The 72089-nt window shown below is 39.4% G+C and overlaps 2 protein-coding genes across 2 annotated transcripts; both read left to right on the top strand.

Moving 5' to 3' along the window:
- The first annotated feature begins 19077 nt into the window (after positions 1–19077).
- LOC147641083 (uncharacterized protein At1g01500-like) lies at positions 19078–20801 on the top strand. Its single transcript, XM_086809810.1, has 2 exons — positions 19078–20104; positions 20267–20801. Exons 1-2 carry the CDS (start codon positions 19328–19330, stop codon positions 20585–20587), a joined length of 1098 nt encoding a protein of 365 aa, XP_086665936.1. The 5' UTR covers positions 19078–19327; the 3' UTR covers positions 20588–20801.
- Positions 20802–47122: 26321 nt separating this feature from the next.
- LOC147641082 (uncharacterized) lies at positions 47123–48571 on the top strand. Its single transcript, XM_086809797.1, has 3 exons — positions 47123–47336; positions 47563–47653; positions 48074–48571. The coding sequence occupies exons 1-3, from the start codon at positions 47264–47266 to the stop codon at positions 48201–48203; spliced, it is 294 nt and encodes a 97-aa protein (XP_086665923.1). The 5' UTR covers positions 47123–47263; the 3' UTR covers positions 48204–48571.
- Positions 48572–72089: the final 23518 nt, after the last annotated feature.

The following is a 72089-nucleotide window of genomic DNA, read 5'->3' as shown; positions in this document are numbered from 1 at the left end:
TTTTGAACTAACATATCTACTCTCTTTCGTTTTCGCCTCTTCCAACAGACATAAATAACGCAAGGAGGGAGCAGAGAAGGAGCACACACGGGTGAAGAAAACCGACCAAGAAAGAAGACTCACTTTTTCAGAGGTGAGTCAGTTTGTCCTTTGCCTTGTCTCCTTCCTCAGATTTGTCTTTAGATTTGTTTATGCTATTTTCTCTTTGCTTTTTGGGTTTATCTCCGTCCTTTTGCTTCTCTGGTTGCGATTTTGGGTGAACGATTCTGACAGGGGCGACAGTGGGTCTTTTATAAGGACACATTGTCGGAGGTCGGTCGCTTTCAAAAAAAATTTTGAGCAGGTCGCGTGTATATCCGCGTGTATCTTGTCTACACAGACTGTTCACGCAGATATACAGGCATTTCTGAACGGGTGTATACATGCATTTTTGGACGGGTGTATACACGCGTTTCTGGGGACGGGTGTATACACGAGACTGTGTTTCCTGTTTCTATGGTTTGTAGGCTGATAGGTGACTTGGATGATGATATTTGGGTGAGTCAAGAGACAGCCCATGATGTACATTAGGATTATTTTTACAGATTCTTTATGGATATTCCAGGTTCTTCATCTGATCCATTTGCGTACAGCAATTGGCTGATGGAGATGCTAAATCATTTTGGGCACCATCCTAGTCCAGTTGAGCTTACAGAGTACATGTATGCCCATCCCCCTCCTTCCATGCCTGGTGTCTATACCCCTACCGCGAGTATCCAGGGCACTCCACTGCCGTCTATGCCTATGAGTCCGACGAGACGGCATGCAGCTTCTCCTCTTCCACGCCCACCGAGGAGACATACCTCGTCCCAGACACACTCACGCACACCCTCCCAAGCACCGTCACGTCAGAGCTCACAGCCACCATCACGTACTCCCTCAGAGCCACCGTCACGTCAGGGCTCACAGCCACCATCACGTAGATAATCCCCGAGTCGTGACTCCACCCGCAGCAGTAGGAAGAGTGGGAGTGGAGGATGCGGCAGGTGCTTTGGTGGGGGGGGTAGTAGGGCATGCGGTGAGAGAGGAGATAGAGGGAGAAGAGTTAGAGGAGACAGTTCGGAAGACACTACAAGACAATGTTGCCATACACGCGTTTCATACACGCGATAAATTACGAACGCGTGTATGGTTGCGCCTGTATTTGAATAGAATCGGGCGCGTGTATTTTAGCATTTAAGTTTGCGTGTATGTTTGCATTTATCAACGCGTGTATAAACGCGTTTATATACATGCAATAATGCACGCATCTATACACGGTAATATTCACGGATTAATACACGCTATTATACACGGATTAAGTGACACGCCACTATACACGGATTAATACACGCATGGCAGAGAAAAACTGAAAGAAAACTGAATTCCTTTACAAAATTAAAAACTATTTTCTTTAAACCATCTCATAGTACATTACAGTATACATCATTACACAATCCCACTACATGCATTTACAACAATGAAATATATTCAAACATAAATCATGCATATGAGATGATAGAAATGTCATCAATTTAGAACGTACAGTGACGGATTGGTTAGGGTTCGATCTCATCTTCAATAAGATCCATCCTTGCCAAACAATCAACATCAATATCCATTTGATCAATTTGTAAGACTACGATTAAATTTATTCCACTATCGATATTCTGTACTCCATTGATAATGGTATCGATGTCCTGATCATCCTCATCAACATCACCATCATCCTCAATGGTAGGGTCATTCTCATGATCATGAGAAATGGCATGCTCATCCTCATTATCATGATCATCTCTTATTTCTTGATCATCGATCACAACATCTTCAATGGCATGTTCGACATCATCTTCATTGCGGCTTGTTACATCCTCCATATGCTCCATATCAGTGAATGTATTATACATCACTTTGGAACGTGGTGCAATAGGGATGACGTACCACCATTTGATGTCATGCACCATTGGTAGATAGATAACCTACTCAAATACACATAGTACAGTAATTAATTAGCATATCAAAAGTCAAGGGGTACGCGAGCTTAGATATATATGTACATGAAACACATTAGTAAAAAAATGCATACCTGCTCACATTGTTGTGGCAATACGAGCCTATCTTTCTTTGTTTGCCAGAACTTTGTAGAGTCAATAGTTACATATCCACTTGCATGGCGTTTTATCGTTGCATCAGGCCCTTTTTCCACCACGTTCATTTGCCATTTGACATCCAAAACATACACAAAGAAGCGACGAAAGTCAAGCCTAAATATGTCTTGGATTATGCCACAATAATCATCCATTTTTCCATTAGCTCCCTCAAAGCTACTAATGACACCGCAATCTTGTGTATTTCTCTTTTCATCAATTCTTTGTGTTCGAAAATGCTTGCCTTCACACCATATAGCATTGAACATAGTGCACTGGACCAAAATAGAAGCAATATTTGTGTAAGCAATGTGAATAAATATTAAAAGCAAATCACTTACAACTAATGCAAAACATTAGTTCTATGTACCTTTGACATGCATCCTCGTGCATACTCCCATTCTTCCGCCGTGATATGCAGCCCCTCGTCGCTCTCTGCTCTCTCCATTTCCTCATGCAACCAATCAACATGGATATCATTCGGAAGTGTTGCTAGATGCTTAGGGTATGCCTTCCGAGAGCCATGTTGCCTCCGAAAGAGAGCTCTTTCTGCTTGCCTTTTTGTCTTTGCATCCTCATATCTTGTAACCCATCTGCTCATCACATCACTATTAAGGATACAAGTGAAATTGAGATCATCAATCAATGTTCTGTCAATTACTTTACTCTGTCCTTTTCCTTGAGGCACAATAGAGGTCATCCTCAAGTCCTCTTCATTGCTCCATAGTCGTGGCAAAGAGCTGTCCACCTGACCAAGAAATTCTGAAATATATACAAGAGACTCTTGTATCAACCAACCCTCGGCCATGCTTCCTTCAGGCCTTGAACTTTGCCTCACAAAGTCTTTTAAGGTCTTCATGAAGCGCTCTAGGAAGAACATCCAGCGTGCATGCACAGTACCACATAAAGCAATTTCGTCCACTAAATGCACAATGAGATGTAGTTGACTTGTGAGAATGGTTCGCGGAAAAGTCTCCTTTACCAAACAAACCACCTCCACTGCCATAACACGCGCATCATCCAACGTGGCTGGATCAATTGCTTTGGAACTAACATATCTGAAAAATAAATAAATAGTACGTTATACCTCATGCACGTTCATTTTGCATTACAAAATTTAATTATGGTTTATGGCATTACAAAATTTAATTTCAACGTACGTACAAGACTTGGAAAACACTTACTTGAAGCATCTTGTGCCAATCGTGGGACTTCAACCCATATAGTTGCTCAACGCCTCTTTTCTTAGTGGTTGTAAAGGCTCCCTTCAATGATCTCATGCATCCAGTGGGAGTACGCAAAGTGGTGATGGCCTGCTTTACCTGCTTCTCCTCTTTCTTTGATATAATCCATGGTGCAGGCGGAAGACGAACGTGCCCACCCACCTCTCGTGGCCAAGCTTGACGCATACGTCCTGCGACCCGCAAGTCCTCACGTAAGCTAACATTGTCTCGTTTACCAATAATATGTTCCCAAATACCAGATCCCACATTCTTGAAGATGTGCATGGGATCAAGAAGATGGTTGATCTTAAGATGGATTCAATATGGCAGCCGAAAAAAAATGGAGTACCTACACAAGGGATTGCTCTATGTGACCTTTAATCCAATTAGAGACTACACAAAACAAGATTGAAAAACCATCACTATACCTGTTCATGCCATACGAGGAAGAATAGTTGTAGACTCCCAAATACGCTTCCAATCTTTTGCACGAAGTGTTTGTGGAGGAATGTTACTCTTACTAGCAACATATTTAGGATGATCTGAGGGGAGAAATCGATGATGATTATCAAATATAGTCTTACACAAACCGTCAGCATACTCATGTACTAACGAAGGGCCACAAACAGGACATGCATGTTTACCCGATGTTTTCAAACCTGTTAAAATAAAGTCAAACCGTCTAATTAATATATATAGCCAATAGTAATCGAGTAGGGAGGTAATTAGAATTCTTACCAGAACAATCGCTGTATCCTGGAAAGTCATGCATTGTCCACATCAACACTGCTTTTAAGTCGAAGTGTCGAGAGGAGGGAGGCCTACTAATGTCCACCACCGCAACACCTCTCCATAGTTTCTCCAACTCATCGATCAATGGTTCAAGATAAACATCCATATGCTTGACTTTATGTTTCCCTGGAATTAGAAGGGATAACATAAGATGTCCCTTCTTGATCGCCATTGATGGTGGAAGGTTGTAATTCACCAACACAACTGACCACACGCTGTATGCGGTGCTTTTGAAACCAAATGGATTCACTCCATCCATACCCAGGCCAAGTCTCAAGTTTCTGGGCTCTGTTTTAAAGCTGGGCCACTCATCTTCAATATGCTTCCAAGCAGGAGTGTCTGCGGGAATTCTCCACATGCCATCATCCGATCGATGTGAGGAATGCCATGACATGAGCTCTGCTATGGATTTGCACTTGAACATGTGTTTGATGCGAGGAATTATAGGAAAGTGTCGCAAGACTTTACGAGGTACATCAAAACTCTTCATATCTGTTCTGTACCTTGCTTCACCACAAGTGGGACAATGTAGAGCCTCCTTATGTGTCCCACGAAAGAGAATGCAATCATTGACGCATGCATGTATTTTATCATAATAATCCAGTCCTCCAAGAGATGTCACATAGCGCCTCGCTATGTCTCTTGAGGTGGGTAGTCTATTTTCCTTTGGAAGCATGTTTGATAATAGCCTGCATCCAATATCATCAATTATAATTAGTCTTAAATCTTAAACCTTAAACCACTAATTCAAATTTGTAAGTTAGAATGCTTACTTCAACAATGCGTCAAGACTTGCATTGCTCCATCCATAAACTGTTTGTATATTAAGTAGTTCAAGTGAAGCACGTAAAACAGAGAATGTGCACCCTTCAAACACTGGTGTCGATGAAGCCTTATAAAGATGCTCTTGTTCCATATCATCATCGTCCATACCTTTGGGATCATCCTTAAAAAGATTCCGCACCATATCATCAAGCACCTCCTCTTCCACAACTTCGTGGGGTGCAGGGCTATTGTCATCCCTTTCCCACTCATCTCTGACAATAGATCCCGAAGCTCCAGCATCATCTCGTCGACGCTTTACGTGCTCTCGTCGCGCGTAGGGTACCATGTTAGGGTGTGGTACTGCATCCTGCTTCAATTAGAGTTTGTATATTACAACTCTATTAATTTAATTTGGATACCATGAGTCATTTGAATACCATCAATTTACATCTACTCACCTCTAAACCTGTTTGATTCCATTCTCCATACATGGAGATGTGATTCAAGGTAATTCGACGTGCTCGTACAATGCATCCTTGACATCGATTACACATACATTTGATCCGTTGTCCCAACCACACATCGCGATTACGATGACGCATTGTCTCATCTTCCCCAGAACTGCTTGAAGAGATTGATGACATCCTGTGTACAAACCAGAAAACACAAAATCATAATATGTTTTTAATGAAAGTATAAAAACCGCGTGTATTGACGCGGCTATATCCTAAAAATTGCGTGTATTAACGCGGCTACTTCCTAAAAATCGCGTGTATTAACGCGGGTAATTTCTGCAAAATGCGTGTATAAACGCAGCTAAAATACCATACACGCGAATATACACGCGTTTATAAACGCGACGGTATGTTTAAACTAAAAATAGCCCGCCTTCCCCAAATATAGATTTTGAACTAACATATCAACACTGCTTGCGTTTTCGCCTGTTTTCGCCTCTTCCAACAGCAAAGAGGGAGCAGAGAAAGGAGCACACACGGGAGAAGGAGGGAGCAGAGAAGGAGCAGAGAAGACTCACTTTTTCAGAGGTGAGTCAGTTTGTCCTGTGCCTTGTCTCTTTCCTCAGATTTGTTTATGCTATTTGCTCTTTGCTTTTTGGGTTTGTCTCCGTCCTTTTGCTTCTGTGCACACGATTGGGTGAATGATTCTGACAGGGGCGACAATGGTCCTTTTATAAGGACATTTTGTCTTTGTTGGGGGTCGGTCCTTTCGAAAAAAAAAATTCGCAGGTCGCGTGTAGAAACGCGTGTAAAAGCGCGTGTAATCTATCTGCAGAGTATGTTCACGCGGATATACACGCGTTTTTGGCCGGGTGTATACACGCGTTTTTTGACGGGTGTATACACGCGTTTCTGCACGGGTGTATACACGAGACTGCGTTTCAGAATTCATGATTTGCAGGCAACACAACTGACTTGAATGATGATATTTGTGTGAGTCAAGAGACAGCCCATGATGTACATGAAGATGTTTGTTGCAGGTTCTTTATGGATATTCCAGGTTCTTCATCCGATCCATTTGCGTACAGCAATTGGCTGATGGAGATGCTGAATCATTTTGGGCGCCATCCTGGTCCGGTTGAGCTTACAGAGTATATGTATGCCCATCCCCCTCCTTCCCTGCCTGGTGTCTATACCCCTACCGCGAGTATCCAGGGCACTCCAGTGCCGTCTATTCCTCCGAGTCCGACGAGACGGCATGCAGCTTCTCCTCTTCCACGTCCACCGAGGAGACATACCTCGTCCCAGACACACTCACGTACACCCTCAGAGCCACCATCACGTGCTCCCTCAGAGCCACCGTCACGTCAGGGCTCACAGCCACCGTCACGTAGACAATCTTAAGTAATAAAAGATCTCACCTTAAAAAACTCGCGTACGATGACCGGCTAAATGTAGCTGCGGGTGGCTATCCTGCCGAGAAACCTGCCACTGCGCACAAACGCGAGTGGAAGGAGGCAAAGAAACGAGCAGAGGGTGGCGTGAAGAGCAGGCAGCATGTGGAGGCACGACGGATCCAGATGGAGACCATTGGATCTTCGCATTTCGGATCTGGCGGCGTCGAGTCATGGGAGGCAGAGTTCGTAAGTATCTTGCCACTTTATTTGATTGTTTACTTAATTCATTGATTCTATGATTGTTTTAATCTTACAAATTGTGTTGATTATGATACAGCGACGGGTTACGGGGAGGAAGCCCACAACCCACGATACTGCGTATGCTCGCCGCCGGCATAGCAGACGTGACACGTGGGCCATCTTCAGAGCCGAGGGACGTATTACGGACGCGCAGTTTGAGATGGCCATGAGACCATACGGTCGACAGGTACTTGAAAATTCTAAACGAATGATTTTGGTTTATTGAATTACATATATATATACTTATATACTATATATTACTTGAACAGGCACAAGCTGCTGATGATCCACCGGCCGCCACTGCAGAGGGTGGACGTGAGCACTACTCATCGGACATTCCGACCGATGTGAGGTCATCTGAGCATGGAGGGAGCACCGAGTCATCATCTGGGTCTGAGTAGTACTCAGACTTATAGTATCACATTCCATATTGAGGATGTGATTGTATATATTTTTTTGTAAACTGAAGCCATGGGCTACTTCGAGATATGGACTCCCTTGTATACATGTATGAAATTTTGATAGTAATATTGAATTGATTGATCGATAGTATTACATTCATGTCTGTCTTGAATCGTGTATTGACAATGTATGCATTCATGTCGTTCTTGTCTTAATCTCCCTCGTGCATATGTTCTTCGTGGATGGTCTAATGGGATGGTCTAATGCACAAAAAAAAAAATCCAGAGAGTGCTATTGGGTGCTGGAATGCTGGAACAGTATTCAGGCACCAAATAGCACTCTCTGGATTTTTTTTTTTGCTCTCTGTTCGCGTGTATAAACGCGTTAGAATTGCTAAAACTCGCGTGTATCTATGCGGATACTCTGTAAAATACGCGTGTATTAATGCGTCAAAACTGGCAATTACGCGTGTATAAGCGCATCTAAATTAAAGAAACGCGTGTATAGACGCAGGTATCAACGCGTCTGAGACATCTGAACTGGACAGAACGCGGCTATACACCCGTGTATAAGCGCGTCTAAATTAAAAAAAGCGTGTATAGCCGCATGTATCAACGCATCTGTGAAAAGAACGCAGCTACACACCCGTGTATAAGCGCGTCTAAGAGGTGCTATACACGCGCTTTTACACGCATGTCTGTGGCCGCGATGATACACGCGCTGATACACGGGCCCGCTACTTTTTTTCACAAGTCATTTTTAGCGGCTAGGAGCGCGGGTATGAGCCCGATCCCTTGTAGTGAGAGGAGGAGATGAGAGAGGTGGAGGGAGTGATCTGCTATGATGTGACGGATAGGGGGGCGGGATAGTGATGGATGCGAGGGGGAGGGAGGTAATGGAGTACATGCATGGGGTAGTATCAAACTTGTATAGAAATTGTTTTATTAAATTTAAAGATCAAAATAGCCGATTAGTTGGGGAGGTGATAGAGGCTGTACATAGTCGGTACCCCAATCCCCCACATGCTACATTCTCGGATGTATGGGGAAGGACGCGAATAAGGGAGATCTTAAGTAATAAAAGATCTCACCTTAAAAAACTCGCGTACGATGATGGGCTAAATGTAACTGCGGGAGTGGCTATCCTGCCGAGAAACCTACCAACCTGTGCGCTTTTGCCGCACAGGTCGTAGCTGGTGGGGACTTGCCGAACACCGTATGCGAGCCACGAATGGCTGCAAGCATACAACCAGGAAGGCAAGCTCAAAACAGAATGCAAAAGGTGTGTCACTCACCGCTTAACTGCCACCTTAAAGGATTCCCGCGTCGCAGCTGTGAAGGAGGAGCCGCCGTCGCCGCTCTACCGCCTCGCCGCCGCCGCCGTGCCGCTACACAGTGTGCTCGATCGCTCTCTCACTCTCTCTCTCTCTCTTTCTCTCACACACGCAGGAGAAGGAAACCAAGGAGATAAGGCAAGAGCACTCTTGTATTCACAACACATGAGAATGAAGATTTTAGGGTTATATTTGACTCTTATAGGTGACTTGGCCGTTCACACTTGGGCACCCATACATGGCCGGCCGATCCTAACCCTTATCCTACTAATATTCAAGGTGCGCCTCTCATCGACGATCACCCAATCCCTTCATCCTTAACATATGGTGCCGACAAGCCCGGCCCATGACTCAGAATATTTAAATTAATGACGTAAAACATAGTACGTCTCAATGTCCGTCATAGGTTAACAGGCAAGCACAAACTTATACGGAACCGAGAGCCAACACTATTGGGATCACCAGAGAAATTGGAGGAAAGAGAAAGTGCTCGAGAACCAACCTCACCAGAACAAGGAAGATCTTAGAGCACTGTGGTGTCATTGAAGAAAAAGAAGTCTCCAAGTAAAGTGAAAGGGAGGATTCCCATTGGTAGACCTTGGGAGAAACCCTAAGGCCATTAGCTATAAGATGATTGTCATTGTATATTTAGCATAGAACAACAATTTATTTCTGATGTATCTTTTGTATTCTGTATTTTCTATACATCAAAATTTGAGAACTGTTTTCAATTATGCGGTACACAATTTTTACACTTGTATTCTTCTACATCCACCACAAAGGAATTGTAAACACATTCTGTATTTCTATGCATCAAAATTTGAGAAGTGTTTTCAATTATGAGATTATGAGATACACAACATTTACACTTATATTCTATCCACCCATTTATGATCTACAAAGACCTTTGATTTTCTCCATTCAGCACGTCTCTCTGCTGAATTTGAACTCTCTAAAATTTTCTGTCTTCTCTGATTTTGAGCTACTTGAAAGGCTATCTTGACTTGAGATGCATTGACCTTTCTCTTGGTTTCGATATTTTGAAGTATGCCTCGATAAAACCATTGAAAAACTTCCTTTAAGCTCTTGCCTTTTTGTTTTCCTCCAAAATGTTGTGTATGTCTAAAGAAAGCATTAACGGGCCATGCAATGTGATTTTTCCATTCCTTGTGTAGACCAGATTGCAGGGCATCCATACTTTTTTACAAAGAATGGAAGATGGTTGTAGATAATATGCTGTTTGGACACAGAAAGAGTCTAGCATTAGAAAACATAGAAAATACAAATCATTTTGTTCTCAAAATTGAACAATTGGGTGGAAGTTAGTGTTGTCACCATGTAATGGGTTATGTTGGAGGTTGTCCATGCTTCCTTCATTGGCTTTCCGAAATTCTTAACCTCTTTCTGAAATGCCTGTTGATCATTTTTGTTCCAAGAAACTTTGTCACAATAAACAAATAGCTTGTCCAACGATTTCCACACCTCAGCCGTGACATTTCGTGCCATCCCATCTGCCTGATGATCTTTTACTACATTGTGGACTTGCTTCCACACACTGTATTTTATTCTGGATACATATTGTGATTGTCTACCCCCTTTTCTTGTTGTATTTTGTGGACGTGATAAAAACCTTTGGGCCTTTACTCCACCAATGGATGGCTTGATAGGTACCTCTTTACCATTTGTAGATTTCTTTAGATCGTTTGTTATATGAACATCTCCACCATGTAGACCAATTTCTGATAATACCGCTTCCAATGATTGTATTGCCTCTTTTCTTTTCACCTCAAGCCGAAGTTTCCAGGCAAATCCAATATATAGAAAAACAAGTTTCTCAATAATTCTACACAATGCATGCAATGTGCAAATGTGAACATTGCATAATGGAATATCAAGAACTGCTTTAAAATTTGGATCTTCCTTGTCCCTATTGGGTGCTCTTCTCCACCATTTGAAATCCAAGACATGGGCTGGTTGTTTACAATACAAGCAAGGAGATTTGGAGTTACCCCCTTTACTGATATTTACTGATATTGTACATACACTTCAATGTCTTAAGATCGCCTGCCATATGCCATTCTACTTGAAAATCACCTTTGCCTGGAACATGAAGATGACCCCCTAAAATTTGACTCCTTACAGTTGAGGGTATATCTGTCTGTTGAAAAACCCAGTTAAGTGTTTCATGGTCCTCTGTATTCACTTGCCATTACAATAGAATGATATATGGTAGAAGTTTATTAAAAAATATACATGTATATTCAACAAATACTAACACCAAAATAAGAAAATCCATACCTCAAATGATCCCAACCACCATACATGTTTTTCTGATTGAATGCTAAAGTACTTTGAACTGGTCTTTGTGATTGATGGATCAAGTGCCCGATTCATCAAGGTAATAGTCACTCTTTCTATCTTCTTTTCCTTTACAATTTCACATTCATCAAGCTTAACAACAAACTTTAAAACTCCTTTACATTCCTCAAGTGTGATGTTATAAAACTCCACCATTCTTCTCTGTAATTGTTGTAGCTCCACAAAAATATTATTCAAAGGATCATATACAGTCCTTCCTTTGGCCCCTTCATATACATTTTTGATATGTAAATATTGTCCAATGAAGTCATCTATTTCCTGATTTAGAAGACCTCTTTCGCGCCACACTGCTGCTACTACTGGGGTGGGTAACAATACACGTTTTATCCGATGAACTTTGAGAGTAGAAGAAATGATGTTAAAGATTGAAGCATATCCTTTTCTACTCACCCCACTCATATCTAGGGCTTCTTGAATTTTTTCGACATCAACTCTACTTTCTGATATAAACTTTTCAACAGCATCACGTTTCACCCTTTTGAACTTTTTTTCATCTATCAAGCTCTGCACGACAACTTTAGAGACTAAACCTTTCATTTGCTTCACTGGAAAAAGATTGGAATTTTCATTTACTTCACCAAGCCTTAAAATTTCCCTACAACAAGAAAGAAACACATCTACAATTATACAATGAGACAATTATAGCCCAATAGTGGGTGTAGAACTCTATATCAAGATATGCTCTCACACAAGCACACAACACACACACACACACACACACACACATAAGAGCATATATTCACACAAATCCCTTCATACTGAGTTTCTGTCAAACCTCTAAAGAACACATGGTGTCATCTTATTCCCACATGACGTTGAGGGAAATTGCGTTGAAATTATTTTTAAGCTTAAGGCGTAAAGCAAAGGCGTAGATAAAATCCTTATTAAAAGGTTGGCCTAAGCATTGAGCTAGGCTTAATTAAAAGCCTCTATAAAAGCCTTAATATGGCACCACAATGTTTTTTTGGCATTTCCATTAAATATATTATGTGAGATTTTCAAGAATAAAAGTGTTTTTCTAAGGTTTCATTTTAGCATGTAATGATTAATGCTTAAAAAAGTCAATGAAATGATGACCCCCCTATCCTCTCTATTTAAAGCAATAAAATGATGACCACCCACATTCACCCATATGCTTTCTACTATTTAAGGTAATAAATGATGATCCCCCCATATCGTTTCTATTTGCATGCATTTATTCATATCCTTTCTATTTAAGGTCCACAATTCTCTATAAAAAGTCTCAAAGGGCTCATTCAACGAGAGGGAGGGGTGGGGTGGGGTGGGGTGGGGTGGGAGACACCCATCTTCTAAGGTTGTATTAAAATTAAATGCCATGTTAGTGGCATTTAATTAATATACATCAAATAATTTTATCTAAATATTATATATATCAAAGCCTTAATGAAAGGCTAATTAAACTTCAGCATAGTCTTAACAGCTATATGCATAGCGAGCGGTCAAGTGTGTGACAACGGAGTGCAGTAGTGGGTGGTACAAACATTAGCACCACACATGGTGGGTGCATGGACCTGTACGTCGACAAGAGATCGACTAGTGGGGGTTTGCATGCTCAGGATGGCATGTCTTTGGTAGCAAGGGGTGGTAGAAACTGTGAGCGAATGGGGGGACTAGGAGGTCGACAGCCCGAAAGAGATGAAAAGAGGAAGTGGGTGAGAGTGTGAGGAAGAAGAACATTCCAGATTGGATGAATGTAAAGTTGAGTGCACAAGCCCAGAATCGAGGGAAGAAGGTATGCTTGAAGGTCAACCCTGAGTTGATTAGGAATCAGGTTGGGCTCTTTTCTCTGTCCAGCATTATTATTTTTTGTCCTGGGAGACCGCCTACTAAGGTTGAGGTGGGCAAGTGGCTCCAAGAGGATGTTCTGCATGATAAGGTGGTCTCCAAAGCATTTTACCTAGGCAAGGGTTTCTTTAATGTGCTTTTTGTAAAAGAACAGTCTGTTTTGAAACTATTTGCAAAAGGCCCTCTCTTCGTGGGGCAGAGGATGGTGTATGTGTTTCCATTTGATCCTTTGTTTGATGTTAATAAAAGCCTGCAAAATGCTTTTCCTGTATGGGTGGAGATTTTGGGCTTCCTCCATGGATTAGGCAAGATCTTTGGGATATTACATATTCATTACGTCCGGTGCTACACCTTCCAAATGATGAGGCTCGGGGTAGATAAGCTAGTAGCATATGAATCTCATGGAATACTACGATTTAAACCCCAAAAATTGTTGAGGTTGATTTAGGGGATTTGGGAATATTAGAGTTGGGTCTAAAATTCAGTCCTTTTCTAGGAGCATGTTTTAAGTGCGGGGGCTTTGGAATTATAGCCAAAAACTGTGTAGAACAGTCTCACAGGGTAAACTTGAGGAGGAAAAGGAGGCAAGCACAAATAATGCTAAAAAGACTAATTCGGTTGCTAGCCAAACGGGAAAGAAGGAAAAGGAGGCAAGCAAAAATAATGCTAAAAAGACTAATTCGGTTGCTAGCCAAATGGGAAAGAAGTAAAAGGTAACGATAAATTGCATGATGGGGTTGGAGGTCAATCTAAAGGTGAGTGGGTTAGAGTAAAAGGGAAGACTAGTGTTAGGCAAGTCAAAAAGGAAGCCAGAAAAAATCACGCTAATCCGAGGGGAGAAGGAAAAGAAAATAAAACTCAAGGTAGCTTGAGCTCTTTAATGTACTCCAATCCTTATAGCCCTCTGAGAGAAGAGGATAGCAGCACTTCTTCTATTCAAAGGTTCAACTTTCAGGTTGAGGAAGCTTGGAAGGAGATCCAGAAGGAGGAAGTGTCACCAAGTGAGGAAGTTGATATGGTTCCTGAAACTGCTCTGTCATGAATAAGTCAGTAGAATTTTTAGGCTGTTCATGGAATGTCAAAGGGATTAAGGATTAAAAAAAGAATGCTTCTTTTTGAGGGTTAGTTAAAGAATGGGGGTTATCTATTATGGATGTACAAGAACATAATCTTTTTGGTAATACTCTAAGGCGAGATAGATTTAGGGATTGAGTTGTGATGTATGGGAGGGTGAAAACTGGGGTATAGTGGTGTTATGACTATAGTTAGAAATGATCTTAAACCTATTATTATTGCCAATCATCCTAATGGTAGGATTCTTGTGGTAGAAATCTTAGTCAGGGGGGAAAGAATTTGGCTTATTAACATTTATGGGGCTCATAATCATAAGATTAGGAGTGAGATGTGAAATCGGATTGCCAATTCGAACATCCAGGTTCCTTAGATCATTTTGGGTGATTTTAATATGGTTGAGACTAGTACACAAGTGTGGGGGAAGTACCATTCTAATGGGTCAAGAGAAAGGAAAATGGGAGGAGTTGAGAGGTAAACTGGGATTGGTTGATAGTTGGAATCTAGGGGATTGGAGAGATAACCCTGGGCATACTCACTTCTTCCTCCAGAATTGATAGAGTGTTCCTCAGTCAACAAGCATCATGGGTCCCTCATACTTTGAGGGTTTCCATAGACTCTAGCAGAGCTATCTCCAACCATATGCCCTTGAAATGGAGCTAGTGTTCCTCCAGAATTGATAGAGTGTTCCTCAGTCAACAAGCATCATGGGTCCCTCATACTTTGAGGGTTTCCATAGACTCTAGCAGGGCTATCTCGAACCATATGCCCTTGGAGCTAGTGTTCCTCCAGAATTGATAGAGTGTTCCTCAGTCAACAAGCATCATGGGTCCCTCATACTTTGAGGGTTTCCATAGACTCTAGCAGGGCTATCTCCAACCATATGCCCTTGAAATGGAGCTGGTATGAAACTGATGGGGAGGAACTAGAATTGACTCAGTTTCCTACTAGGAAATTGAGAGTTAATAACCTTCTACTTAGAGATGATCTGTTTGTTGAATACACTAAGGAGGCCATTGGGAGGCTGAAAAGGAGAGGTATGTAGGATGGATCATGGAGGCAGTTTGCTAATGAAATGCAAGGTATCATCAGAGCTGTTGGCAAATTGAGAGCTGAGGAGAGGAGGTAGGTAAGGAAGATGTGGGAAATGCAATTGGAGAGCTTGTAAAAGAAAAGGCAGGTTGATAAACTCACTACTAAGGAGACTAATCTATACTTCAGATGCCAATCTCGATTAAGAGGATGATAGGTTTGCTAGAGGAGGAAAACTGGGCAAAATGGAAATCTTTCAATAATAGAAGGAAATCAGAGAGCTCTCTTTAGACTTGCCAAAGGGAGAAATAGTAGGGAAGTGGTGAGGAGAACTTTAGATGAGAATGGACAACAACTAGAGAATATTGAGAAAATTGCAAGAAAACGGGTAGAGTTCCTTGGGTCTACCCTTAGCATGAAGGAGGACTGTTCTTAGAGGAGGTTTCAGGAGGTAGAAGATAAATTGCTAGGTCTAATCAAGCAGAGTGTGGACCCTGGATAGATGGCTAAAGAGGGATGTTGATATTGAGGAATGTTGGGTAGCTCTCTTGAAACTGGGAAGGGACAAAGCTCCTGGATGGGATGGATTGTTTGTGGAATTCTTTATTGCCTTTTGGCCATCCCTAAAGGATATTGTTGGGGAAGTATGTAAAAAGGCCTTCAACTCTAGCATTATGGGGATAAGGACTTCAAAGAAGGCTTAGTGAAGTTAATCCCTAAGTAAACTGCATGCAATAGGTTTGGACATTGGAGGCCTATCACCCTGTTGAATGTTATCTATAAGATCTTGGCCAAGGTGATTGCTCTCAGGATCACTCTTGTTTTGCAAGAAGTCATTTCTAAGAAACAACATGGGTTTATTAAGGGCAGATCAATATATGATAATATCTTTGCAGCCATGTTAGGGAGAGATATAGCCCTTAAAACTCATAAAAAATGTATCATGTTGCAATTGGATCTGGAAAAGGCCTATGATAGGTAGGGTGCATTGGTCTTTTGTAAGAGTGATGGAAAAACTTGGATTTGGAACTAAAATGGCAGCATGTATTTACACTTTGACCTGGGGTGGGCATTCTAACGTCTTGTTAAATGGGAGGGTGGTTGGGGGTTTGAAGTAAATAGATCTGTGAGGCAAGGATGCCCTCTTGCCCCCCTCTTATTTGCTATTGCTTCCCACCCCTTGGTAGTGTTTCTAGAAGATGCATATAGAAATGGAAGTCTCACTGGTCTAAATTTGAGATACAGTGAGCAACTGATTATACAATGCTTTGTTGATGATTAATTATTGTTTTTGAAAGCTGAGAATAATAATATGAGACTGGCTCTCGCTATTATACGGGATTTTTGTTGTAGCATGTGGATCCAGATGTAACATTTACAAATCCAGAATCATAAGCTTGACTGAGGATAATGATTTTGAATTGCAGAGGTGGGGCTGTGAGGTTCCAAAAAGGAAAAATTGTCAGACTTTTAGGAATCCCATTTGGGGTTGATGTTATAAACAAACAGATGCTTGAGTGGGCAGTAAACTGATTTTTAGAAAAGCTGAAGAAATGGGAGGGGATTAGAGTTCCTTTTTATAACAGAATAGCAATATGTAATGTTGTGTTGAATGCTTATATTATGTTTTTATGTCCTATGATGGAGTTTGGAAAGAGTCATTGAAAAAAGATAGTGGGTCCCATTAGAGACTTTTTATGGAGGAATGGCAGAGCTACCAAAAGGGTTCCAGCCTGGTTGGGACAATATAGTGGGTCTCGTCAGAGACGTTTTATGGAGGAATGGTAGAGCTACCAGAAGGGTTCCAGCCTGGAAAGAGTCATTATAGAAAAAGATAGTGGGTCCCATCAGATACTTTTTATGGAGGAATGGCAGAGCTACCAAAAGGTTTCCAGCCTGGTTGGCCTAGGACAAGCTGTCTGTTCCAAAAGGGGAAGGGGGCATTGGGATTTTGCGTTTGCCAACTCAAACCCTTGCAAGGGTTGCCTTGCTTCTTCCCAAATGCCTTCATCAGGATGATACATGGTCTGTGATGGTGAGAGAGTTAGTAGAATTGTCACTGGTTCAAGCTAAAGGTATTTGGTAGGGATTGGGGTGGAAAGACAAACTATTTTCCTATGCTCCTTTGAAGTTGACAGGTTCCCCTTTATGCAGGATACTGAGCAAGAGGTGGAAGGAAGGCTTGAGCCTTATGGCTTGGGATGGGGGAAGTGGGTTGAGCAATGCTTAGGAATTCAGGTTCATTGGGGTGATTAGATCCTTGGGAAACGGGCTTTTAATGATGAAGTTGCAGAAATACTGTTAACAATATTATCAGAGCATGTTGTTTGTGGGAAATCTGGATCACTAGGAATGCTGTTGTATTCCAGAATGGATCTCTTGTTGGACTTGATGTGTCAGATGTAATGCATAAATGTGTGTATGTGCTAGTTTGTAACTCGTATGAATAAGCTGGAAAAAGAGGGGATGGGTCAACTAATGCAGAAACTTCAGATGGGCATCACATCCACTTGGGGGAATCTTCGAGCATACTAGGGTAACCTAACCCATGATTCTTATCTTGCAGGTTAGTATTGCTGAGGGTTGGAAGACCAAGCTGCCCAGATTTGGACCCAAAACTAGAAGGTGGTACCTTAAAGAGAAACAAGTGGATTATAACTTTGTTACTTTCATAGAAAATCCTGTGAGAACCAAACCTACAGAAAAAAATCTGGTCCAAAAGGGAGACATATTGGAAAAACAAACCCCTAGAAGGTGTACCATTGAGGCTATGATGGTGCTTGGTTATTAGATCTCTTGGGAGGAGTCTAGTTTTCTTTTGGATGATTGTGTAATTATAGCTTTAAGTTAATATATATACTTACTATTGATGGAAAAAAGATTATTAAATGAAGCGAAATGTGATAAGTAGTGGGTCAGGTCTAAAGTAGTTTTGGATCAGTGTTCGAAAAAAACCCGGGTATAGTGTAATTTGCACTTGCAGATTTTAAAAACTACCTTCAAATTTGAAACTTAAGGGTATAAAAACCTGCAGATTTTGAGGGGTTGTAGAACAAAAACCTTCAAATTTTGAAAATTTTCTTTATAAATAATTTCACAATTTTTAGATGAAGGTTTTTTATTTTTTGGGAAAATAGTTTTTTTGGAACACTGTTTTGGATGTATAAGGCATAGTTGTGGTGAGCTTTAAGTTAATATATATACTTACTATTGATGGAAAAAAGACGAAAAAAAAAAGGCTGACTAAACTTTAAAGCCCTATGCTCAAGCCTTTTGAAAAGGCCTTAACGAAAGGCACCTACTCGCCAAAATTTTTTTAAAAAAAAGAAAGGCCCATCTGCTTGCTTTAGGAGCCTCTCGTCTGTCTGTTGATGGTGTAGACTTGCTGAGGGTCGATGTGGCAGGCCCCCCGTGTCGGTGCCCCGTAGTTACACCAACAGAGGGGGCGCACTGGAGCAGCGAGGGGACGGGAGGCGGCCTACGGCAATCTCTGGGAGGTGGCCTCGTAAGGGGACCTTAAGAATATATGCATTAATTAAGTGTGATAAAAATTAATGAGCTGATTTTGAGGATTGATTTCACGCACTAAGCAGTGCCATTTGAGTCGCATGTGGCTTTGGAGAAAGAGAAACGTCCAGGACTCCAGCCCCACGCCCACCTGGCACCGATGGTGGTTTTTTTTGTCTAAAAAACCGGCGGTATCGAGAGTTAGTTTATAGAACAGGGAAAGGAAGTTGAGTACGCGTGTGAAGGAATCGTGTAGGAATCCATCCGCATGGGAGAATTTGTTGCTATAAGAGGAGTGTGGACTTTAACAAATAAAAAAAAGTTCTGTGCATGTGACCGGCCGCGCCATCCCTTTCGAGGCTTTTTGCGCCCCCGGGTCACGCCGGCCAACCCTTGTGGCCTCCGGTATTCTGCCCCTCGATTCTGACATCCCTCCGATTCCCTTCCCTCTCATTCAAATCTACATTACCCTTGCTTATTAGGACTCCATTACCAAGCTTGTTTCGATTATCTATGTAATCGTTAGTATTAAGCCTTCATCTGCTGCTTGGCGATACATCATCTATCTTGCAGGTATGTCTTATTATTTGCTATTGTTGACAATATTTGTGATATTGGAATAGTAGAAGAAGAAATTGTGCTGGTGTGTCTACTCGCTCCTCTGCCTGCATACCTCTCTAATCACCTGTGACTAGAGGACATGGATGACCCCATAGACGTTGAAACACTACTTTGGCCAGAAGAAGCTGCATCACCCTACCCACCTTCTCTGGCTTGGGAGAATCAGACCCACATGAGCCTTTGCAAATCAACCACTAATACACCTAAGCATTCATTCGGGGGCACAAAGCAGGCGCAAGCATGGTTTGATGTGAGGGTTTTCTATGTGAGGGTAAGCTCATGCCTTCCAGATGAAGCTCCTGACTCTCTGCTAATAGTGTACCCTCAGAGGGACACTTCTACAGAGCTAGAAGTTAATGGGGGTAGGATATCTGCTTCAGAGAGGGCTTGTTTAACCATGAGAAGGGATAGGGTGGACACAGGTGCAGCTGAGGCAATCTATGTGAGCACAAATAATCTCAGAGCGACAGGAGATTTGCCATTTGAGATCTATGATAAAGATGAGCTTATTCTACACGGGAAGCTGGCAAAGACAGGCTCTTCAACAGATGATAATATGTTGATTGAAGGCTACATTTCTGTGGCTTCTTCTCCCATGAGCAATGAAGCAGGGTGGAGTATGGATTGCACTTGTGGGATAATGTCGTGCTCCTGCTCTTTCTTGAAGGGCAGGATGGACTTCTCTACTGTCAACCCCACAATGGAGGTATATGTCGCTGGTAGGAGCTGTGGCCTTCCTCTTGTACTCACTACAACTGTGCAGCTAAGTGTGAGAAGGAAGAGCTTGAGGTACTGTTCATTGGATGCTATCCCAGAGTTCGAGGAATCTCAACCAAACCAGGTGGTTGCAGGACAGGTAAATATATAGACACATTGCCGTTTGCCTTCATTAATTTTTCTCAGTAGAGTTGTGTCATCGTACAAGATGCTTAGCATTTGTGGTGACTGCTTTGAACTATATATGCCCCTTTCCCCCTTCTATTCAATTACATTACCATGCATTATTTTTGTCTCTCAGATTGCTGATGATGAAGCCTATGCAAACATGGCTAAGCATCCTTTAGGAATGGTCTTATCAAGCAGCTTCTACATGCCACTGGAGGGTGGATGCATAGGAGAAGGGGAAGAAGGAGAGCTGTCTTGGTTCAATGCAGGGGTAAGGGTTGGTGTTGGGATAGGGTTAGGGTTGTGCCTTGGAGTTGGTATTGGTGTGGGATTGCTGGTGAGACCATTCAAGAAAAGGCTCCTTGGAAGGCTTCTTTTGGAACAGAGGCGGTGGGCTTCATTTTTGCAGTTGTGTTTAAGGTGTGGAAGATATAGACATTATGGAATAAACTAACCTCTCTATGGAGCCTGCTAACGTAGTAGGATCAGATGTAAGCTATATACAATGCGAGGCTCTTGCGCCTAAATCAAAAGTTATTATGTCAAGGTTGAGCTTCTTATAGAGGGAAAGAGTCTTGCATTAGTGTGCACTGTGTACAAGCTTTACAAAGAAGAGAGCAGATACAGACACAGGTTTTAACTTCTAAGTCTCCCTTTTCTTAATAATTATGTATTTAATTAAAGAAAACATGTAACTTAAATCTACTTGGAGAAGCATGGAGAAGTATGGTTTGTTGTTTCCATGGGTAAAAAAGCCTCGCTACTCGGCCCTCCTCAACTTTGAAGTTTGTTTGCACCTGCTCTAGAACGAAGGAAAAAACAACGGTGGGAGGCCTTGGATGCCAGTTTGTTGTTTTTGGTTTAGCCCAACCCCCAAATTAGAGAATTATATATATATATATATATATATAATTTCCAGAACCCGTGTGTGAACATAGTCCCTCATGTATTATATCATTTTTTAATAGAGAACTATATATATATAACCCTTGTGTGAACATATTCCCTCATGTTAACCCTTAGTGTGAACATGAGGGACTATGTTCACACTAAGGTTTCTGGAAATTTTATATATATATATATATATATATGTTCTCTATTAAAAAATGATATAATACATGAGGGACTGTTCACTCAAGGGTTCTGGAAATTATTTTTAGTGAGCCTTATATCAATCCTTTTATCATCAATTGAAGAGGAAATTGTAATCGGAACCCTGGTTGACACTTAATGTTTTTCTCATAGTTTACCGACTTACCATCGTGCTAACGGCATGACAAGTTCATGACGACATAGATTCATCTCTATTGCCTCATCACATTTCTTTATATAGTCTAAGTTGAAAAGTTGGTCACATTTTTTTTTAGTCTTAATTGAAAAGTATGGCATTGCCCAATTAATTGGTTATATCCTAGTGTCCCCTTCCCCCCCAAAAAAAACGAAACATACAAAACTCCTCTTGACAAAAATGTGGGGCTCCCATGAGGAATGGTTTTTAATTTCCAAGGTGCTCTCTTTTTAGTCCTAGTTTTAATTCTTAGAAAAAAATCAATGTAATTTTCAAAAACATGTGTTTGAGACTAATGGTATGAGATGCCACTCATCCACATCCAAAGGCAACCATGGCCCTGTCCCCCCTTACACCCAACTACCCCTCAACGATGAATCCTATCTCCCCTCTACAACCAACTACCTCTCATGGAGGAATCATAGCCCAAAGATAGCTAGCCATGCCTTCTTTACTAACCCTAAATCCGAATTGCCCTGCATCCCCCGTAGTCGAAGCCTCTCTTTTCAATGTTATCTCCCTCTTCCTCCTTTGTGGGATCACATTGAAAAGATACACATATATATATATATATATATATATATATATATTTAAGAGGAGGTGCTTAAGGGAACCCTCTAAATTGCCATTTAGGAGGGTTGACATTGACGAATTTAAAGGGAAGGGGTGCAAACATCAAGATACTCATCCTACTATGATTTCTCATATCTACTACTATAGCAGATGACCAATCCATCATCTTGAAGCCTTTTGAAACAAGTATTGCAGTGCCAAGAAAAATCCAAATTTTGTAAACTTACTAGCCTCTTGCTTTTAGTAAAATGAATTAAGAAATGGAAGTTACAGGACATGAGTGCAAGTGTAAGTGGGTGCGAGGTGAGTGCAAGTGAGAAAATGAAAATTGTGAATTCGCCCAAGTGTGTCGAGATGTGAAGCAAGACACTCCACTCTCCTTCCTCCTCCTCCCTCGAGGGCAATGCTTCCATGTGTCCATTCCTTTTCCAAAATCCATAAGGAACAAAGCATTAGGAAAACCTTGTCTCCCGATGGAATCCTACAAGCTTCCCTCCCAATATGTTCTCGTTCTCTACACCTTCTCTAGTCGGGGGCATCTCACTTATGGATCGTTTCCTCTCCTCTCTCAATCTTCATTCACTTTTCAAGTTTATTCTCCTTCTCTACACCTTCTCTAGTCGGCTTCTCACTTATCGATCGCTTCCTTTCCTCTCTCAAGCTTCATTAACTTTCCACCCCTAACTTCACTTCATCCCAATGTGAGATTTCACAACCTCAAAGAATTCACCTATTCAAGAGAAACACATGGGAGATTCCCGCACACACAAGCCTCTACATTTATCCGGGGTCGACTTTCCTCAAGCAAGAAACCATACACGTGAGCTACAATGAAACTCTTGCAGCTCATGAGTACCATGAACACATGAAAGTACAAGAAAGCACACACAAGCATGAAAACAAGAACATCAACGAGAGGGAGGAGGGAGGAGGGAGGAGAGAGAGAGAGAGAGAGAGAGACATGGATGGATGATTTTTTCTAAAAAAGTGGATTTTTGGCCAAGATCTTGATTTCTTACATAGTAGGTTGTTTGCTGCACGATGGATACATTAATTGCTAATTTTTACAAGGCGAACCTTATTGAAAAAAAAGGAATATGCTATTGAATATTTCATTTTTCTTTTTTTTTCCCTGCATAGGGGAGTTATTTATCATGTGTCACATGGGTGTTTGAAATCTACCTTGGGCCATGCATCCCTTCTTCGGTGTGCATAGGGGAGTTATTCATCATGTGTCACATGGGTGTATGAAATCTACCTTGGGCCATGCATCTCTTGGGTGTACATATTCATCTGGTGTCTCTTGGGTGTGTGAAAATTCCCCCAAGGCATTTACAAAACTCTGCTACATTGATATGAGATGTGCTTGAAATCCCCCATAATATGTAAAAATATTTGCACACGTGAGAATGAGATTTTAAGAAATGCATGATGTAATATTGAAAAATGAGACTAAAAGAAATATGTGATGTTACATTCAAGTGCAAAGATCATCTTCGTTTAATTAGATTACGTACGTACGATAAAACATTTAGTTTCAAGACAATGTACACAAGATGATATATATAGTCTCAAAAATATAGTAAAACATTTAGTTTCAAGAAAATGTACACAAGATGATATATATAGTCTCAAAAAATACAAAAGATTATATATATAATCTCAAAAATATAAAGGATGATATATATAATATAAAGCAACCATGCATACATATTCTTTACTACTCTTTGTATGGAGGTGACATGGGGGCCAAGGCTTGTGGTCATTTATTGGAATGTAGGCTAAGATATGTCAAAGCTAGAAAGGTGCATGAGGAGTTTTTTGAGAATTGGGATAAGAAAAAAAGCCACTATTCATAGGTAAAACATGAGAGATCCCAATTTATAGAGAAGGTTAAGCCACGACTTTCTAGATCAGAGAGATGCAGGAGAAATAGAGCCTTGGCGGAAGCTGAACAGGGGGCCAACATGATTTTGGCCTAGATCGAGGCAAAAGAAGATGATGTAATGGACTTTATTGAATATCCTTAAACTCATTTAAATGCTAATTTTGGGTGAAGTATGGGATTATATTAAGACACATTGCGTCTAAAAATGGTATCTCCATGGATGAAAGTAAAGTCAAATTGATTTTGGAATTATCTCCTCCTGGGAGTATAGAGATTCATGGGACATGTTAGGTACTACCGAAGGTTCATTGTATTCTATGCAGAGATTAGAAGGCCATTATATAGACTACTACTAGTATTTCAATGGACCAAGGAATATTAGCAGGCATATAATGAATTAAAGAAGGCCTTGGCAAAAACATCCAAAATCGTGAACTGGGACATAATCTTCTATGTTCATATTGATGTGTCTAATTTTACCATTAGATGTGTGCTGGCACAACCATGAGAATACAAATCGGACTAACTTGTTTGTTTTCCCAATAGACAACTCAATGAAGCTGAGATGGATTATATAACCACAGAAAGGGAAGAGTTGGCCATGGTCTATACAGTGAAAAAGTATATATACTATCTTTTGGCCAACAAATTTATATTTTTTGTGGACCACTAGGCATTGTTATATCTTGTCAACAAGCCTTGCACCATGGGCAAACTACACAATGGTTGCTTTTACTTTTGGAATTGACTTTAGAGTCACTATGACAAAAATAACACAACATGTTTTAGCTGATTATATGTCACAACTTCCTATTGGAAAACCTACCATTGGAATGGATGATGATCTTCTGGATGCATGCTTGTTTAAAACTGATATGGTGCATGATTGGAGTGACAAGATGTTCCAATACCTTGCTTATGGTTTTTTGTAAGATCTAGCCCTAAATAAAGATAATATGCGGAGGTTGATCAAGCTAGAGACACCTTATCAAACTGATAGTGGGACAACTATATAAGCTAGGTAAAGATAATGCTTAATAGAGGTGTGTCCATGAAGATAAATTTACACATATGTTGGAGGATGCACACTCAGAAATTACATAGGACATTTTGCTGGGGAATTGACAATACGAAAGGTTCTCCAAGAAGGACTATGGTGGCCAACATTGTTTGGAGATGTAGAAAAATTTGTCAAAGCTTACAATAAGTGTCAACGATTTGTTGACCCATAATAGAGGGATAGGATTCCCCTGATTCCACTAATAGTCTAGAAACCTTTTGAGAAATGGAAAATTGACTCTATAGGACTCATGAGTCCTATCAGATATAAAACCCACGCCCAGTACATCCTAGTAAGGATGGACTATTTTGCAAAGTGGGCATAAGACAGTGCTACCAAGAAATCCAATGCTCGTACCACTACCAAATTGCCATACGAGCACGTCATTTCTATATTTGGCTACCCGTTAGAGCTAGAGGGTCATATTTTTTCAACGAAATGATTGATTACCTCATGGAGGGTTTCATGATAGTTCACAGAAAGTATTCACCATATTACCCACAAGCCAATGGTGGTAATGGCCAGGTAGGAAGCATAAACAAAATCTTATGTGGCATCTTAACAAACATTTTAAGCCAGTAGAATGGATTGTAGGTTTGGAAGCATAAGTTACAGCTCTGCTATGGGCGTACATAGCATCATATAAAAAGTGACCAACTGGATATATGATGTTTTGGTTAACCTATGGAGTTGATGCTATAATGCCCATGGAATATATAGTACTCAGTTTGATAGTTGTAGTCGGCAAAAGGTTGACTGAAAATGCTATGGTTGAGCAACTAATTGACCTAAAGAAACTATAAGAGACCAGACTGTTAAGCCATGCATGGGTTATAGGTAGAAAATCTCCGATGGAAGAAATGGTTTGACCAAAATGTTAAAGACAAGGAGCTTAAAGTGGACAATCTAGTGCTTCTATTGGAATATGAAGCACTAAATAGAAAAAGCCAAAACTCTGGGGAATGGGACCATTCAGAAATTAATCCACAGGGTTTGGTCAGAATTGAGACCCTTGATGGCATAGAGCCTAATGGATACATCATTTGGGAGTAATCTAAAAAACTATTATGGACTCCTAACCTAGTACATGCTTGCTCAAATGCATAAGGTTAAAGGAGAGAAAAAAAACCAAGATAGAGTGAAAAGGCTTGCCCAAGAAAAGGTATAACCAAAATAAAAAAGCCTAAATAGAAGGTCTAGGGAAAGACACTAAACGATCAATATGGCTACACTCTCATCCATGGAGGATGAAGACTTGGATATTGAGTCTACAAGGATCAACATTCAAGTGTGTGTGGTTGGAAACCATAATACAAGCATAGACCTAACTGACATAAAAGAAAGTCACAACTTGATGTCCTATGAAGTTGGAAAAATAATATGGGAAAACTAGAATTGGAACCAACAACAAATGCAAGCACTTGTAGGTTTCCATGCCAGTGTGGTAAAAGTTGAAGGGAGTTTGAAAGTATAATTTATTGTCAACAATAACCCTATGGACACAAGGGTATATGTTATGCCTGCACATGTTATGAAAGAGTAGGTATTGCTAGGAAGAATGTGTCTTGGTGCAACCAATTGCTCCATTCAATGGAAAGACAAACCATTCAAATGTAAATAAAGGAAGGCAGAACAATGATACCACCTTGGTCTCCAGTTCCTTAGAAATGCTTATCAAGGGAGCCACCAAGATCTAGATACCTAAGAGGTTCCAAAATTCAGAGGAAGTGAAGGCCAAGAACACAAGAAATAAAGAGGGGAAATAAAGACTCAAAGGAAGTGAAGGACAGGGATTTCCTTAGATCCCTGAAACCAATCATGAGCAAACAGGTGAAAATGTTCACGTGTGACTTTTCTTCACAGATAGTCACCTTGTAAAACTCAATAAAGTTACTCCGAAAGGGTCAAAAACCATGCTTGGCAGCCCACAATGGTAAAAAAAGTAAAATATCAACTCAAAAGCATGTTACTCAAAAGTTTGCATGATGTGAAATCCAGTGGAAATTTCACTCACGGTCTCGTGAATATCCCCCCAAGTTTTTCATGCCCAAAAAGTTGTTCTAATAGGCATGAAAATCATACCCAACCTATCTAAGGGGTCACATGAACCACAACATCACCTCAAAAGAAGGAAATTCAGAAGTTCAGTTAACGTGTAAAACCAGTGGTAACGTGTAAAACCAGCGAAAGTTCAGTTAACGTGTAAAACCAGTGGAAGTTCACGACCATTTCACGTGTAAAACCAGTGGAAGTTCACGTGTAAAACCAGTGGAAGTTCACGACCATTTCACGTCCAAAAAAGGTGGTTCAAAAGCTATGCAAATCATATTAAGGTATTCACAAAGTTAGCTCAAAAACATGAAATTTAAAAGTTTTTGCAACGTGAAAAACCAAGAGAAGTTCACGGCCATGAGTATCTCAAGTTTTTCAAGCCCAAAAAAGTGCTTCAATTCTGTCCACCAACTGAGGTGACAACAAGCTTCCACAGGGTGTGAGAAAGGCCTATACTTAAGAAAAAAAAAGAACTTTTTTTTGAGGAGGTGAATAACTTATTCATGTGTGACTATCTTGACCCATTAGAAGATGACACATGTCGCCCAACCTATTAGTGTGCACATTTAATCTATTTTCATCCTTCTTCTTTACTTGTCTTACGCTTTTTATTTTTTATTTCCATTCATGCTGCATCGTCTCTTGCTTTGTCTCCTTTGATTCTTTTTCTCTCCCACACCTTCGATAGTCAATCGATGCCGCCTATAGCACCAAGTAGGAACACTTTTGCCTTTTGTTTTCCATTTTTTATGTTAGTGTTATCATCTCATTGGGGTTGAATGTAATCACTTGTTGTCACAAGGTTTTGAATATCAACACTTGTAATCACTTGTTGTCACAAGGTTTTGAATATCTCTTTCACTCTCTCAATGTTTCTCATTTATTATCTACGGTCTCAATGACTCATACATAAATACGGCCGTACAAATTTCCAAAATACTGGGCAAATATGATGGAACAACAGACCCTGTTTAATTCATTCAAAAGTTTAAACACAGACGTGAAGCCTTTGGAAATCCCAATTGCCCCACTAAGGTACATGCATTGAACTTATGCTTGGAGGGAAAAGCTAGTCCATGGTTCATCGCATTAATGTTGGGGCAATCAAGACCAACTTCAAAACTTTGAAATCAACCTTTACACATGGCTTTTCCAGACAAGGTGATCGGTGGAGTGCAACAACACAACTCTATTCAATTGAACATCAACCAAATGAATCCATTAGAGATTTTATCCTTCGGATAAAACTCTTGGACTCACGTTGTGAGTCATGCGAAAAATTAAACGATGTTCAATTTGAGGAGATGTTTCATGATGGGCTTAAAAAATAACAGCTTCCATAACTTGATCATTGTATCCAATCCGAAAACATTCGATCAATGTTGTAAAAGAAGCAATATGTTTAGATGACAACATGCTAGAAGATGATCATGCTACGAGATGTTACTCATCTAAACCAAATGAAGCAATGGCAAAAGAAAGATCAATCTTGGAATTGACATTTTCAAAATTTTATGCAGCCTTGCACATCTTAAGTGGACAAAATGGGCAACTGGCCACAGTGCCATTGAATGTGCTTACACGTTTACAAGCCAAGGCACGAGAAACAGTCAAGAAGAGTGTAAAAGACAATACCTCAACATGGATAGAAGAACATGCTTTCAAATAGAACCCAAAAGAGAAAACAAAACCTTCTGAGACCAAGAAAAACAAAGGACAACAAATTGTAAAAGACCAAGGTCGAAGTAAAAGACAGGAAAAAGAAGTCTGTAGAGGACATAAACCCAAAACGGGACATAAACAAGACAAAGCCAAAAACTATACATGATGCAAAAGCATCCACATCAAAGACTACCACACAAACTTCAACACCCATATGTGCGACACAGGATACAAAAACCCAAAAGAAAATTCGATCTCGTCGCATGGGTAAACATAGTGAAAAACTAACAAACCAAAGGAAGTCAGAGAATGAAACAAGTTCTAGTACATCACTAAGTAAGGATGAAACAAGTTCTTACTCTTCGCTCAGTGCATCACATAGACCAATCAAGAAACTAGAACCCACCCAACCACCCCAAATGGATAATAATGATCACATGACATATGTAGAACGCAAAAAACGAGCTCAGGAGTGCATGCTTAGCATGGTTGAATGTCTTATAGGGTCACCGGTTGTGAGTGAGTCTCATAATTCCAAACCTAAAACATCGCCCAAGATACAAAACCTAGAGGAGTACCGCTTTCCCTTTCAAGAGGAAGATATATTCTCTACACAGAAGAGTCATTTAAGATAGATTGTACAAACTATAGGCTTGAGAAAGCACATATGAAATTTAATAATTCCCTTACAATTTAATAATTTCCTTACAAGATTAAAACAATCACTCAAAACCTCATACAGAGGAATGCTATTCTCTCATGATAAAGCCAGAATCATATCAACACTTGTACCTTTAATGGCTCAACCTGAGTTATACAAGGACATAACGAACTACATAAACCAGGACAGTGAGGATTTGCAAGTTTCTAAACATCCCTCATTAAGAATTATCATAGGGCCAAGTGTGCCATTGTACGCATTGGGTACTCTTGAAAAAGCTGAGACCCAATTAGAGGATGAAAGTGAATGGGAATATGAAATAGACACAGGATCTGAAGCTGAAACACAAGCTGAAACACCCATGGTTCCTTCAGAAGACTCTATCATCATATGGTTAGATTTCCCTATAGGAAATGATGTTCAGCGGCAAACGCGCATTGATTAGCCCTCGAGCAAGTCATAACATCATGACAATAGACACTTGGGTGTCGTTGGGACAACCTGAACTCACCCCGACAAGCAATGGTCTTGCAAAAGGAACCAATGAACAAAACATTGAAGTTCCATGTTACTTCAGAAGACTCTATCATCATATGGTTAGATTTCCCTATAGGAAATGATGTTCAGTGGCAAACGCGCATTGATTAGCCCTCGAGCAAGTCATAACATCATGACAATAGACACTTGGGTGTCGTTGGGACAACCTGAACTCACCCCGACAAGCAATGGTCTTGCAAAAGGAACCAATGAACAAAACATTGAAGTTCCATGTTACTTTAGATACACTACTCGAACAATCAATGGCGATATGGAATTTACATTTCATGTCACCCTAGATTCCCTTGAGTATAATTTCATCCTTGGTGGACCTTGGATAAGGGAATCATTGTATTCACTTGATGAATCCATGTAAGCAGTCACCTTGAACACTCTTGCATGCAATGTACAATTGCTATGGAGGAAGAAACCTTGCAAGAGCTGGAACTTCCAACATATCTTACTGAAAAGATCCCTAGGATTCTGGTTGGATTAGAAATTACAAATAAAATCACCACAGCCCAAGCACAGCTTTATCCAATACGAGAATACAATCTCATGACCCTCGAGCTATGGGATTTGTTAGGTCAACCAACACTCACGTCACATCCTGAAAGGATTACCTTTACACAAGACTTGAAAATACCATGTTTGGGATACTTTGAACATACAATGTATATTGAAACTAACTCCCTCACTTGCAAGTTTTTTGTGGTTCTCAATATGTGTTGGAAGCAGATTTAATCTTGGGGCATAAATGGACTGTTGTTGTCCAAGCACCACTGTGCTTTGCTACCGATATAGTCATCATGATGGTCAACGACAAAAAGTTGACAATACCATACTGCGAGGAAGAGGATCCAGCTTTAATGGATATCTATGATGCTAAACGCAAAAGGATACAAGCTTCTTTCACAAAAGCCCCTCTACACAAGGACCTACCATCATCTGCATCAACAACCACCTCTGATAAAGCCTCTACTCCTTCAACCCCATCCTCACCTACGAAGTTCCGCAAGAAGCTATTCCTGAAGAATTTCCCAGATCCCAACCATCTATCTCTAACAGGGAACTCAAATGAAAGACCTCGGAGCCTATACATCTTCATCTCAACAAACTTCACCAAAGGAGACAACCACATGCTCAAAGGCCTCGTTATCAACAACCACTCCACAAGAAACTCTAACCTCATCATCAACAATGCTAATGAGTCTCAAACCTGCACCCTCAGCGCCAACCAAAGTCAAGGAGGACCCTAAACCTTCCACATCAACACTAAAGAAAACTCCACCAAGACTACCACAATCATGATATCTCAATAGTATCAAAATGTGGGTGGAGAAGCAGCTACTTGTAGGTCAAGGCTACTATGAAGGTGCCAATCAAATTTGGGTGCCTCGACAATCAGAACCTCTTCCTCAAAATGAAGCACTCTAAAGCCAAGGAAGAAGAAGAGTACTCCACAACACCTTCCACAAAAGCCTATGTGAGTTCCTCAAAGAACTCCCCCAATGCAACAAGTGTGGGTACCAAAAGCATTGTTGCAAGACAAGGGTACTGTGACATGAAAAATTGATATCTTTCATTTTCAACTTTGTGCATATTTTGATGGTTTCTCAATGGTAATAAGGTGGAAGCTTGTCCAAGAAGATTGCGGCGCCCACAATGGAATGACGGCGTGGTGATACGGCAGCTTGACGGCTACCCTGATAACAGCATTCTATCTTCAAATATAATGGTTTTACTTGATTTAGGGTGCACACATTGTAAATGCCACAAGTATGCTTGATAAATACTTTGGTATGGTAGATAGGCTAGTGATGTGGAAAAAAAAAGTGGGCCTTCATACTGACATGGATTTTAATTGTATTATTAATATGGTATTCACCATAAGGCTACAAGTTGGGGAGTGTGGAAGGCATGTGGAGGAGTGTGTGTAGGTGCATAATTGGGAAAGATTCTTCTAGAATGCCTACATGGAAGAGGAGAATTCCGCCATGTGTAAGTGGGATCTCCACCTACATGCCACTTGGACTTGGCTAGTATCTCATCACACTTTCAAAGTCTTCAATTTAATAATCAATAGAAGACTTAGCCTAAGAGGACAATTGATGGTGACATCTACCCTTATGTCATTGAAGGGTTGAAGATTTTTATGTTATAATTTGTAACAATGGAAGAGAGGGTGATTCTCCACCTATAAAAGGAGCCCTCCTCTCCCTTTCAAATCAAGGAATGAGCCTCCTCAATTGAGCATTTTGTGTCATTGCCATTCTCTTCAAATCCTTATTTCAAACACTCTCTTTACATGTGAATGTCTCATTTAGCATTAGCTCCTCATGCTTAGCCCAATTTTGGACCTCTTTGATGATTCATGATAAGTGGGATAAGGAGTTATTATCTTGGCGGGCCTGTGACTTCTCAAGGTAGCCCTTGCCTTATTGCCGCCCTCCTTTGGAGGTACCAATGGTTTTAGCGATCATGAGCATGTGGAAAGACTTTGGGGACCATTATTAGGTAAATCTTTACGATTGTCCGTTGTTAACCCTTACCCTCTAGCTTGAATCATGGAGGAGATGAGAGGCAAGAGGCTATGTGAAAATTGAGGTTTCATGCAAAGAGAGGGAAGTGCAGTTTTTGTGGTCCAATACCCAAATTTCAATCGGTAATTACTCATCACTCGGGTATTGGTTTCTAAAATTGATCATATGTCTAGCAAGCTCTTTATATGCTCTTTCCAATCATGCAACTAATTTCTTAATCCTTTACTTCATTGATGATCAGAATTTCTCCCAAAGTTGTTAACTTTTAGGCGAATTTTGGCAGTTTTATAGTCTTATAGTAAAATGCTCATAACTTTTCGCTCGGTTGTCCGTTTTTGAAAGTTTTTATATAGACGCGAAGCTCTCTTCAAGCTCTACGCACCTATGTAATCCTCTTTTTCACAGTCTATATGGATTTAAAACTGCAATTCTCTGTGTATCTCTATTTTTATAGACTTTTGGCCATTCCTTCTTCTTAATCATGATTAATTCCTCTTAATCTCTTATCAAAAGGCCAATCCCATGTGTTTTATCCTCTTGTAAGTGATTGCTATATTTATTTGCTTTAATATGTTCCGACCAAATCGCCCTATTATTCGAACGGATGAACCTTACCAATATTCCCCGTATGTTTCCGTTCACATAATCCTGAGTTGGAAGATTTTCTTCCAAAGAATCGCCCTCTTGTTTGGAGCTGCAAGACTGGCAGAAATTCTTGCTTCTCCGGAGCCTTTCATCTTTCCTTCCATGAATTATGATCTCACCTTTGATGTGTATCTTTATCTTAACCTAGGGAGGGAAAGGAGGTGAGGAGGCTGTGAGGTTTCATACAAGTGTGTTTTGATTCTAAGAAGTGACCGAAGTCCAAACCCCAACTTCGTGTCACATCTTTTGGTGGAGTTGACGCGGGCAGGTTTTACTTAGAATTATTCTATTTCAACCTCAAGGTCCCGCATGATTAAAGGAAAGTCATTTTTAATTAAGTAAATTTCCCTTGTTGCTACTCATCTTTTGGTACAAGATGTTCAACATTTCGGTGTTCCAAGGATCGGAAGGAGAAGACCCGGGGAGTTATCTCCGAGAGTTTAACCGAGCATGCCGCTTGACGGGTTGGTTTATGAAGGAAAGGACAGAAATACTTCCAGATTTCTTGGAGGGTGTGGTCTTAACTTGGCATGAGGCTTTGCCAGAGGAGTCCAAGAATGATTGGGAAAGGTTGACCAAAGCAATGAAGGAGAGATTTGGGAGAGTGGAGTCACCAAATGCTTTACTATTGCAATTGGATCAAATTTTCCAAAAGGAAGGAGAGTCAATTTTTGCCTTTTCAGTGAGGTATGAAGCCTTCATAAAATATCAACAAGCTGCTTTACATGTTGCTTCTTCTTCTTCACCTTCTATGGAAGATTCAAAGAGTTCTTTAGCAATGGAGCACCTTAAGATGAGCAAGTTTATCAGGGCTTTGGATCCCCGCTTGCATGGAAAAGTTCTTAGCAAAGATCCCACTAATTTTAAAGAGGCTCTTCGTATTGCTTTAAAGAAGGAGGCCACTCTTCATATTGAGTCCACATTCCAATCTTCTCCGAGTGTGCCAACCCCACCACGAGTAGAGATAGCCTCAACATCTCATGTACAAGCTCCATCCTTGGATCATAACATTGCACAACTTATGATAGAATTTGCTGATTTGAAGTTACACTTAGTCAATGCAAGGCCACCTAGGGTTCCACGAGCTGAGGATAAACCTAGGGATAGAAGTAGTGTCACATGCTATGAATGTCATCAAGAGAAGGGGCACTATCGCACTGAGTGTCCAAAATTGAGGAAAAGAGAGGATAAAAGTTTAGCACTTTTAGAGGAAACATGCTCAGAAGAAGAAGAGGAAACATTGATGCCATTAATGGCAAAAAGGGGGTCGTAAAACTAGAAGCCAAGAAGAGGAAGAACAAGAAGATAAATCTGAAGAAGAGGAGAAAAATAATAATAATAAGAAGTCATCTAGGAGAAAAATTGGACAATCTGACTTTCCCCTTGGACAAGGATCTCTTAGTTATGACCTCTTAACAGATCTTAGGGAGAAAATAGCACAAATCACATTTGGGCAGCTTTTGGCACTCTCTCCAAAGCTCAGAAAGGAATGGGGTAAGCTGGCTAGCACAAGGGAATCTAAGAAAAAGAAGAAGACGGATAATGGGACTCCTATGGTTCAAAAGGTGGATATTGATGTAGGAGATGATGTGCCTGTGATGATTGATGTCATCATTGAGGAGAAAACAATTTCTAATGCATACATTGATGGAGGTGCGTCAATCAATGTCATGAGTGAAAAAACAATGAAAGAGGCCGATTTAAAGTTTTCTTCTAACTCTCCCTATCGCATTAAAGTTGCTGATAATACTAGGGTGAAAACCTTAGGAATTGTCAGGAATTTGGAAGTGGATGTATGTGGTATTTCTGTGCCTACAACTTTCCAGGTCATTCCTACAAAGCCTGATGCTAGCACTTACCCATTGATATTGGGTAGGCCATGGCTTCGCCAAGTGAAGGCAATTCAAAAGTGGGAGACAGGTGATCTTATTCTACAAGGTGAGAATAAGAAGGTCCACTACAACATCAAGAGTCGAACATCAAGAGTCGTTGTCGTCGCAAGAAAGTGGTAAGAGGTGAACCTTCAACTTCCAAAAGTTCAGAGTCAGAGTCATACGATGAAGAGGAGACAAGTGGTAGCTCTGAGGATTCCATCTCAGAAGGGGAGGTGGAGGGAGTTGCATTTGGTCTTTCCCTAGGAAGGGATGGGATGCTGAAGACAATGGAGTCTTGGAAGGGGAAGCTTCTTCAACCATATGCAAGAAAGGAGATGTGGACCTCACTAGTCTTCACCAACAAAATGAACTTCTTCTTGATGAGTCCATAGCAGGTACTGAAAGGGAGATGGATTTCCTAACCTTTTTGTAAACAGCTACTCACAAGTATGCCAAGTTACCCTAGTAGAGCACAAGATTGATCTCAGGCCCCAAAGTAAGCCAATGGTACAGCAGCTAAGGTGTTTGGGAGTAGTGCAAGCAGAGGTGCTTAAGAAGGAGGTAACTAATTTTCTTGAAGCTGGATTTATTTTTCCAGTAGAGAATTCAGAGTGGATTTCCCCAATTGTAGTCACTCCCAAAAAGGGTGGAAAATGGCGTGTGTGTGTAGACTTTTGCCCTTTGAATGCATGCACAAAGAGAGATTATTATCCTCTACCCTTTCAGGATGAGATTTTGGATCAAGTTGCAAGTCATGAGTTGTATTCAGTGTGTGATGGATACTCTGGATACTTTCAAATCCGGATTTGTGAAGAAGATCAAAGGAAAACCTCATTTATCACCCCTTGGGGAGTATATGCCTATAGGGTGATGCCATTTGGCTTGACCAATGCACCAGCAACTTTTCAACGCTTCATGAGTCAGGTATTTGCACCTTACTTGGGAAAGTTTATAAGGGTCTTTCTGGATAATTTTTGCATTTACTCAAGCTGCATGGATCACTTGGAAAAGTTGAGGTTGGCCTTGCAAAGTATTAATGATGCAAAAGGGTGTCTTAATCCTGGAAAATGCCGCTTGGCATGAAGGAAGGTGGTTCTCTTGGGACATGTTATCTCAGAAAAAGGCATAGAGATGGATCCTGAGAAGGTGCAGGCAATTGTGGCCCTCCCACCGCCTACCAATGTGAGGGAGGTGGGTAAAGAGAATTTTGGGTAAAAGTATTACCAACGCTTTGTTGACATGTTCTCTGAGAAGATGTATCCTATAAATCTATTGACAAAGAAGAATGTTTCTTTCCAATGGGGGCTCGATCAAATTCAATCTTTTTGTTTGCTTAAGGAATGCATGAGTCAAAGTCCAATTATGTAGCCTCCTAGGTGGGGGGAAGACTTTTATGTGAACCCAAGTGTCTCATCACATTCAGTGGGTGCTATACTCTTGCAAAAGGGAGAGCAAAGGCGTATGCAACTAGTGTATTATGCAAGTCGTCAAAACTGACTGATGCTGAGGAGAGGTATGGTGAAATGGAGAAAGGTGGTTTGTCTCTTGTTTTTGTAGTAAAGAAGTTCAGGTCATACTTGTTACCTCGCCCTTTTTTCTTCCTCACATCTCAACCTTCTTTACAATTCTTGGTCTGCAAACCCAATCCTGCAGGAGGGAAGTTTGCAAAGTGGATCTGTGAGCTTCAAGAATTCTCTTTCACTTTTATTACAAAAAACACCACTAGGGCCTCTCTTGCAGATTTGCTTACAACAAGGAAAGAAGAGGTTAATTGTATTATTAATATGGTATTCACCATAAGGCTACAAGTTGGGGAGTGTGGAGAAGGCATGTGGAGGAGTGTGTGTAGGTGCATAATTGGGAAAGATTCTTCTAGAATGCCTACATGGAAGAGGAGAATTCCGCCATGTGTAAGTGGGATCTCCACCTACATGCCACTTGGACTTGGCTATTATCTCATCACACTTTCAAAGTCAAAAAGTCTTCAATTTAATAATCAATAGAAGACTTAGCCTAGAGGACAATTGAAGGTGACATCTACCCTTATGTCACTGAAGGGTTGAAGATTTTTATGTTGTAATTTGTAACAATGGAAGAGAGGGTGATTCTCCACCTATAAAAGGAGCCCTCCTCTCCCTTTCAAATCAAGGAATGAGCCTCCTCAATTGAGCATTTTGTGTCATTGCCATTCTCTTTAAACCCTTATTTCAAACACTCTCTTTACATGTGAATGTCTCATTTAGCATTAGCTCCTCTTGCTTAGCCCAATTTTGGACCTCTTTGATGATTCATTTGATAAGTGGGATAAGGAGTTATTATCTTGGCGGACCTGTGACTTCTCAAGGTAGCCCTTGCCTTATTGCCGCCCTCCTTTGGAGGTACCAATGGTTTTAGCGGTAATGAGTATGTGCAAAGACTTTGGGGACCATAGGTAAATCTTTATGATTGTCCGCTGAGCAATGTTAACCCTTACCCTCTAGCTTGAATCATGAAGGAGATGAGAGGCAAGAGGCTATGTGAAGATTGAGGTTTCATGCAAAGAGAGGGAAGTGCAGTTTTTGTGGTCCAATACCCAAATTTCAATCGGTAATTACTCATCACTCGGGTATTGGTTTCTAAAATTGATCATATGTCTAGGAAGCTCTTTATATGCTCTTTCCAATCATGTAACTAATTTCTTAATCCTTTACTTCATTGATGATCAGAATTTCTCCCAAAGTTGCTAACTTTTAGTGGCAGTTTTATAGTCTTATAGTAAAATGCTCATAACTTTTCGCTCGGTTGTCCGTTTTTGAAAGTTTTTATATAGACGCGAAGCTCTCTTCAAGCTCTACGCACCTATGTAAACCTCTTTTGCACAGTCTATATGGATTTAAAACTGCAATTCTCTATGTATCTCTGTTTTTATAGACTTTTGGCCATTCTTTCTTCTTAATCGTGATTAATTCCTCTTAATCTCTTATCAAAAGGCCAATCCCATGTGTTTTATCCTCTTGTAAGTGATTGCTATATTTATTTGCTTTAATATGTTCCGACCAAATTGCCCTATTCGAACGGATGAACCTTACCAATATTCCCCATATGTTTCCGTTCACATAATCCTGAGTCGGAAGATTTTCTTCCGACAAGGAATCGCCCTCTTGTTTGGAGCTACAAGACTGGCAGAATTTCTTGCTTCTCCGGAGCCTTTCATCTTTCCTTCCATGAATTATGATCTCACCTTTGATGTGTATATCTTTATCTTAACCTAGGGAGGGAAAGGGAGGTGAGGAGGCTGTGAGGTTTCATACAAGTGTGTTTTGATTCTAAGAAGTGACCGAAGTCCAAACCCCAACTTCGTGTCACAGCACTACCAAAGAAATACCAAAGCTTGGGTCCCCAAGCATATCACAAAGTCCCCCAAGCTTGCACAAAGAAGGAAGCCTCAGCAAGCACATCGGCCACCAAATTATAGTGTTCATCAAAGATGGGTGCTTGTGCTTATGCATGTGCTTCAACAACAAGGGTACTATGATGGTAATTTAATCATATGGTTGCCAAAATCGAACAATGTGAAGAAAACCTCACCACCAACTTCACCTAAAGTTCGATAAGAATGAAAGCCCAAGCAAACAAAACCACTCTCGTGCATTCAGCACCAACACAAGAGCTTGTTTGTGTTGGTGCATTCAGCACCAACACAAGAGCTTGTTTGTTCTTCCCTACTGGATCGACATCATTTTAGCAACAAATTCAATATCAAATACGAGGACTTAAGAGCACATCAAGAACAAAATAACAATGCTCTTGTCACCCCTCTGGAGATGATAAATGATCCATCCTAAGCATGTGCAAACACAGTTGTAAATTCACAGCCCATGTCAATCCCAGTTTCACGTTTGTACTTTCACGTCTATAGATTCACGTCATGACTTTCACGTCTACAGTTTCACGTCTTGGATCTCCAATGAAACCGATCCCGTCAAGTGGGAATACTCCGTTGGACACCCACACGCTTAATAGCACAACTTTAGAGTAGATGAAGCTCTTACCCTCGTACCGCTTCCTGTGCTTCTCTTGCTTGCAGCTCAGCCCTTAGCATGAACCAAGATCTGATACCATGAAAAGATGTAGGAGAGAAGAGAGCTTGAGCTCTTGCAAGCACACACACACTCACAAAACCCTAAAAGAGAACACACAAGGTGAGAGGCTGAAAATCTTCTTCTTCTTCACACAACACTCAACACACCATATACAAAGATAAGAGTACACACTATATGAAAAGGTACTCAACCAAATACATACTAGCATTCTCTAAAGTGTGAACCCAACTAAATGAGCTAGCGCTATAACTATGCCAGTCTCTAGAATGGCTGTCACACAGCCTGTCATCCCACTGGCCGCATATCACCCATGATCTCACCAACCATGCTGGTGGTGTAAGTGTGGGGCCTATTCCTCAGAGGCGGGTCATCAGTGTCCACCGCCTCACTAGATGAGCTCGATATCTCAACATGATAAAAGGGCTTAGAAAGAAAGAAATAATCTATCTTGTTATTCTCTCAAGGGATTCACTTTAAGAATAAGATAAATTTACATAAATATATTTACATAAGGGTATTTTTCATAGAAAAATATATATATACATAAGGAGTTTTTTAATTTCTTTTTTAAGATATATTTACATAAGGGTATTTTTTAAAAGGATTTTGAATAAAAGTTGTAAGTTTAGAAAGAAAAAGGATTCATTTTATTTTTACTAAATTCACACAAGGGATTTATATATAGGCCTTGAACGCACACGATGTTGTATACGGTGTTTATATAGTGACCTTCCTGAGGTTAATAAGCTCAACTCTACTGGGAAAGACTTAGGTTTGTTTCAACCTAAATGGCTGAGCGAATATACAAATGTATTCCCTGAGGAGTTGATTGAAATTCCCCCAACCCGCCGCGCGAAGTGGATCACGAGATAGATCTTGTATGTGAGACCCCTACCCTCTCTGTGCATCAAACTACAGAGTGCTAGCAGCGAAAGTAGCAACCTCTTGTGTAGGAGGGCAGAGCTTCCCACTCGGGGCGTCACCCGCCACGAATGTCCAGGCAAGGGACTAGTCCAGCGGTTCTTCCAAAAAATCGAAACTGAAAAAACTTTCCTTGCCTAGAAAGCACATGCGATTCCTCCAGGAAAATCTTCTAAATAACGAAAATTTATCCAACGGGGTCAATAGCCTTAACTATCCTTTGTATTTCAACCAAACCCGCAGGTCACATTGCCGAATCAAGAAGGAACTTGCATTGGCTCATAGAGATCATCACTTTATTTCCCCTCAAGTGAGGAACAACCGTTGGGGTTGTATTTATAGGAGAGGGAGGCTACTAACCAAGTCCAACTGGGATATAGAGGCTTCCAGCTTCAGTTTGATCTAATTTGGACAAGTTTTAGACTAGTTAGGCCCACTTTTTTGATCTAGTTTGGAAGAGGAGAGAGGAGAGATGAGAGATGAAATATCTCATTTTTTTAAATTAAAAAATTAGGAAATTATGAGGATTCTAGGCACGTCCTTCATGAGCTCCACTCACCCTCCTGAGGTGTCAAAATTTGCATTTTTATACTATTGAGTACCAGTACTAGTAAACTCTTCATCTCATGTGAGAATTTACTCATTTTTGGTGGATTTTATTTTATTCTTGCATTTTTCTTATTCAAACACTTGGATTAACCCCATTGGCCCATTAGAACACTCTTTCGACCTTAATCCATAATTTTCTAAAAATAGGTATCCCTAGGCTAAGGTGTCTAGTGCACATATTCAATTAATTTCTAATACATATTGGAAAACTCTTTTTAAACTTTTGTTTCACTGGAATTCAACTTAAATTCAAAGGATAACTTTGTATCCAAAAATGTCTCAAAACTATATTACCTCTCTCTAGAATATTTTCTCTCTCTAAGCCAAAAACAAGAAAAAACAATGCCTTTTTGCATTCTGAAAAGGGAATGATCACTAGGGACTGAAAGGAGAACTTTATACATCGTTAGAAGCTTAGGAGGAATCTTACATTGTACTCAGAGGTAAACCTAGTTACGAGAAAGGCTTATAAGATGGTCGTACCTAAAGAAATTGAGCTTAAGGAGTAGTTAAAGCAACATTTAGAGAAAACATTCATCATGCCTAGTGTATCTCCATGTGGTACACTAGTTCTCTTTCGAAGGAAGGACATAACTATAAGGTTTTGTATTGACTACAAGGGGTTAAATCAGTTCACTGTCAAGATTGAATACTTGATACCCAAGATTGATGAACTTTTGGATCGACTACACGGTGCATAGATCTGCTCACCAAAATTAATTTAAGATTTGGATATTACTAGAGCTCAAATAAGAAACAAGATAGACTGAAGATGGCATTCAATACTAGATATGGACACTATGAGTTCACAATTAGCCTTTTAGATTAATCAATGCACGTGCGGCTTTTAGTTGGAAAATGCAAAGATCTTTAAAGAGGATGTGGATGATTTTGTTCAAGTATTCTTTAATGATATCTTGGTTTACTCCAGGAATGCAATTGATCATGAAAAGCATATCAAAAAAGTGTGGGATATATTAATTATAAGGAGATGTAAACTCTTTGTTGAGAAGAGTAAATGCACCTTTTTCATTGATCGCATGGAATACATGGGTTTTATTATGTCCAAGGATGGTATCTCCACTGACCCTTCCAAAGGAACAAGCTATTATAGATTAATCGAAACCAAAAACAATAAAAAAAAGTTTGAGATTTTCTTGGATTATAGGATGGTATCGCATATTCATCCAAAGATATCGACGACCGAGGATAGCTTCATCTTTGATGGTTCTTCTAAAGCCAAAGTACCAAAGTGCATTTGATAAACTCAAAAAGCTTAGTGACCAATTCCACGTTAAAATTGCCAGAATTTGACAAGCCTTTTGAGGTGATCATTGCATGAGCGAAATTATGTGGTCCATGACATAGAAGTATGGAGGCATTATTTTCTCGGACAAATATTTACTTTGGTAATACACCACAAAAGTATGAAATGGATATTTACGTAGAGTGATCTCAATGTGTGTCAAAGGAGATGGATGTAGATATATTGCAAGAGTTTGATTTTGAAATCAAGTATAAATCTAGAAAATAAAATACAGCCCATAGATGCCTTAAGTCGAAAAGTATCGTTGCTTGCAATAACGATTATATAAAATTCCCTCCCTATAGAAATTAAGAAGAAGATTGGGACATATGTATTCTTTGCTCTAATTATCACTTTATTAATCTAGGAAAGTAAAACTGTTCTAAAAATTAAGGAGAAGATTGGGACATATGTAGCATATGTATTCTTTGCTCTAATTATTATTGCTTTATTAATCCAGAAAAGTAAAATTATTCTAAAGTTCAAGGATAGAAACTTGAAGACAAATACTTATATTTCAATGATCACTTATGTGCAATTTTAAGAATTAGATCTTAATTGAGGCTTATGTGACAACCCAATTGGAAGCCATCGTAGTTATGTAAAAACCTTTATGTTAGTCAAGAAAAGCTTCTTTTGCCTAGGAATGAAAAAGGATGTGCTGAATTATGTCCATCAATCATGTCTTGTTTGTCAAAACATTAAAGGTGAAAAAGTTAAATTACCTAGGATATTGCATCCTTTGGATATTCCAATGATGAGATGGGAGTACATTAGTATGGATTTTATCATCGGGTTGCCTTCTAGTTCCGGATATGACTCCATATTCGTAGTGGTTGATAGACTTACCAAGGTTGCACATCTTATACCAATAAAGAAGACCTTCACTACCTTAGATATAGCAAGGATATTGTTGCGATCTTTTGTTTACATGGATTACCTCACAGGATTGTGAGCGATAGAGATACGAAATTTACTGCCAAAGTTTTGGACATCATTCCTCAAAGTAGTTGGGACTTTTCTTGATCCTAGCACAGCTTATCATCTTGAGTCCAATGGTCAAGCTAAAAGGGTTAATCAAGTTATCAAAGTATCAAAGAGACCCTTAGAGCTTTCTGTTGAAAAATAGGTAGAGGGAGAGGACACACACACACAGGAGCAAACACTAATGTATATTGCAAACCCTAACCATAGAGGGAAGCCATCTCCCTTCTCACACACTGCATAAAGCCATATTCCATAATACACACAACACACTATGAGTTGTGTCCACACACATCTAACCCTAGCTAATGTCCACATACTATGACCAGCTAGACGCGGTCATTTATGTCTCACACATGCTGCTACCTAACATGCCAGCACATAGCATAGCTGGCACACACTGACATCGAGCTTGAATCTCAACAGCCCCTCTCAAGCTCATGATGTACTGCCATAGATGAAGATGTAGATGAGCTTGGGCTATCAAAGCTCTCAACACTCCCCCTTAAGCTCATCCCACGTACTCCCAACATAGTACGGAAGAACTCAAACTTCTCCCTGCTAAGTGGCTCGTCAGTCTTCACATACTGTAGATCAACTGTACCATCCAGCACTTTCTCTCTGACAAAGTGATAATGGACCTCTATGTGTTTGGTCCTCGCATGAAATACTCTTGGCCAACTGTATACTGCTCAAAAGATTTATATTCCTTGCCAAGACCACGCAAGGTAATGTCTACCAAATCATCATCAAGCATGGGGGCATTTATTGTTGCCAATGCATCTGCAAACTTCTTTATCTCTTGTACATAATCATGGATGCTCCTTCTATTCCGCTTCACATTATGTATCTCTTGTCGCAACTGAGACTTGCGAGCACTCGTGTCTGTATCAAACAACTTCACCAATGTATCCCATGCATCCTTGGGATTCTCAGCTTCATGTATGTGTATGAGCATAGCATCCGAAATACATATAGACAGATAATGCAACACTTTGAATGCTCTTTCTGACCATTGCTTATGAGCTATAACCTGCTGTGTAGGTTGTCGGGGTAGTTCAGGCTCTGGTTCAACACCTGTAATGAGATTCCAAAAACCTTTTCCCTTCAGAAAACTTTTGATCCTATACTTCCATGCCTGGAAGTTCTTCCTATCCAGCTTTTCACCAACAATCTGTACTGGATTATCCGACATATTGCTCAATGCAAACGTACCTTCCGTACACTTCCAAATCTGTAAACAAGCCTTCCTCAGCTCAACCACACTCCAATGAGTGTTCCAGATACTTCAAAGTACACAATGAACTTCAATTTTGATGTAGAAAATCAACCTGTATGCATCCAAAATAAACTGGCTCACGCAGTCCCCAAGATACCCTGTTTTGATGCGCTTTCCAAGGCTCCAAATTGCAATGTAGTGGTTCAATCAAGTGTGGGTAACTTGCATTGACACTTAAACAACCTCAATGTTGAGCATCAACACCAACCAACATGAGTACATATCAATTTTGTCAAACCTCCTTCTCTGCTCTATGAGAAAAACCAGAAAAACTAGTAGTAGATTTGCTCTAATTTCTTCAATATTTGTCCAAATTGAGCAACCAAGAATTCATTAGCTTAGCAATGATGTCCACTAACTCCATGTAAAAGGAATCAGACCAATTGTTTAAGACCAGTGAGTAATTGATCTGTTAATCACACTTTGTTTCTCTGCACAACCAGTAGACAGCTTGTTTAATCAGCTCATTTCTAGCTCCATAGATGATAATTGATCAATCCAATCATGTAGCCTCCTTCTCAAGTGTATGTATCAGCCAATTGCTAAACCAATTTTGAAGTTAATCAAGCACAAGAGTTGAATTTGAGCCTCCACTCAGTAAAATAGTGAAAAACTGCCCTGTTTCTCTGTCCAACCTGCGCCGCCTACTGTAGGGGGATTTAGGAGTGTTTTAAGTGCTAATTGATGAGGTATATAAGTACCCAACACACCTAGGCAAGTGTGCAATCCATCAATGCTTTGATTTTTGCCAAGAACATGCTCCAATTTCATCAAAATTTGGCTTCCTTTTCTCTACTATTGTGAGAGCTCAAAAACCAGTAAATTTCACACATTCAAATGCATCAAAAATGCTCCAAAATTAGTGTAGGGCTTGTACATGAGTTGCCAATACATTCTTGCTTGTCACATACATGTGTCTTTGCCAAATTCGTATGTACTTCACCATACATCACTGCTTCCAAGCTTTGATGGTTTCAAAAACCAGAATTTTTCTTTGCTTTGGGTTGCCCTAATTTGCTTTGTTTCTATCTGAATCACCTGCAATCCGCTCAAGGATGTTTAGAATACCTTACCTGGTAGGCCAAGCTCTCAGATTTGATAGAATTCGGTGTGCTCCAACCTTCACAGCATCAATGGCAAGCTTCACAGCTTTTCTTCACAGCTTCTTCTCCCTCTTCTCTCACACTCACTCATAAACCCTAATAGAGAGAACCAGGCTGTGATACCATGTTGAAAAATAGGTAGAGGGAGAGGAGACACACACACAGGAGCAAACCCTAATGTATATTGCAAACCCTAACCATAGAGGGAAGCCATCTCCCTTCTCACACAATGCATAAAGCCATATTCCATAATACACACAACACACTATGAGTTGTGTCCACACACATCTAACCCTAGCTAATGTCCACACACTATGACCAGCTGGACGCGGTCATTTATTTCTCACACATGCTGCTACCTAACATGCCAAAATCAGTGTAGGGCTTGTGCACAAGTGTGTGTACCCTTGTGAGCAAGCACTTAGATCCCAAAGAATTTGAAAAATCTAAGTCCATAAGAAAATTTAGAATGTGGGGTTTGCCCTAGGTCTAGGAGCATGGGCAAAAATATTATTAGCACATTGGAGAAAATAAATTAAAAATGGGGTGTGTGTACCCTTGGAAAAAATTAATTAAATGATCTAAGGTTTTAAGGTTTGGGTGAAAACCATGGTTTGAGGAAACCAAGTGGAATTGAGGAGGTGGTAAGTGGAAAATGGTAAGTGGAATTGTACTAGATGGTTTAGTAAGCCATGGGTTGGCTAGTGGTTTCTTGTTGTTGTGGTGTCGGGTTTCCACAACTCTAGTTGCATTAGTGCATGGTGGGCCCTTGCTTTAGTAAGCCTTAGTCTAGCCCCTTTTCCTTGGAGTTAACTCATCTAAAGTGAATTGCATGGTGGCTGGAACTCATACATGCCAAAATAGGTGAATCCCCTGCATGTGAAGGTGCTATCACCTATATAAAGGGGTCTCCTCTCTCATTTTTATAACATGCCTAGTAAATGAGCTCCTTTTGCTAGTATTTCCCATCATAATTGCCCTATAGCACCCTTCTTACTTACTCTACTTGATATAGTACTAATATGTGGTCATACTAGCTACCTACCATTTCTCTGGTAGCTTCTACATCAATCCGTACCTCTCTCTCCCTTTTTGTCTCATCTCCAACCTTGCCCCTCTCTCCCTTTCTATCTTATGTCCTTTTTTCTCACAGCACATGAGGCATGCAACCTCCCCCCTCATATAAGAAGCGGCACAGGAGGGATTCGACCCCTCTCTCTTATACATAAATGGGTCTAAGGTTTTTTACTTTGTCTCAAATCATAGCACATCAGCTCTATCTCGTGTGTAGAAGCAAAGGAAGGGGGGAAGCGTGTAGACACAGAGGAATGGGGGAAGTATGTAGACACAGAGGAAGAAGGGGAGCATGTAGAAGCACCAGAAGGGGGGAAGCAGGGGGCTAGGATCTCATGGTGGTGGTGGAGGTGAGATATCATGTAGACATAAAGGAAGGGGGAGGATATCATGGTGGTGGAGGAGATGAGATAGTAGGACCAGGGTGGAGGACGTTGTGGGTGTCGAGAGTACGAGCAGAGTGGAGGCTACATTGAGTACAAACAATGAGTACGAACAAGGTGGAGGGAGGGAATAGGTTGAGGCTACATGACAATGTAACGTTAAACCTTAGAAATAAATAATGCCTGTGTTAGAGAGCATTTTTAATGTGCACTTACTAATGTAAATAACACACACACAATGTATGTATGTGTACATGTATGAATGTGATGTACACATACATACATACATACACTGTGTGTCCATGTGCTCATGTGTATATATATGTGTGAGTACGTGTAAGTGTGTATGTATATATGTGTACATACACACATACGTATGAACATATATCTGTCTATCTATACATATGTGTGTGTGCTGTCTACGGCTTTGAGATGATAGCACACGTGATTATTTTAGAGTTTTGGTCTTCTTTTGCATCGAATTGATCTGAAAAAGCTCGTGTGCAATTGCTCACGTAATACCTGAGCTTATGTGTTTTGCATTTCGGGTATAAGATCACACAGAGACGCGCGCTCTCATACACACAGATTTCTTACTTTCTAGAAATGTCGGAGCAGAAAGAGAGCACCTTCCAAGCTATCACAGAATGGGTTTCCGACCATAAGCTCCGATCTGTTGGTAAGCCCTCTACTTTGTGAATTTTCAGAGGTTAGGGTTATTTAATTTAAATCTGTGATGAATATCTCGATTTTGATTAGCGTTAATTTCGTTTATGGCTATCGAGAATTAGAGCTACTCATTTGGTTTTTAGCTTTGATTTAAAAGTAGATTGTGGTTGATTAAAGCACATTTAGGGATTCAACCATTAGGGTTTTCTATGAGTGATCAATTATTAGGATTACAGGTATGCTATGGGCATCGGGTTTGGCTGCTTCGCTCGCCTACAACTGGTCCAGGCCTCACATGAAAACAAGTGTGAAGATAATGCATGCCAGGTTAGGGTCTTTGATCTCTCTCTACTTTTCTCGTTTCACTTCAAAAGTTAGGGTCAGGGCTAAGGTCTGATACGTCTGCGTTTTCTTTTCGTTGAGGGTTGGGTTTAGGGTTAGGGTTAGGTTAAAGTTAAGGTTAGGTAGAAGTCTCTTTTCTGAAAAAAAAAGGTTAAGGTTAGGGCCTTGCTTTTTTCTATGTATCTTTTATTTTTGGAAAGCTAGGGTTTTACAGACCCATGGTCTTGCTTCCCTTATAAGATTAGATTTTCTCTCATACCTCTTTTTTTGGGTTTGTGTGTGTGTGTGTGTGTGTGTGTGTGTGGGTGCATTTTACAGACCCATGGTTTTACTCCCCTCATAAAATTAGGCTTTTCTCATACCTCCTTTCTTTTTTGGGGATGTGTGTGTGTGTGACAATGTCAGATTGCATTCGCAAGCATTGACTCTGGCAGCTCTTGCTGGGGCTGCTGCTGTGGAGTTCTATGAACACAAGTCAGGCAAGAAGGCTGAGAGGTACGGAACACATTTCGACTATGCCGGCGATCAGAGCTAAAGAGATTCAAACACTGACACAAAACACATACAAATTTACTCACCACTGTCAAATGTATCAGAATCTAGTCGTTTTTTGGGGTAGGCTGGCCATTATTTCAGCTAACATATAGCATGGGCCTGTGCCCTTTGTTTGGCTGAATTTCCTTCTCCCCCAGATTGAAGGCAAGTTTAACTACAATGCATTGTGCGTTCATTAACCTCGTGTAATGGGGATCTCTCCTTTTGAACCCCAACTTTTGCCGTACACATAATTTGACATTATGAGTAGACCTTAACAGAAAATGCTGACATTGTCTATGTCATATTGGTTGGCCCATGTAGCATTTGAGTAGAGCATAACCAGAAATGCTTCATATCTCCATATTATATACTCGAGTGTATGTTGTTTTTAGCATATGCCGAAGGTGACTGGATTAGGCCCTTGCCCATTATTAGTGGAGTCATTGGCTGTGGGTGTTGTTTGTGGCACGAGCTATATGAGGGGGTTACGATAGATTCTGTATGGATGCTGAGGGGCTGCATCGATGATGCTGTAGGTGCCTATTTTAAAGACAAATTTGAATATGGTACTGCCAACTGGCATGATCTGATGTTGTTTCAGAAACACACCCATGGGTTGTAGTCAATTTTGGGCAAGGCATCACATTTCACAATGGCCAATGACCTTATGGACCCTTTGCATGCCTGCATATGACACCTCTTGGACAGAAGCTGAGAACTGTTGCCATTAGGAGGCACATTAGGGCTTGCCGAGTATTGTTTTTGTGTGTAGTAAAGCATTCTATCAATGCCTTGACTCCAAAATGTGTCAAAACAGTGTTTTGTATGTCTACATCTTGCCTAGCATAGGTGATTCTTCCACATTTAGAAAAACTTTTTGGCAAGTTTTTTTTTCTTAAAAAAAATGAAATTTGATTTTTTTTCTTACCATGCCATTTTCTGTATATGGGTGCACTTTAATCAAAGCCTCATGGAAACAAGTATTGATGCTGTATTGCATTTTAATGTTGATTTTTAAAGGACTCGAGTACAAACATGGCAGTTTTTTTTTAAAAAACAGCTTATGCTCCCTTGAGGTTGCAACCTACCATGCATAGTTAAGCACACACATACATAAATGCCAGCATACGTCCTCCAAATGTAGACATAGTCGTCGTCTCTCCCCTCCCCAGCGCGCGCGCGCTCGCGCGCGCGCACACACACACACACACACACACACACACACACACACATGGGATAATCCATAATCACATGGTGGATGGTCATATGAACCTAAAACTAATGACCAGAAAGGGAGCATCTCGGAAATATTGTTTTAATGCTTTGCCCTTGTACTTTTTAGGTGTAGAGGTTGTTTTAACCTGTTGCTTCAAATGCCTCACTTCAATAATAATGTTGTTTCACACTTCTGCATAGTTTATCACATTACAATGCATTTGTGCAAGAGAGGTTTAAACTTTAAGGAAGAGATAGAGGAAGATGAATTCTACACATAGCAAATAATACAATATCACATGTATCCTATTTCCTCGCACCATGCCTCTGGCTCCTCAAACTAGGAAGATATGCACCATTGATCTCCAACACTCCAACTTCAGCTACAATCCGGTGAGAGGAGCCACAAGTCTCGCATCCTAGATCGGTAGAAGATGCTTCTGATGGCCATATCCTTCCCAAGGCATGAACACTATAGGTTACGTTTGCACACCAGAGTCTGGTGAGACCCGATCGTGTGTGACCACTATAGACCTACCTAGCATAGTACACTTTGGATCTCACACCATATTAGTAGGTGTGTTAGAAACACACCCAAGTTCGTCATTGAGATGGATTAAGGTCTCGGATGATTTTCTTTGTAGACATGTGACACCACTCAGATGACATTCCCAACATCACTTGAACTTGTGAGGTACCTTCACAAGCTCTACTACGAATAGTATTTCAACAAAAAGTATCCAAATAAACACCAAACATGATCAAGAAACCATGCATCTCGTGAAACGGGGTAATTGATGAGATAGTCTTTGTCCTTTAGCAAATCTTCGAATGTGCTTCTTTGTCAAATCAAACTTTGTCCCAGCCTTTGAATAATATTTTTGGGTCTTTTGAGTCTATTTTTTCTTAAGTTTAAAGGTCTTTAAGGGAAACTTGTTCGATCCTTTGATTTCTCAATTTCCATGCTTATCCTTTAGTTATCTAGACCAATAATATTAGGCTTCTAAAGGACATATACTCTTAATTTAGACTAAAAGAACTTTCCCTTATCTATCTCTAAATTAATGCTACTTCTTTCTAAGTCCTTTCATCATTACTTTTCTAGATTTAGACCCTTAATGACACTTCTACCCTTAATTTTTATTATTATTCCAATCTCTATGGAGAAAACCCCACTAGCGGCATTCCTCCCTTTCTATAATTGACTGAACTTTCTCTAGGGTTAGAGTCATATTTACTGGAAAGTCTATGTGAATTCGATCCATTATACTTTTAAGCGTTTCTAAGGGAGTCTATTAAGGTATATATTCATATGCATTATTTTGTATTTGGCTTATATAATTTGGAAGAAACTAAACCTTGTCTAGGCTTAACCTTATCTCATACCTGATAATTAACACTAGGTTTGAGGTTAAGTTTAGAATTATTTTAAGCTATAATCTCATGTAAGAAGAAAAAGGGTTCAAAAAGGAAGGCCTACTTCTTAACTTACAACATATCCATCTTTAAGAATAATAACATTATACTATTAGCACATATGTGCACATAAATGTACACTTCATTTTCTTAAATCAATCCATTGTCCTTAAACACTAGACAAAGACTTACCATGCATATTTTTGGGATCTAATTTATATTTTTCTCATTCAAAACTAGGTTTCCTATGCAATTCTTAAGACACTTTCTCATGCTTAAAAGTGTATAATTTAAGTACACATTAATATCTTTTCTTTGCTAGACTAATTACCTTTTGGGTAAGCTAAGTTTAGGTATAATTTGTATGGCTCTCTTTCCTATGACGCATACTAATTGGGAATAAAAGCTATGGGTTTCTACATGTGAAACATAGACATAAACTATAACTAAGTGTATAATTTTCACACATAAGTGTGCACATAAAAATCTATATTTTTAATGCTAATTTAGTTTATTCATCTATGATATCAAGGGTTACCACCTCTATGATTTTTCCTCACCTTGATTGAGGTTTAAAATCTAGTTATGATTATACACTAATATGGTTCAAGACTTCGTAGTCAAATATTGCCAAACCTAGTCTAAGGTTCAATGTCCGTTTGTCCACATATGCTAAACTTCAAGGGGTATATTCTAAAGTCAAATCCCACTTATAAAGTGCTAAGGATTCTGAAATAAAACCTAAGTGTGCCTATTTATTTGATTAACGAAAGGTTAATTTATAACTATTGATATCAAAAGGTCATCTAAGGTTAAGGTACAAGCACTATTGCCTAAATACAATTTCTATTTTCTAGAAATGATGAAAAACCAGAGAAATAGAGAAATACAAATGTAAGGGTTTTTTGCATCAAGATCATCCTCCATTAATTAAAGGTTATTCATTTACTACAGTGAAGAGATATATTCAATTTTAGCAATATCTCAGCCAAAGAGTTTTTAGGTCTTAATCAAAAATTCATTTTCCTATGCTTTTCTATTCTGAATGAACTAGAGATTTAAATAAATAATAATTCACAAATACAATGATTTAAAACACCAAGAAAAAGCACATGTACTTGCCTATTTCTAAAATTTTGAAATATGGGAGGTAGGCCTACTTGTATAATAGCTTTGGCTTGATGTTGTTGCACTATAGGTGATGTGGAAGACCTCTAATTTGCACCAAAAAACTCACTTGGAATCTTTTGATTTATGTGCCCCTTTCGAGCGTTTGTGAGAGCCTAGGTAGCTAGTATGAGCACATATGGGTACTATATCAAGTAGAGTGTGCAAGAAGGGTCCTATAGCACAAAAGGAGCTATTTTACTATGCATGCAGAAAAAATGAGAGAGGGGACCTCTTTATATAGGTGATGGCTCCTTCACATGCATGGGATTCATTTATTCTGGCATGTATGAGTTGTTGCCACCATGCACTTCACTTTAGATGAGTGAACTCCGAGTAAAATGGGCTAGACTAAGGCTTACTAAAGCAAGAGCCCACCATGCACTAATGCAACTAGATGAGTGAACTCCAAGGAAAAGGGGCTAGACTAAGGCTTACTAAAGCAAGGGCCCACCATGCACTAATGCAACTAGAGTTGAGGGAGCTCAACACCACTCATGTAAGAAACCACTAACCAACTAATGGTTTACCAAAACCATCTAGCAAACAAAACAATATGTCCATTTATAATCTCTTTGTGTTAAGGCTTACATCGCTACTACCCATGTGGAATCCTTCACCATCTCTAGGAGCTTCCTAGTGAATGATGAACATTCTATAATGGACTAACCAGGGCTTGCTCTTGGGCAAGTAACTCGGGTTAGCGGGAAAATCCAAATGTGGAGAAGAATAAGAAATGTTAGTATGTTTTTTATAACACTGAATAGGGTGAGTTAGGAGCGGGTGAAGGTACTAACCTAGTAGTTAGTGGGATAACAAGGTACTAGCCTAGTAGTTAAAAGGTTGTTTATTGGGTATGTTAGTGGATGCATATCTTCTTCATCCCTTTTCATCACCCTTAAGTGTTAGTGGTGGCTTTTAAGAATCAAAATACGACTCAAATTGTGCCCATTCCCCTTGATCTCTACAAATTGTGAATATTCTATGTGCTCTAAGTCAAAACCATTCAGTAAATATGTAAGCACAGTTATTAGATGTTTACAAATATACTGGTATGACTTAATAATACCATGCGAGGGGTATTATATGCTTTTGTGAATATAAGGTATAAAATATGTCATAACCATCCATATGTTTGAAACCATTCTAGACTAGCGTTGTGTAAGATAACATGTTCTGATGAGGGGCAAGATGTTTGGAAGAGATAGCTCCAAAGAATCATTCCTATCATCCAAAATGTGGAGTTTTGTAACACTACACTAGAATAATAATAATTAAGACAAAATTAGGAATTTTGAAAAAAATTCACAATTTTAGCACCATCTACATGGAAATTTACAAGCTGCATTTATCTTTGAAATGGTAAGTTATAGACTTTGTAATAATTAGTTAAACAAGGAAAGTTTAATGTTTGTGTTTGGAAATAAAAAGTTTGTCGTTGAGGATTGATTTTGGAGGGGGAGAGAGTGTGTAATGAGCATGTGGAAAGACTTTTGGGACCATAGGTAAATCTTTATGATTGTCCGCTGAGCAATGTTAACCCTTAACCTCTAGCTTGAATCATGAAGGAGATGAAAGGCAAGAGGCTATGTGAAAATTAAGGTTTCATGCAAAGAGAGGGAAGTGCAGTTTTTGTGGTCTAATACCCAAATTTCAATCGGTAATTACTCATCACTCGGGTATTGGTTTTTAAAATTGATCCTATGGCTAGGAAGCTCTTTATATGCTCTTTCCACTCATGTAACTAATTTCTTAATCCTTTACTTCATTGATGATCAGAATTTCTCCCAACTAAGTTTTAGGTGAATTTTCGCAGTTTTATAGTCTTGTGGTAAGTTGCTCATAACTTTTTGCTCGGTTGCCCATTTTTCGAAAGTTTTTATATAGACGCGAAGCTCTCTTCAATTTCTATATTATACCTATGTGATCCTCTTTTGTACAATGTATATGGATTTAAAACTGCAATTCTCTATGTATCTCTGTTTTTATAGACTTTTGGCCACCATTATTTCTTCTTAATAATGATTAATTCCTCTTAATCTCTTATCAAAAAGCAAATCCCATGTATCTTAACCTCTTGTAAGTGATTGCTATATTCTTTTACTTTAAGATGTTCCATCCAAATCGCCCAATTCAAACGGATGAACCTTACCAACATTCCCCATATGTTTCCATTCACATAATCCTGAGTCGGAAGATTTTCTTCCACAACAAAGAATTGCCCTCTTGTTTGGAGCTCCAAGACTGGTAGAATTTCTTGCTTCTCCTGAGCCTTTCATCTTTCCTTCCATGAATTATGATCTCACCTTTGATGTGTTTATTTTTATCTTAACCTAGGGAGAGAAAGGGAGGTGAGGAGGCTGTGAGGTTTCATACAAGTGTGTTTTGATTCTAAGAAGTGATCGAAGTCAACACCCCAACTTTGTATCATAGTATAAAGCCTCTTTGTAAGCTTTATGCATAAAGCCTTTATACGTAAAGCCTTTGTGTATAAAACTTATGCATAAGGCTTTACATATGAAGGCTTTATGCATAGCCTATGCATAAAGCTTTTCTACATAACCTAGGCATGAAGCCTATGCATAAAGCTTTTCTACATAACCTAGGTATGAAGCCTATGCACATAAGCTTTACATATAAAGGCTTTATGCATAGCATATGCATATAGTCCTCAGGGGGTGCACTACTAAGAAACCCTACGTATCACATATGCATTTAAGGGGTATTTAAAAAATCCCATTACTTGTGAATTTTTCATGAATAACATGACCCGTTTTTCTTTATGAACTTACGGGTTTTAAAAAAAGAATCAATTTAAAAATCCCCTTCTGTAAATGTATTTCTATAACTTTACCAAAGAAATTTGAATTAAAAAGCCCCTTCATTTGAACTCACGTGCTATACGTACATATTTTTAGGTGAACCCCCCGAGATATAGCCTCTATTCATTAAGCTATGCATAAAGCTATGGCATAACCTATACATGAAGCCTATGCATAAAGGCTTTCAATGTAAAACTATGCATAGAACTTTATGCACAAGCTTATGCATAGAGATTTATGTATAAAGCTTTTGCATATATTATAAAACCCTATTTTGGCTCTTGATGAGAGTACTATTAAAATCCATTTTGAAGCTCTTGAGTATCACAATTTCTTAATTGATAATATATACTTTTTTAAAAAGAGTTTGTTACATACAAATGAATTTTAAAATATCATGAATAAGTTATTTAAAAGTTGTCTACTTTTGAAAAATAATTACATACTCATTTTTAAAGAAGATGTGTCCTTGATGTGACAAAAGGAGTTAAATGGTAATTTTACTTATTAAATGAGTTTAAAAGGCATAAAAAAACTTACTTTAAGAAACAAAAGTTTATACTTTCCAAAATACTTTTTTGTAAAATATCAGGCAATGACTTAGGTTCAAATCCTACTGGCTATTACACATGGTAAAGATGTTTTAGCTACAACATTTGCGACCAACTTAATGTTGAGTAAGAACTTCTCATCTAAGAGTTGATGTTTTTCATTAACTTGATATAAAACATCAACTTTTATGAAAATTTGATATTTTGCATTAAGTTTATGTAAAACATTAACTTTATATGCAAAACATCAACTTTCTATGCAAAAGATCAAATTTTTTACAATACATGATGTTTTGTAGCAACGTTATGCAGAACATTAACTTCCCACAAAACTTGATGTTTTGCATCAACTTTGATGCAAAACATCAAGTTTTATGGAAAAGTTGATGTTTTGCATCAACTCGATGTAAAACATCAACTTTTTCATAAAACTTGATGAACTTTGATGCAAAACATCGAGTTTTGCATCAACTTTGACGCAAAACATCGAGCTTTATGGAAAAGTTAATGTTTTGCATCAACTCGATACAAAACATCAATTTTTAAGCTAAAAGTTGATGTTTTGCATCAACTCGATGCAAAACATCAACTTTCTATGCAAAAGATCAAATTTTTTACAATACATGATGTTTTGTAGCAACGTTATGCAATGTCATGAGCGAAGATTGCATCTCTCAGCATTCTTCGCATGTCCTCCAAATAATTATAACCAGAGTTCATTCTACACTACCCTTAGACATACCATCTCTCAACATCCTTCACATGCACTCTAAATAATTATAACTAGAGCTCATTCCTACACTACTCTTAGGTATACCGTCACCTACATTCATGATAATGGCTATCTGGATCAAACATCAACATATGCATACTATGAATTTTTGCCACCACCACATATGTACATGGTATAGGCTATACTTTCGTCCCGCCACCCTTATCCATACTGTATAACATGAATTTACTTCATGAAAACAAAGGCCTATGTGGGTCAAAATTTACACCCATAGGCTATATGATGTCTGCCTCTAAAATTATCCCGTCCAAAAAATATTTCAATTTTCTACTCTTTTAACATGCTTAGGTGTACTCACAGTCTCCATAGTTACCATCTTCTGCATATATATATGAATAGAAGTCTACCTTTGCACACTTATAAGTTGACCTCTTTAAACTCTTAGCATTGGTTGTATATCATGCCGACTATCTGATTATAAATAATAAAGCAAATAATTATGTCATGCAAACTGTCAAGGTAAGTTTATACTAAAGGCTTTGCTATTTGGGTCTAGAAATACACTCAAGGATGTTTGTATATTTTTTCATAAATTATAGAGCTTATATTGTTATGTATTCTAATATTTTTTGAGTACTTGTCAAATAATGTGCATATTTATGCATAGTGGTAGAATTTTTCCCAGGAAAGTCCAATAAAAAAAGTGTCTTACATTCATGAAATTTATAAAATAAATTTTTATTTAGAAAAGATTGATATTTCTTTAAGTTATGTAGACTCCTATATCATTTTTTAAGTCAAGTTTATTTTTATGTCACAAATAACAGTAGTTTATAAATCTACGAAGGTCATACGTGTTCTCAATGTTGAAAAAAATAGCAAAATTTAGGTAATTTTTAAATTTATACATGAAATTCTAGATGTGTTTTCAAAAAACTATGTTTTTTGAAAAATTTATACATGAAATCCTAGATGTGTTTTCAAAAAACTATGTTTTTAAGCCATTTTTGAGATTTCACACATTTTGGGAGGGAATCTTTTTAGGTGACCCTCGTTAGTTACCTATTTTGCTCGCAATAGTGTTATTGGCACTTCTATTTAGAAGCTAGGGTTAAGGTGAGGCAAGGAGAGAGGAGAAAAAGAAAGGAAAGACAGGGGAAGGAAGAGAAAATCGCACCTTAAAGCATAGATGGATCCTTCATGTAAAGCTTGAGAGTAAAGGAGAAGGAGATGAAGCTTTCCATGAAAGTTTGAGAGCAAAGGAGAGGGAGAGAATAGCACATTCCTTGGAAGAGGATGAGCTTTAAGGGATGGAAGTGACATGGGTGGGAGAAAGTGTTACGGCCATTTCCCTAACAGGGTATTAATTGCAAAGAAAGAAAGAGATAAAGAAAGAAAGAGGGAGGTTTCCATTAAAGCTTCCTCTACATGGGATATGAGAGAGAGGGAGATTAACACACCCATGAACATAATAACCCCCTAGCATAACATGCTTAATAACTCAATGAACTTAATTAATTAAGGCATAACAAGAATTAATGAACACGCATAATTGGGGCATAATCATAGGATTATATTATCATCTCCTCTCTTCATTTTGTACCCAATACAATGGGGTGGGGTATTTTACATAGCAATAGATGAGTGACTCTTGGGCTACTCCACTAGCCCAATCTTTAGTGTAACCCCCCAAGCATGTGGGTGTTTCCACTCTCCTATGTAACCTCCATGGGTGTTCCTCACTCTCCTATATGTAACCTTCAACCACTCCTCATGCTTGTAACCCCCTTTTCTTGAATGGACAATTACCCCCTAATGAAGTAATTTCACTCTATCTTAGTGCTAATGTTAGTGGATGCTACCCTCCTACTAAGGGTGTGTGCACATGGAGTGCATGCACACATGTGCTAACACTAGGAACACCTGGTGGGTCGGATTCCCAATTTGAGAACTCAAACCCACAAGCATAGGGCCAGTGTCATACACAGAATATATATCATAGTGTAATTCCAAGGCGGTGCACATACTATGTACAGGTACGTGGGAATCCTCCACACGAGCTTAGAACATCTATTGAAGGGTTGGTACAAGAGTTGATGTTGAACTCTAATCAGTCGGGACCATCGACATAATCAGACAGACTATCTAGAAGAACATCGGATATGACTACACGTCTAAACTTTGAGCATTATCATCACACCTATATGCGTATACACCATAGTTAGAATGCGTATCCGAATCACAAGTCGTGAAGTCCAAATCTGGTACACTAGTGATCAATGGAGTGGGGATTGTCAGCAGGGAACTAACATCTGATTATTTGACTGCAGCCTATCCATATGACCATCCTGTGCACCAGCTAGAATATCATCACAAGCATATTAGGCAGCGGTCACCCAATAATAGCCTCCATCATTCCCACATGAGGAGGAAGAGAATTTCATCATGGAAGAGATGGTGGATGACTTATTTCAATGGGATATTATAGATGATGGAGAGAAAACTCCAATATAACAAGAGGAGAAAACCTTGCACAGAGAGGCAAGCACCCCATTGTATGAGGGATGTTCATACTCTACACTCCAAACCAACTTGGAGTTATTAAACCAGGAAACAACTTATGAATGGAGTGATACAAGTGTTACAAGTCTACTTAGGTAAGATTCAATCAAGACAAATGTCTCTTGCTAATTAGCATGTGATTCATTATCTTATGTTGCAGGCTTCTCAAGAAGATTCTTCCTCCTCAAAATCTATTGCCAGAATCATGAGATGAGGCTCACAAATTTCTCTCTATGTTAGGTATGGATTATACAAAAATACATGCATGTACTAATGATTGCATGCTATTTAGAGGAGTTCATAAAGATGCAACAAAATATCTACAATGTGGAGAGTGTCGATATAGAGATGATTTGCAAGGAGACAAAATTCCCTGAAAAGTGTTGAGACACTTTCCTATCATTCCTTGCATCCAACACATGTTTAGATGTAAGAAGGTTGTGGAGCTCATGATGTGGCATGTAACTCATCTCTCAACCATTGGCATCATGAGGATCACATCTAATTCACTAGCATGGCAACATGTGGAGCATCAATGGCCAGAGTTTAAAGATGATCCCTTACGTCTTAGCTTAGCCATGGATGGTGTTAACCCATTTGGCTTAAGGGCTATATTATGGTCTATTTGGCTTTAGGGCTATGGTCTATTTGGCATATTGTATTGGTGAATTATAACCTCCCTCCATGGCTGGAAATCAAGAAAGGTCACATCATGCTTGCTCTCCTTATGCCAGGCAAGTATAAGGTGAAGAACATGGATGTGTACCTCAAGCCTTTGATTGAGGAGCTTGAGGTACTATGGTGAGGTATCAAATTGTATGATGTCTTAAGGACAATAAATAGGCATGAGGTGGAGGTGAAAGAAGTTTTTCTTTAGATGATGCACGTAGTATCCTAGGCTATTAGAGTGCTTAGGTACAAACTTGATTTTCCTAACTTTAAACTTGCCTTATCAATACCTTAACTCTCAATTATCTTAATTTTATAATAGGTTTTACAACCTCTAGACATCATGCATGTTCGATTTGTGGGGGGCCATCACTTGTTTTGGAAAGACCCTCTACACTAAAGAAGGTGGTGTATGACAAACATCATCAATTTATCCCTTCTTCACATCCGAAGTATGTGCCACACGATGTCTCACCACTTGTGATGAGAGGTAGACATTGGTTTGAGGCATGGAGAAGCAACCCAAATCCACCACCCGATGGGATTTCAAGACACTCAATCTTCTTTTGACTTCCATATTGGTGTGAGTTGAACATCAATCATCTCTTAGACCTCATGCACATCTTCAAGAATGTGGCAACAAATTTTTAGGACCATTTAATTGGTAAAAGAGATACCAAGGGTGAAAGGGATGACTTACAAAAGATTGGATACCTTTAAAGTGCATGGCCAATTGTAGATGAGAGTGGTAAACTGGTCATACCAAATGCACCATGGGTATTAACCAAGAAGGAACACAATAAGGTGAAAAGTGTGATTGTCTCTTTTCGTACACCAATGGGAGTAATGCATTCATTGAAGGGTGCCTTCACAAAGACCAATAAGAAAGGAGAGGTACAATTATATGGCCTCAAGACACATGATTGGCACAAGATATTATAGGTATTCAAATATTCTTTTATTCATTTTCTCTTTATGGTACATAATTTTTATTTTTTTCTATGCATAGTTTATTCTTCCAATAGCTATAGGTGGTTGTAGAGACAAAAGGTGAGAGAGGCTATTTACAAAATGGGAAGCTTGGTGAGGTATGAATATGCTCTTGAATTCACTATCTAAGTACTATTTAATATTTAGTATTCTTAAGTTATGTATAATAAATAGTACACATGATTGCTATGTATGTAGGCACTTACTCTTAAAGAAGATAGATCCTAGACCCATTGAGATGACTTGTCTTAAATTATGCTATTGACGCAATGTGTATGATCAAGGAAAACTTTCCTTGATCATACACAACTTGTGGTGCATTTGGTTGATGAAATGGAACTTTGTGGTGGTGTTTTATATTCAATGGATGTTTTTTCTTGAAAGGTTCATGAAAACCTTAAAGAACTTTGTGAGACAACGAGCAAGCTAGAAGTAAGCATGGCAGAGGCATGGTTGATGCTAGAGTCTCTTGTGTATATCTGAGAACATCTGTCTCGAATAGATCCTTCCATGCCACAATTGTGGAGCAATGAGGAGGATGACCGACTAATCACTAATGTGCCACAAGGCAAAGAAGAATGGATATAGAATTACGTAAAAAGGTGAATACATTTTACATTCTAAATAGTCTTATCATGGAGAAGTGGATTGGGAGATACAAGGATGCAATTAATAAACAAAAGGATGAGAGGAGCTTTTAGAAGAGAAAATAGACACTTGCCATTTCCACCCGGCGTAGAACCTCTCCCAAATATGATTAATATATAATGGCTTTATAAGGAAACATTGATGGCATCAAAAAATGGAGAGATGATGACAAGAGAAAAGCATGAGTATGCATGAGGATGTGACCCTCAATTAAGTATATTCTTCATCTCTGTCTCATGCTTCAATTGTTATATACCTTGTTTAATGCACTATACTAAATATCATGCTTTTATTTAATGTTAGTACAAACTATATAATGCAATATGGTCAAAGGGAAGGCACTTTCGCATGGAGTGTGTGGATTCTAAAAGAAACACAATTGATTGTGGTGTGATAGAAACTTTTGAGAGCAAGAAATCTGAGCTACTAGACATGATACCAATGTTATAGAGAACAATCTTAAGTATTGTGGAACTATTCAAGATATTCTTGAGGTTGGGTTTATAGCATTTCGTCTATTCATCTTTAATGTTAAATGGCTCAAGGAAAAGGTGATATATAGAGATGCTCGAGCAACCATTTAAAGAAACATCCAAATGGGTTTTTCAAATGATTCCATCAAGTTTTGGAATGATGAGAAAGATACTTTCGTACTACCTCAAAACACTGTCACAACAGGTTAGTAACCCAACCAATCACATCAGGTAGATCATGATATAATATAATGAAAGTGTAACCCCTTTGCTTTGTGATTTTATATTGTGTTTCATGTCGATTGAATTGATCCAAAGTGGTGATATGTTATACAAAACACTGAGTCATGAAAAACGATAAAAAAATTATGGAAACGATAACTTAAGTCCATTTCGCCAAAAAACATATTTAAAAAAAAGGACTACTTTTCAGAGATTTTTTAAAATAAATCACTTTTTATGTAGGTGGGCTTTAAAAAATGTTTAAATATTGCTATATTTTCAGACATTTTAGAATACATTCGATTACTTAAAATCAAGACAACTCTCAAAAAAAGACTTGATTTGGACCAAACCAAAACCATCACATTCCATGAAAATTTGAGGATAAAAAACATTATAATAATTGTATAAAACAAATTCTTCTCGTTGGAACTACGAGAGATCTTTGACCTTTTGTTTCAACATCTCTACGATTGTCTTGCATAAGTGAACAGATTTTTGAAAATCAAATCCATACACAAGGATTTCTACATCCTCTAGATTGAGCGTGTCCACACGGCGATAACTTCCTGCTTTCCTCCCCTTTCTGTTTTGTTTTAGCATCTCAGGATCGTACTTTCCTTTCAATGGATCTTCTCAAGTTGTCTCGATACCAATGCACTTCCACAACATTCAATACATTCTGATCTTTGAAAACGTGACTTTTGTAAGCCAAAATGGATTATCATTTTCATCGTTGGTAGCAAGAACCGCGATCATTGTGCCCTCACTTAGTTCATTTACATTTCCTTCCCACATTTCTTTCTCTTGTTGTCGATGCTTTCTGCTCTTCCATTCCCATTAAGCTGTTGTGGTTCTTGTTCGACAACATCAAAAGAAACTCTTCTTGAGTACCGTCTAGAATAAGGGGTTTGTTCATTAACATTCAAATTTGTGTTTACAGAAGGTGTTAGTGAGATACAAGGGCAAAAGGGTTGTGAATTTCTAGGACTACTTATTAGAAGCTCCATTTGCTAGAGCGTGACAATAAAAAATGAACTAGCTTGGACTTCTTAACGGGTGCCTTAGTAGGGTTATTCTTTTTTCAATGGAAAATAATTTTAATATATTCTAAATTTAGAAACCATGAGGCTTTAAAAGGGGAGGGAGTGGTTCATTTTTCACATGCGCAAGTTGTGTTTGGAGCTTTGGAGCACTCGACTATCTTCTCTACAAACGTGTCTTTTTTTTGTGCAAACTTTACTTCATGCAGTAAGTGTGTCTTTCTGAATTTAAATTTCTAGGAGATATATTTTTTGTGTTTTTGTAAACTTATCACATTGCCTCAAAATCCTAAAACAAATAATGTTGGAATTAGGGTTAGGGTTACAATAATAATGCACACACACACACACGATAGAGAAGCTTGAGAGCACACAAACTCACTAGATTAGAATAAACAATTGTGTGCCAAATACAAAAGATAAGTACACACCCCAAAATGAGTAGATAAGAGGGTGTACATACGCACGGGGGAAAAAAACCTCCTAGTGAGGGAAAGAGTGCCCCGGTGGTCCTAAGTGTGTTCACACACATCACTACCATATAATGCTACAAATCCCCCCTGGAGTGATAATGTGAACATGTACAGGGTATGGCTGATCAATCCTGAAAAGGAAGTAAGCCCAAAGATTTACGAAAAGCTTTAAACTTTTCACGAGGAAGAGCCTTTGTGAATAAATCTACCATGTCATGTGTAGGCACATAGACCAAGCTGATCTCTGTTTTGCAGAGAGTCTTTCCTTGACAAAGTGGTAATGTATCTCAATGTGCTTAGTGCGAACATGAAACCTTGGGTTCCTTGCAACTGCTAATTCACTCTAGCTACTAGTGAAAATCGTAGTGCTAGACGACTATCCAACACCCAAATTAGCCCCATAAGACATCTGAGCCACACACACTCAAGTGTAGCTGTAAAAGCTGCCCTGTACTGAGCCTGTACTTAGCTTCACAGCTCGAAGTGGCCACTGTAGGCTACTTCTTGTCGAGCCATGATATACATGAATCACCAAGGCGAAAGAAAAACCCACTAGTGGACACTCGTGTGTCATAACATCTAGCTCAATCTAAATCACTAAAAGCATGCCACTGTGACTCACTAAAAGCATGCCACTGTGACTCACCCCCCTTTGGATAAAACAATCCAAAATAATGAGTGCCCTGCAGATAGCGAAAAACCCACTTGACAGCCTGCCAATGCTTTGTACCTGGGCTATGCAGCATAAATCTGCTCAAGTGTGAGACCACATACTGTATATCTGGCCTCGTGTTGCATACATAAAGAAGGGATCCAACAGCCTGCTGATACAAACTAGCATCAAAAGAGTCTCCTACATCTTGAAGACTAAGTTGAGTACCTGTCTCCATAGGTGTAGCCACACAGGTTTATAGTCTTCAAGATTAAACTTCTTTAATAGCTTTTGTATATATTTAGACTGTAGCATGATAATGCCATCATTACGCTGCATAAACTAAATCCCCAAATAATAATGCAAGGGCCCCAAATTTGACATCTCAAACGATGACTGCAAATCAGCCTTAAAGGCTGAAATCTAATCTATATCAGGTCCCATGATGAGCAGCATGTCATCAACGTATAGAATGGTGACCAAAAATATGTCCTTACTCCTCTTCACAATAGAGGGTACTCTCTGTTGGACTGTTGCAAAAATCATTTTCAACCAAGTTTCCATGAATCTTCTCATACCATGCTCTAGGAGCCTGCTTAAGGCCATAAAGAGCCTTTTTCAACCTGCATACTTTAGACTCTTCTCCTTTCACATCAAAACCAGGAGGCTGCGATACATACACCTCCTCATGTAAATCACCATTCAAGAATGCAATCTTAATGTCCAACTGATGTACATTCCACCCATGATGTGCTACCAAAGCAATGAGACACCTAATGGCAGTCATACAAGATGTGGGTGCAAAGGTCTCATCATAATCAATTCCCTTTTGCTGAGCATACCCCTTCGCAATAAATTTGGCCTTGTAGTGATCAATGCTACCATTTTCTTTGTATTTTAACTTGTAAACCCACTTAGTACCAATGGCCTTCTTGCCATGAGGTGGATTTGTCAAATGTCAGGTGTCATTCTTGATGAGTATAGAGTTATACTCATCCTGCATAGCATGCATCCAATGATCATCATCATGTTCTTCCTCAAAGGAAACATGTTCCTCCTCATTACATAAAGTAGAAATGAGAACATGATCCACATGAGAATGATCTACATGATGAGAACCTGTATGAGTTCTGCTAGGTAAAGGAGCTGCCAACTTGCTATCCCTCAATGTCTGCACAAGCCATTTTGGCATACACCTAGATTCTTCTATGGCTACTCTCTCCTCATCCACTACATCCTCAATAATTGCCTCATCAAAAGTCTAATTTGCAGGTTGATTTTGCACCTGCAAAGGTTGAATTTCAGCACTCGGTTGAGCATTCAATTTCTCTACATACATTGTGCCATCTCCATGAGAGACATGTTCTTCCTCTTAGCCACACCATTTTTTTGAGGTGTGTATGGCATTGTACATTGATGCCTTATGCATTTTTCAGCCATATATGGATGAAATTCCTTGGACATATGCTCCCCCCTTGATCCGAATGAAGGGTGCCAACTTTCCATACTTCCATTTCCACATCCACATTCATACCTTCACATCCCCACTCACATTCATACATCTACACATGATTAAAGGTGTTTTTATCTTGTAAACTACTGTTTCTCACAATTAGTGTGCTCAACTTCATTATAAATGCATCAGAAAATGATCCTGAGAGGCTAGGGGAGAAGTGCCAGAACAGTGCGAATTTTGAGCCTACATCACCATTGCAGAGGCCAAATTCGCACTATTCTGGCACAGCTTCCTCAATCCTCCAGGAGCATTTCTAATTCATTGGGTGACAAATCGGCACATGATAGACACTCCATGTTAAACAAACATGATGACACTGAGACAGTGTAAGAGAAACTTAAAATTTTAATTATCAGAAGGTTACAAATGAAAGCAAGATAGGCTTGTTACAAAGGGGGGTTTGAAACAAAAGAGTTGCTTCAAAAAGAAGGTTAACATCTATGATCTCTAGATCGTGTCTCGCTCACCTCGAATGCAGCGAGCTAGTTGCATGTCCTTGGTAGAATGGTAATTCTCTTTGCATGTATTGCAAGGAGGTTGGTGTCTTCTTCAAGCCCAACAAGGTAAGCCTCGGGGAGGCTTCTTGCAAACCATGCTTCAAGGGCAATCCCCTGCACACGGAACTCTGTTCTATATCATTGGAGAATCTCCTTCACTGTGCAAGCGAAAGGGGCTCTTCTTATCAGCAACTCACTGTTCCTCTAATAAAACTTGATTTCTTGTAGAGCCCTATGCCCTTGGCGCATCCTTCTCCTTGGAGATCTTTGTGTTATATTGGTGCATTGGCGAGGTTGGGACTTCCTTGGATTGAAGAGCTTGACCTTTCTACGCTTGCGCGCAATTGCAAGAACCTCCTCTTGGTCTCTCTCATAGTCTGAATCCTCCGCCTCCTATTGCTGTGGTACATGTGTATCAAGTTCCTCCCGGGTAGGTAGGGGACCCTGTCCTGGTAGTAGGGTGTTGCCACCTATGGTGCTGCGCAATGTAGGAATGTTTTCACCAACGCGCATAAACTATGTGCTGTACACATGACAATAGAATTTAATTAGAAAAATTCTAGGTTAAAATACCAGTTTATTTTTTTACTGTACAACTTACCATATAGTGTGTTACGTTACTCTCTCCCCAAGCACCTAGCACACTTTTGGTGAATTCTATGATATGTTGTTGGAATGATGCTCGTTCTTGGGCAGTTGTGCTACTTTGATTCATAATACGAACCATGTTATTGAAATTTATCCAAAGCTTTTTGGGCATATTTTACAAGAGCTGGCATTGGACAATCTACATTTGTGGTGATTGCACACAAGTCTCTCCTCTAGAGTCCCCAAGTCTTCTTTGAATTCTCTATGTTTGCCGGCTTCTCCAAAAATCTCCTTGCCTTTGATCCAGTCATGGAGACCTTTTGCAACGTCATATGCCATACTAGAGGCCTGCTTATTCACTTCAATTTTCATGTTTCCGCCATGGCAGCCTAGAGAATTCAAAAGATGCTCTAATTTACCAAGTCGCAACTTTCCTCTCTTGTGTAGGCATTGTGAATGCATAATCGATATGGCACTTAAGCAATCGATCGAAGATTCTCATGAATGCATGAAGTGTGCAAAAGTGAATATTCTTTAGTGGAAAATTAATGATGGGGCTCCAATTTAAATTCCTATTTGGTTCTCCTAGCATATCAGGAGACATGACACCTTCCACCCATCTTGCATTTGGTTGTTCCTCATCTTCATCATCAGTTGACTCGGTTGGATCCACTGCATCTTCCTGTTGCTTCTTCCCTTTCTTGGGACCTAGCATTGCAGTATGGACAAGGCCATCTTGATATCGCGCCTTGAGCATAACCCATCATGCATTTAATTGTCTTAAAATATCCCCCAAGATGCCAATCCACCTTGAAATTTTCTATGTTTTTTACATCTACCATCAATTTGCTTTTTGATTACATCTGTTATCCAGGGAGTCCTCTCAAACATCCATGTCAATACCTCATGTGCCTCCTTCGGTACCTCGAATGTACCAAGCCACCAGACCTCTTTTTCAAATTGCACACTAAAGCTTGGTTTGGTAGTCTTTTCCCATGCACATATCATGGCCTCATTTATGAGCATAATGCTCATACGTTCCAGCTTCTGACCTTTCACAATTTGGCACTCATCTAGCTTGAGCACAAATGAAAGTGTGCTCCCCAAAACTGCAAATAAATGGTAATTTATAATATTCAAAACAAAATAATCGTCTACATTTTCTACTGAAAAACATGAATAGTAGCAATTTCAAGTTCTCACCTTCTGGGTGAAAGACCATAGAACTTCACCATAGTTTATTGTAGTTGCTCATAATAATGAACAAAGATGTTATTGTAAACATCATAGTGAAAATCTGTACTTGTTATCTTGATTTTCTTTCTGCTCGAAACGCAAGAGATTCTATACTAGCCAATGTCTTTTTACATTCTCGCAAGCACCATTTGGCGTTGCTTTGAGTCGTTTGATAAGCTCCTCTAGCCTTTGAATCTTTGCATCCTTCTTCACATTCTCTACGAGGATCTCTTTCATTTTATCTGATGATGTTTTAAGTCCTTCTTGACATTGTAAAGGCTGAATTGTGATGCTTGCAATTGAGATTGGAGAATATGGGTTTGCTAAACTCCACTTGTAGTCAATCTTCTACAGTATCCTAAAACAAGCCAAGCTCTCCTCTTCACCAACAAATTGCATAAAAGATGATAAATCGCGGAAAGGAGGGTTTGCTCTTAATGGAGGTTCAATTGGATAGAGATGCCCATCAACCCAAAGATCTACATTTTTCTCCTCAGCTATCCTACGAGCTTGGACAGATTGTGCATCAGTAGGATGGGTTTTTTTAGAGCTGCCATACTCTTTAGGAATACGAATGTGTAAATCAACCTTCCATTTTCTAGCTTCACAAGGGGCTACACACACAGCTTGCAAAGGCTCCATAGCTAAGCAGAGGAAGAAGGAAAAGTAGAGAGATCCTGAGAGAGAGAGAGAGAGAGAGAGAGAGAGAGAGAGAGAGAGAGAGAGAGAGAGAGAGAGAGAGAGAGTCTGTTAGAACTTTGCTGTCGGAGGTTTAACATAAATCCATTTTTCTAAGTAGAAAATGATATTTTTGATATACCAATATACTAACATGGAGTTTTTTTATCAATAAATTACATTTATGAGAAAAATTAAAAAATAATAATTTTTGGGGTCCCCACAATTTCGAGATCTCATGGATGTAGTGGTTCCTGACAGTTAGTTATGTTTATGGCATTGTGGGGACATGACAGTTAGTTATGTATGTACTGGCTCTTAACAGGCTTCTAACATGACCCTTGAATTACAAGCTTTTTGGAGGGAAAAAATTGTTTTCATCATACATATTGGTTGGGTGGTGTTTTTTTCACCTCAAAATGTAAAAAAATAAAAAATATTTTTTTAAAATTTTTTGGGGCCTACCTAAATACGAGAATGTTTTGCTGATGTGGAAGGGAGATATGGTGGGAGTTAATGAGAAAGGAGATTTCAAACTAACAAGAAAGATTCAATTTGTAGAGAGTGAAGATAAAAAATTCAAAAAGTAAGAAAGAAAGTATGAGAAAAGTCAAAAAGTAAGCCCTTTAAAAAGTGAAACTAGGGGGGTATGGCTAATGTGGCAAGGCCAAAAATAGGGGTCATCATAGCCTTTGTCTCCCTTAAGCCCAACTTTTTAAACTCTAATCCCTTAAAATTAGGAATCCTTAAGAGGCCCTGTTTGGGTCCAAAAAACTCCTAATGCAAGGCTAAGGATGAAATTGACAGCAAGTTCTTCTTAATGCCTGGCACATATAAAACTTTACAAAGAGTAAATGTGCCCCCATTTGTAGCACTGAGCACAACTCTACCAACTCCTTTGACATGATATGAGAAACCATTTGCACATGTGACGGTTCCTACACTTGGAACAGATTCTAGAGATGAGAACAAACCTTTTTATGAAGTAATGTGCTTAGTGGCCCAGCCAGTGTCAAAGTACCAAGCATTCGATTCTTCCATTGACATACATACATCATGAACAGAAGGGTCATAACTACAATGTACAGTCCATAACCAATCATCTTGAGAAAAACTTACAGATTCCTTCTTCTCTGCACACTTGGTGCAAATGCATTAGCCACAGCCATGCCCGATTCTTTTTTTTCTCTCCTTATCTAGCCTTTTCTTGCACTCATGTATGTAGTGCCTTGGTGTCCTGCAAAAGTGACACTTGCGCTTCTTTTTAGGCTTATCACCCCTCTTTCTTTGTATCCTTACTTGAGGATTTTGATTTTGGCTTATAGCCACCATGCAAAGAAGCTTTACCTTTTCCTTTCTGATTGGCAACAAAAGCTTGGTCACCAACTCGCATATTAGATCTGTTTTGTCTAGACTGCTCTTCTCGCAAGAGTACTGAAACCAGCTCATCAAATATAAGGGCATTTGGATTTCCCTTCATCATGAGTCTAAGGAGGGCAGAGGCAAAACTTTGATAAGAATCTGAAAATGCATTGAGAACTTTTGATTTTTTGTAAAATTTTAAAAATCATGTTGGTTGCTTGGAATTTTAAACTAAAGCATCTCTCTTTTCTAAATTCTATATTTTAAATTTTGGAGTGAAAAATAACGGTCTATATCTCAAGTGGAAAAAACATTTGGATTCCAGAATCCTTTTTACAATTCTGTAAAAAAATCAAACTTTGTAAATTTTTTTTGGTGAAATAAAATCCAAAGTTTTAAGAAAAATCTGTATTATTGTTAAAATCTTAATTTTTTGGTAAAAAATAAAACATGAAGTGTAAGTTGTTTTTTAAAATCTTTGCTTTAAGTAAATTCAGGTCCTACTCAGCCTTGTGAGACAAAGTGGATTCCAAAATCCTACTTTGTGAATAATCTGGATTCCAGAATCCAAATCAAGAGAAAAATTAGAATTCAGAATCCAATCCCCTTGAAGAAGTGGATTCTGGAATTCAACTTGACACAAGGAGTGGATTTTGGAATCCAACTTGATAGAAGACGTGGATTCTGGAATCCATCTTGACATAAGAAGTGGATTCTGGAATCCAACTTGGTAAAAAAAGTGGATTTTGAAATCTAGCTTGGCACAAGAAGTGGATTCTAGAATCCAACTTGATAGAAGAAGCGGATTCTGGAATCCAAAAAGCACCAAAAGCATAGTAGTTTGTGAGAAAAAAGGAGGGAAAACATGCAAGCAGAAAGTTATGCAGCGGGTGGAGGCTGCTTTGTTGATTCGAAGCTTTTGTGTGGTTGCTTTTGTGTGAAACCCCTAAGCTAAGACACAGCTCTATTGAAGCTATTTTTCCCATGTGAAGCTTTTTTCTCATATTGAAGCTTTGAATGTTTTGTTTTGATTCGACAATAGTCCCCACAACTTATCACCTACGGTGAGCTCCTTTGTTTTGCAAAATTAGCATGGTTGATTTGCTTTAAGAATTCTTGTTTTGTTTTGTTTTGTGTTTGCGCTAGCTGCATTGCCATCACCTTCTCTTCTTCCCGCGATGGTTTTGGCCACAAAAACGTGCTTGTATTCTCTTGTTTATGGGTGGGATGTGAACAGGATGTTCTGCTCTTCTCTCGGTTGTGGAGTTACACCATTGCCTCTTCTCTCGGCTGTGCAAGAACCTGCTTCTACGTTGGATGTGGTGTGTGGATTCCAAAACAGCCGGACCGTGGGCTGGTGTGTGGCCATCACCCCCTGCAGAGAAGAGAACAAGCAGGGGCTTGCGTAGTAAACACCGCGGAGGCATGGGTTTATGTGTGGGAATGGGTTGGTGTGTGGCCAGCACCGCCGAGCACATGATGCAATCTAGAACATCAGACGATCTCCTTCTCCTTTTCTCTCTCTCTCTCTTGTCTACACATGCGAAGAGGGAGATGACATGAGGTAGCTAGTCACAGTAGCTAGCATATGGGCGGAAGGGAAGCAACTTTGATTGGATTTTTCATATACGACAAATGGTGGTGGCCATCGTGGGGGAGCGAAGAACCATCTCCTTTCACTAAGGAAGGGGATTGCAGTAGAGAGAGGTGGATTGCATGTGTGTTTTTTGTTTGGTGGGGATATGCTAGAGTTTGCTAGATGGGTTTAACCGGCCAAAATGTGGATTTTGTACACAATTGGAATTATTAGGTCTATAATTACCAGTTTTTTATAGAATCATGGTCATGATCAGATTTCACGAGCGTGATTACGACACACATCATGGTAAATTTTTTTGTTTATTCCCAGTTGTATACTGCTACTCCTGTAGGCATGATTCTAAAACGTGATTTATAATGTGGCAGTCATGGTCATGATTGATAATCACGAGCTATGATCCGTGATTCGTAATCATGATTGGATAAGATGAAATTTGTCAAAGATAAGGTGCCTTTAATGCATAATCATGGGGTTAGTGGGATAGCTAGATTTGTCAAATTACGGGTATGATTTTGCAGACTATAGAATCACGACAATGTGATTCCATAGGTTTCAACCAAAATTCATTATTTTGGGGTTGTAAATCTTAATTTTTTCAATTCAAAATTTCGAGATTGTTCCTTTGCAACATCAATGTTCAAATAATATCAAGAAATAGGATTAATGGCTCCTTTTTTAAAAAATGTTTAAGGATTTTCAAAAAATACAGCAAATGTGTGTTCCTTGCGTAATCACGGTGTGATTATGGAGTTACCACCATGCAAGTATTGA

The sequence above is a fragment of the Cibotium barometz genome, chromosome 2 (genome assembly GCF_041138505.1).
Source record: "Cibotium barometz isolate CiBa-2024 chromosome 2, ASM4113850v1, whole genome shotgun sequence".
Taxonomy (NCBI): domain Eukaryota; kingdom Viridiplantae; phylum Streptophyta; class Polypodiopsida; order Cyatheales; family Cibotiaceae; genus Cibotium; species Cibotium barometz.
This window is presented reverse-complemented; position numbering and strand designations above follow the sequence as displayed.

Bases quoted from the DNA above. Each gene is read 5' to 3' on its own strand.
- LOC147641083 (XM_086809810.1), top strand. From the start codon at position 19,328: ATGGATGACCCCATAGACGTTGAAACACTACTTTGGCCAGAAGAAGCT. The intron at 20,105-20,266 runs GTAAATATATAG...TTTGTCTCTCAG, and splicing joins ACCAGGTGGTTGCAGGACAG to ATTGCTGATGATGAAGCCTA.
- LOC147641082 (XM_086809797.1), top strand. From the start codon at position 47,264: ATGTCGGAGCAGAAAGAGAGCACCTTCCAAGCTATCACAGAATGGGTT. The intron at 47,337-47,562 runs GTAAGCCCTCTA...TTAGGATTACAG, and splicing joins CCATAAGCTCCGATCTGTTG to GTATGCTATGGGCATCGGGT. The intron at 47,654-48,073 runs GTTAGGGTCTTT...TGACAATGTCAG, and splicing joins GTGAAGATAATGCATGCCAG to ATTGCATTCGCAAGCATTGA.